The following is a 72,089-nucleotide window of genomic DNA, read 5'->3' as shown; positions in this document are numbered from 1 at the left end:
AACGAAGACTGTCAACACTGGCCAACAAGAAAAGCAGTGAGTCTGGCAGCACCTGGGTGCGTAGAGGAAACTGCGGGCCTAGTGGTGGAGAGAGCACAAATTTGGAAGTCACCTTAACCTCAGCGTTTACTAGCTGTGTGGCCTTGGGCAAGCTACAGGCCTTGGTTCTCATTGGTTAACAGGCAGCAGTAACACTTGCTTTCAAGGACTGCTGCGAGGATTAAATAAGATAATAGAGAGCAAGATCCTGACATATCCAGGCTCTAGTACAGAGCAGCTCTCTTCCCCGTCCCAGCTAACAATGAACCTCAGGACTCCAGGATAAGAAAGGTCTGGGACCCCATTTGCATTAGAGGTGGTGGCTGCTGGCCCAGCCTCAGAGCCTGTCACTGCTCCCCCACCCTGTGCATGCAGCAGCCAATTTCAAACTATGTAAATATGCCAGGCTGCCTCCTCAGCAAGGGAACAGCTATACTTAGTGCAATTTGCATGTATTTTAAGCTGACTTGTTCCAGGCAAAGAAGCCGATTCATGAATTTAATAACATTCACAGAGTCCCAGAATGTCAGCACTGGAAGAGACGTCAGAGACCATCTAGCCCAGCCCTTCCTTTGACAGAAGAGGATGCTGAGGGCAGTGGCATGGTCCAAGGTCATGCAGCTAGGAGGGAACAGGGCCAGCATCAGACGTTTGGCTTCTGATTCCACATCCAGCGTTCTTCTCAGGGCCATCTATATTTCGCTCTATCCCCTCCCAGCACTCATTTAAGCAAGGAATGAATGTTCAGCCCGCAGATTCTCATGCTGCCTGGACCACCTTAGCTCAAAGGGAGAAGTCCGGCCTCCGAGGCTACCTTGAAGGTGGGAGTGAGGCTGCGGGTGCAGTCTGAAGGCAAGCAGGGGACTGGCCATGTGGAAAGGACAAAACAGTCCAATGGAGAGCCAGGCCATGAATCCTTTTCTGGCAGGGCACTGAGTGATCCACAGAATGAAATCTTGCAAGCATCTTCACTCCCCCAACAGCCCATTAAGATGATGCATTAGGTCATGCAGGGATTTACTTAGAGCATATTTTTAACTCTAGTCGACAGCTATTGCTATCTGCCTGCCCAGCAAGCCTTCTCCGTTCTTCTGGTAACAGTGCACTTCTTTGTTTTATGAGAACAGTCCCCCTGCATTGATTCCAATGGAGCTGTCAATCAAAGGGCCCTAAGATCCTGCCGCAGGGCTGGGCATGTGACCTGGATGGAATCTGGCTGGAGGTTCAAGGGTAGTCATGTCATCCAAACAGTCCTTTCAGGAGAGTAAGATGCATGCCCAGGGAGAAAGGGTGTTCTCTTTTGTCCGACTCAAGCTGTGGAATGATGCAAGCCAGTGCAGACACTGGCTAGCTTTGCCACCACAAGGAGAAAGCCTGGCTGAGAAAGAAGCTGGCACAATGGAAAAGAGAACCCAAGATGAAGAGACTGTGTACCGATGCCATTGTTAAAAATGTCTAGATTCAATTTTGCCTGAAGCCCATCTGAACTCCTTTAGGTTTCTTTATTTTCTCAAGTTGGTCTATGTTGGATTTATTCCCTTGCAAATGAAATACTCCTGGGGAAGGCACTAATCAATATCATTTCCCGAGGTGATCCATCCCATGAAGTGACTCCCTGCCACAAAAATCATACTTCTTTGCAGGGGTCCTAAGCTGTCCTTCTTAAGCTTTATAAGAGTCTCCTTGTTCTAACCAAGCGTATTTGGAGCCTACTCTGGGCCAGGTGCTAAATGGGTAGTTACCCCAACATTATTCTGACAAGAATTCTTACTGGCCCTATTTTAGCGGTCAGGAAACTGATGCTCATATTGATCAAATTACCTCACCAGGGTCACATAATAACTAAATGTTTGAAGTAGTCTCAAATCTAAGTATTTTGACTCCCAGTGCATTAATTAAAGTATCAAACGATGATGATGCTGATGATGGCGATGATGATGGTGATGATGATTGTGGTGATGATGATGATGGTGGTGATGGTGATAATGATGATGGTGATGATGATGATGGTGGTGATGATAATGGTGATGACAATGGTGATGATGATTATGATGGTGATGATGGTGATGATTATGATGATGGTGATAATGATTATGATGGTGATGATGATAATGTTGATGATGGTGATGATTATGATGGTGATGATGGTGATGATCATTATGACGATGGTGGTGATGATGGTGATGCTGATTATGATGGTGATGATGGTGATGATCATTATGATGATGGTGGTGATGATGGTGATGATGATGGTGATGCTGATTATAATGGTGATGATAGTGATGGTGATGATGATGATGGTGATAATGATGATGGTGATGCTGATTATAATGGTGATGATAGTGATGGTGATGATGATGATGGTGATAATGATGATGGTGGTGATGATGGTAATGATGATGATGATGATGGTGATAATGATGATGATGGTGATAATGGTGATGATGATGGTGGTGATGTGGTGATGATGATGGTGGTGATGATGATTATGATGATGGTGGTGATGATGATGGTGATAATGAAGATGATGGTGATAATGGTGATGATGATGGTGATGATGATGGTGGTGATGATGGTGATGATGATGATGGTGGTGATGATGATTATGATGATGATGATTATGATGATGATGGTGATGATGATGATGATGGTGATGATGATGATAATGGTGATGCTCATTGCTGCAATTATGAGCACTTACCGTGTGCCAGAAAGTATGTTAAACACTTCTCACATGTCAGCCACTTCTCCCAAAACCCTTAAAACTTTACAGCAGAGAAAACTGAGGCTTGGAGTGTTTGTGTAACTTGCCCACCACAGCCCTGCTGCCTTTCATTGCAGGATCCTAGATAACCTAGGGGTGAAGTGTACTCATGCTGCTCAGACCCTTCCTGAATTCACTGACTGAATTCTCGCCTCTTCTCCTCTCAGCTTCTGTCTGTCTGCGCTAAGGAGAGACTCCATTATTGTAGGGATGGCTCCAGTTCCTCTATGTTGTCCAGCTTCCCCTCCATTCAGGCCTGGGCTGGCCAGGCTCACTGAGATGCTATCATCTGGATCCTTACTGTCAGGAGCCAAGGCAAGGCCAAGGGCACATTTAGAGCCCCCTCCTTTTATTGCTGCTCTCAGAGAGAAGTAAAGGACTGAACAAGGGTGGTAGATCCCTTTTCAGGAGCTACCTGAGCTTAGCATGAGTAAACTCCAGGTTCTACACTCCTCTGGCCATTGTGGCTCTGCTCCCACCTCTCTGGGAGCCCTGATCGGAGGCATACTGGACTGCTGGTCCCCTGGGGGATTAGGCAGTGGCTCCACTGCATTTATTTACAGAGCAAAAATGGTGCTGCCTAGAGCACTGGCACACTGTCTACCTTCCAGGAATAGCTCTGTGACCTAGGGATAGGGAAGAAGATCTTTACACAGAACCGCAGAATGGTCTGGAATTGCTATCTTTTGTCAAGACCACTTCTCCCAGACTCTAGACCCCGTTCTCCTAGGACAGGCACTTCCTGCCCACTGCCAGGCCCTGTAGATATTCCTCAGCATGACAGATAGTTAATGATGGGTGGGGCTTCTGTGAACTATACCCCACCTGAGATGCCAAGGGGAGACATGGGTACCCACCGAGGTGAGAAGGAACTTGTTTTTCTGGTCACCTAGTCAGCCAGACGGCTTCCCAGGCTGAGATTGGCCTAAAAATGCCAAGTCAGCCGTGGGAGGAAACATCTAGGACAGCAGGCACAAATACTCCATCAGTGCTGTATCCATGAGATTCTCTGTCAATGTCCACTGGGGCCATTTTGTCCAGTCCTCTTCCCCTACTTCTTCCGTCAGTGAGAAGTTACATACACTGCTTCATAAAACATCGCAGGTAGAACAATTCCAGGGATTCTCCCAGTCCCTCAACGAAGAGATGATTGTCCTTCAGCCTCCTAGGTGTTTGCCTTTGACCAAATTTCAGCCTTCCTTCCTCCTCACCCTTTGCCCACCGCTACCTAGTGTCCCCTGAGCCCTGAGTCATTCGGGGGCAGCTTGTTGGAGTAGACAGAAAACCAGCTTCAGCATCCAGCCTGGGTTTAAATCACAGCCCTCCCAATCAATAGCCATATGGCCCTTAACAGATAACTTCTCTGAACTTTGGTTCTCTCCTCTGTATAAAAGGGATAACTCCTGCCTTGCCAGGTTCTGTAAGGCTTAGAAAGTATGTATATAAAGTTGCTGTCCTAACTGTTTAGTAAGATAGCCACTATTGTTTTTGCTGTTGTTTTCAATATCTTATAATCCTAGGTCCTCTTCTCCCACCAGATTTCATATGCACAGTTGCTTTCCTGGACAAACACTACCTCCTACTCTCTTCTTACACCCATCCCAAGCCTCACTTCGCTGAGGCTTTCTGGAGACAATGCCCCAGTCTCAGATGTCGTGCCCAACAATGTAGTGCCACCATACCCCTCAGGATGTCTGGCATGGAGATCTGGTTTCTTCTCTCTGTCTGTCCTCCTTAGACCCCTAGAAAAAGCCCCATGTGGCCAGGGAAGGCCTACAACCTAGTCTCAAGCAAACCTCCTAAGAACACTCATGAACCCTCATACTGTATACAAAATTTAACTCAAAATGTATCATAGTCCTTAAGGTAAAACAAAAAACTATAAAACTTCTAAAAGAAAACTGGGGAGAAAAACCGTTATGATCTTGGGTAAAGACTTAGATGTGATGCAAAAGCACAATCCATTTTTTTTTGAGTGATAAATGGAACTTTGTCCAAATTAAGAAATTCTGCTCTGCAAAAGAGACTGTGAAGAGAATGAAAAGACAAATCACAGACTGGAAGAAAAATATTAGGTTGGTGCAAAAGGAACTGTGGTTTTTGCCCTTGAAAGTAGTGGCAACCTAATATTTGCAAATTATATATCTGACCAAGGATGTGTATTCAGTATATATAAAGAATAACACTCAACACTAAGAAAACAAACAACCTTTTCCCAAAATGGGCAAAACATTTGAGCAGTCACTTTACTGAAAAAGATAGATGGGTGAAAAATAGGAATAGTAAAGAAATGCAAATTAACACTATAATGAGAGACCACTAACCACCTATAAAAATGGTTAAAATAAAAATTCCTGACTATAGCAAATACCAGTGAGAATGAAGAACTACTGGACTCATATATTCCTGGCCTCAAATTTCTATAGCCTCTGTTAAAAAAAAACTATTTAATAGTTCTTATAAAGGGAAGCATATATGTAATACATAAGGTAGTAATCCTACTCTTAGATACTAATCCAAGAGAAATGAAAACTTATGTTCACAAAAGAAAACATTACATGAATGTTTATAGCAGCTTTATCGTAATCACTAAAAACTGGGAACAATGCAGATGTCCTTCAGTAACTCGGTCACTGGATAAACAAACTGGAACACCCAAACAATAGAGTACCATTCAGCAATAAAGTGCGATGAACGATGTATACACACAGTGACGTGGATATGTCTCAAGTGCATTTTGCTAAATGAAAAAAGCCAGATCCAAAATATATCCTTATATTTATAGAAGCATATAATAGATCCTTTTATTTATAGAAGTTTCTGGAAAAGGCAAAATTATGGGGTGATAGAACAGATCAGTGGTTTCCAGGGGTTACAGATAGCAGTAGGGGAGGAATCAGCTGCAAAAGGATCACAGAAGGGATTGTTCAGGGTGATGGAACTATTCTGTATCTAGACCATTGGGACAGGCATATAACTCTATGCATTTGCCAAGATTCATAGATCTGTACTCCACAAAGAGTGAATTTTACTGCATGCCACTTTAGAAAACTAAATCCAATAAAATGCTTTTAAAAATGAAAGGAAGAGACTATAAGTAATAAAAGGAAAAATGAGCTAGCAGAGTTCAGGAAATAAATGAAAGAAAAAATAAAAATATTGTAATGGAAAAATAGAATACACATAACTAAAATGCTATCAACAACATAGTAGAATAAATTATAAAACAATAAAGAAAAGAACAAATATATGAAAATATTATACAAAACACTGAAAGTACAAATGACAAGGAAAATCCAGAGTCAATATCATTGCTGTTTGTGGAGAAGGGAACAGATAATATGATAGATGAAGTATTCGAAGACACAAGACTCAAGTAAAAGGAAACATTCCTGAAAAGCCTGCATGTCAAAAAGCGTACACAGCGTTTCAGGAAATAAAAACCTGTGAAGAACAATCTATATCAAAACATTTTCCTGAAATTATTGAACTTCAAGGATAAAGAAAGAATCACAGGGATGTCAGAAAAGAAAGAAGGTTACATATAATGTGAAAAATATTATTTTGTTAGTTACTTCATTAGTTTAACCAATACATATGGTGCACCTACAATGTGCCAGGTACTGTGTTAGGTGCCAGAGATGAACTGATGAATAATGCAAAGTCCCTGATCTCATGGAACTTACATTCTGGCAAAAGGACAGTCAATAAAACACATGTATCAGTTGTCGTATGGGTTATGAAGAATGATAAGCCAGGTTGTAGGGATTAAGACTGGTAAAGGCATTTTATTTTTCCCTGATAAAGTCACTTTTGAACAGAGGTCCGAAGGATATGAAAAAGGAGCCATAAGGATATCTGAAAGGTAGAGCCTCCCAGAAAAAAAATCAAGTGCAAAGATCCTGAGATGGGAATCTGCATAAAGGCTCAAGAACAGCAAGAAGATTGTGGCTAGAACACAGTGAGTGAGTCAATGAGTGAGTGAGTGAGTGAATGGTGAGTGAGTGAGTGAGTGAGTGAATGGTGAGTGAGTGAGTGAGTGAATGGTGAGTGAGTGAATGGTGAGTGAGTGAGTGAATGGTGAGTGAGTGAGTGAGTGAGTGAATAGTGAGTGAGTGAGGGAATGGTGAGTGAGTGAGTGAAGAGTGAGTGAGTGAGTGAGTGAGTGAGTGAGTGAGTGAATAGTGAGTGAGTGAGGGAATGGTGAGTGAGTGAATGGTGAGTGAGTGAGTGAGTGAATGGTGAGTGAGTGAGTGAGTGAATGGTGAGTGAGTGAGTGAGTGAGGGAATGGTGAGTGAGTGAGTGAGTGAATAGTGAGTGAGTGAGGGAATGGTGAGTGAGTGAATGGTGAGTGAGTGAGTGAGTGAGTGAGTGAATAGTGAGTGAGTGAGTGAGTGAATGGTGAGTGAGTGAGTGAGTGAGGGAATGGTGAGTGAGTGAGTGAGTGAGTGAATAGTGAGTGAGTGAGGGAATGGTGAGTGAGTGAATGGTGAGTGAGTGAGTCAGTGAGTGAATGGTGAGTGAGTGAGTAAATGGTGAGTGAGTGAGTGAATGGTGAGTGAGTGAATGGTGAGTGAGTGAGTGAGTGAGTGAGTGAGTGAGTGGTAGCAACAATGTCAGAATAGTCATCTGGGAAATATCTTGTAAAGTCTTCTAGGATATAAATGCTAAATGTGGTAGAAGACCATTATAGGGCTGAGAACTGGGGTGTGGCATGATGTAATTTTAAAAGCATAACTTGGTATTATATTAATTACCTGTAGAATAGACTTCAATAGGATGGGTGGGGTGGGATGGGATGGGATGGGATGGGATGGGATGGGATGGGATGGGATGGGATAGGATAGGATAGGATAGGATAGGATAGGATAGGATAGGATAGGATAGGATAGGATAGGATAGGATAGGATAGGATAGGATAGGATAGAATGGGACGAAACAGAAGCAAGAAGTCTGCTAGGAGGTAATTACAACAGTGCAAGAGAGAAATTTGATGGTTCATGCTAGGACGGAATCCATGAACAGTGAAGTGGTGAAAATCAAGATATATTCTGAAGGTAGAGTCACCCTTTTTGAGGAAGGACGACTGAAAGTGAGATATGAGAGAAAGGATAACTAAGGGTTTGGCCTGGACAGCTGGGTGAATGGTGGTGCCGTCTGTTGTATCAAGAAATGATAGAGGAATATTTTTGGGGAGTTGAGCGTTGGTCATGGGAACTTTGTGGAGCACATTAGCTATGTCAGAGGAAATGCCTGAGACTTCCCCTTCACAACACAGTCTCACAGACAGGGAAACGATGCCTACAACATTCCAAGAGAAGAAAAGCGTAGCTTAAGATACCCAGGCATGTCACCTGTGGACAAAAATCATCATACATGCAAAATAAGAAGGGTCCTAGAAAATATTATTTGACTACAAATCTAGCCAACCAAATAGTGAATCAAAATAACTTGAAGAACAAATTTGTGGTTTACAAAAACCAACAACTAGCATTAAGCATTCCATAGTTCACAGTCCACAGATCAGAACAGAAAGTAAATGTTATCACTTTGGACACTGTGAAAGTAGTGCATTTAATAAATACCTTGTGTTGTGGAGGGGGAGGAGGGAAAGAGCAACATGCTAATTTACTCATGTTCATAGCAGAGAGTCATTAGATAGTGTCTAAAATTTGAAATTTCACTTAAAATTTATTCTACTTTCTTAATACTTATTTTCTCTTAACTCTGAGGGCTATTTTAGGAACTAATATTTCTTGTGAAAAAAACATTTATCTGATGTTCAGAAATTCCATGTCAATTCCTTCAGTTTCTTATTATCCTAATAAAACTTTCAGTTAAAATAGATTTACTACATTTTAGTTAAAATGCTACATATGGTATGATTCCATCCTGGTGAAATTATCTCTCTCTATATATGCCCATCTGTCTACTCCTCTCTATCCATATACACACAAGGTCATGACCAAAATGGTTACCACAGATTTTTAATGATGATTCCTTTTGGGCAATATGAATAGGGTGATTTTTTTCCAATCAACTATTTTATTTTACAAGCTGGGTGCAGTGGTGCACCCCTGTAATCCCACCTACCTGGGAGGCTGAGGCTGGAGGATTGTCTGAGCCCAAGAGTCCAAGACCATCATAGTCACAGAGCAAGATCCCACCTCAAAACAAAATCTTTTAAAACTAGCTATTTACATGTAAATACAAAAGGTAATTAATTTTTAAAACTGAATAGCAAGCACAAATTTAGCTGGGTAAGTAAATAATAATATGTGAAGTCTCCAGGAAAAGGTAAATAGAATAGTCCTATGGTCACTGTCTGGTTCCAGCTTCCCTGGGCATTTGCACAAGCCTATCTGGGGAGGTCAATGGTCAAGGTCATGACTGAGTCTTAGAGAATCTGGGGCTTCCCACACTAGGGGGATCTGGCAGCACTGAAGTTTGGGCCAAGGCCTAGCATGTAGCCAGGATACTGTACGGTATAGGATGGGGGAAGGAAGTGAGGGTGGTCTATTTTGTTTCTGAACTCACTGTGGACAATTTCCAGTTCATGTCCTCAGCTACTATGCATGTGAGCTTTCCGAACAGTAAGAAACATCTACTAGAAACCAAATAGGATCACAGTGGGCCAGAAGAATCAAGAATCAATATGCTCTGATGTCAGCAAGGCATGCAGCAGAGCTCCTCTCACAGACCTGTGGACAACTTAGAGAACCCTCAACGAAGGGAGGTCGGGGAGGCTGCAATAGCACCGAGTCTTGGCACTGTCCTGATGAGCATTCCCACTGACAATTTGGATGAGGACATGGACAGCATGCTGATCAAACCTGAGAGGGCATGAGCCAGAGCAGATATCACAGTTCATCTTAAGAGAGAAAGACTTTGGAGCTTTAGTTGGCTTATCTCCATATTAACCAATCATGTAATTTTGCTCCAAAAAGTCATTACTTGGAGATGGACACATTGTCCTCATTTGGGCTTCGTAGAACATGCTGTTTCTTCTGCCTAGCTATCCTTCATCTTCTTTATGAAGATGTGCCTTCCTCAAGACTCAGGTATCAGTCCTCAATGCCAGAAAAGCTGCTACTTCCCCAACTACCCCTCTGTGCTTTCTAAACCATTAGCTCAAACCTACCATAGCTTTTACCAAAGTGCCCTGTAAACATATGACTTGTCTGTCTTTGCAACTAGACCCTAAGCTCCTGTTTCTGTGCCCTCTATATCCCCATCACTGAGAAGAGCACCCAGCACACAATGACTAACAAACGAATCCTTGATAACTAGATAGAAGAATGGATGACGTACAACAGACTCTCCACTAGAGCAGCAAAACCAAGGGACAAATAAACGGCCAAAGATCTGTGACTACATCCTCTCCAGATCCAACCTCCAAGTGTTCAGTAACCTCAGCACTAATTCCAAGCCGGGAGAATCTGGGATTGTAGATGCTTCTGAGTTTTCTAAGCAGAACTCAAGCTCATAAGCTCAGTTTGCTCACTGGAGAAGCGGGAGAATTGGCCTGACGGCTCTAGCCAGGGCCAGGATGTTCAGAGCAGTTGCACAGGTCGGAAGGGCCCGCTCTCGGCTTACAGCTCTGCTATTGCCATCTTGAAATCATTCGTTTTTGAAAAAGGAGTCCCACATGGTCCTTTTGCTCTGGGACCTGCAAATTATGTAGCTGGTTCTGTTCACCTATGAGTATAAAAGAATCCATTTTCTTTTTATTATAAGCAAAAAACATTTGATAAATATTCAAACCTATGGCAACTCGCATCTCATCTTCATCAATTCAGTGAACAAATACAGGTTCATATTTCGCATAGTTGTCATCAGAAGACACATACTACTTAGCCCCATTTCGCATAGTTGTCATCAGAAGACACATACTACTTAGCCCCATTTCGCATAGTTGTCATCAGAAGACACATACTACTTAGCCCCATTTCGCATAGTTGTCATCAGAAGACACATACTACTTAGCCCCTTTGCCACTTATTATCTTGGATGCACACATTTGTCCATGCCTTGACATATCTGTCATTCTTAACAGCTCTATCATGTTCTACAATGCAAATAGATCATGAGTTTTAAACCAAACCCCAGTGGTCAGGCATTTGGGCTGCTTCCAATGTTTAAAGACAGCATTTCTAAAAACAACTAAATTTAAATTACCCTCTCTTTGGGGGTATTTCCTTGGAGTATAGTCTCAGAAGTGGAATTCTCAGGTCAAAGGGTAGGAATAATTTTATACCTCTTACTGGATTGTTCTCTTGAAAAACTGAACCAATTTATGGAGCCCTCATCAATAGATACATGTAACTGCTTCTAAAGTTCTGCAATAATTATGTTTTACTAGTTTAATATGCATATAATAATATCTTAAAATTGAAAATAGCCTAAATGTTCAGCAATAGGGGACTGAGTTTCAAAAGCTTGGTAAGTTTGTATATTTTTTCTGTATGATCAGTACAAATCAATTTTTAAAAGCACCCGGGCCGGGCGCAGTGGCTCAAGCCTGTAATCCCAGCACTTTGGGAGGCCGAGGCGGGTGGATCACGAGATCAACAGATCGAGACCATCCTGGTCAACATGGTGAAACCCCGTCTCTACTAAAAATACAAAAAAATTAGCTGGGCATGGTGGCGCGTGCCTGTAATCCCAGCTACTCAGGAGGCTGAGGCAGAAGAATTGCCTGAACCCAGGAGGCGGAGGTTGCGGTGAGCCGAGATCGCGCCATTGCACTCCAGCCTGGGTAACAAGAGCGAAACTCCATCTCAAAAAAAAAAAAAAAAAAAAGCACCCAAGTCCCCTGGCCTGGCTCGCAGTCAGTCCTCTAAGCCGGGTCCGCTCTGTGCTCCATAAGGTGACTTTAAGCATGGATCTCCCACTGGGGAAAAGATGTTTGCCCAGATCTGTGCTGCCAAGGCAGAGAGGATAAACTGGGTCCTGGTGCCACCACGTCAAGCTGTACACCTGTGTGAGCCTCTGGCTTTTACCTGGGAGCTAGAGGTGACAACCAAGTGCCTTGCAGGGTTGAGAAAGGATTTCATAAAATAATGTAGGAAGCAGGCTCCCTGAAAGCCTCCAAGTTAGATGCTGTCATTATTTGCTGAGAAAGTTGTCTGCACAGAGCCACTAATCAACACTGACTCACCCTGTGGAATCTGTCGTCCTCAGAGAGGAAGAAACAACTTCAAACCCCTATTACATGCTATAAGCTGTGCCCCTTCCAGGTGAGAGGATTACAATCTGGTACCTACTCCCACATCCCCCAAACTTAACAATAATACATATTTATTTAGCGAACATTTAGAAAGCACTTACCATGTAGCAGGTACCCTTCCAAGTGTTTCACCAAATTAACCCATTTAATCATCCTAACAATGTAGTGAAGTAGGAACTGGCCCCATTGTATTGGTGAGAAAATAGAGGCAGAAGAGGCTGAGTGACCCACTCTTACCAAGTCAAACAGATGGCTAGTGACAGAACCAGGAGTCAAGCCAGGTCTTCTGGCTCTAGCTCATCCTCTAGAGTCCACAGGCTTGTCCCCTAAGCTATACTGTCTCTAAGTGAATTAAGGGACACCAGAACCCAAATAGACCCTGGAATCTATCAGAAATAGACCCTAGAGTCTATTTGATGATTCTACTCTAACCCCTTCACTTTTAAGATAAGGAAACAGGGCTTATCAGAGAGGACGACCCACCCAGAAGCACACAGTGTACAGTGGCCAAGCCGGGTGGAAACCCAGGCCTCCTTATCCTTGGGGCAGCTCTTCCTACCACAACTCTTTGCAGCCCATCTGTGGTCCTTGAATTAGTGACTGGGCATATCCAGTTCTGTGGGATAACCCTCTCAGCACTCTTACCTGAGGGCCCAAGCCAGAGAACTGAGCAGTTTCAATGTTGATGAAAAAGCAGACTATACAGGTCAGTCCTGGAAAAATCAAGCTGAGACCAGTGCTTTCCAGAAAAGCACCAAACCTACCCTTTGCTCTGGCCAACAGAGCAGTTTTTTTCAGCTTGTTTCTGTCCAGAGGAGTCAAGGGCTGGGCAAGAGAGGCAGCTAAATCACATTTCTTTTAAAGAACCTAATGCAGAAGGACAGAGAAAGAAGAATTCTCCATCGACCCAGGAGAAGAATTTGCTGCCAGGATGTGTGCCAGGAAGGGCCCTCCCCTGCCCCTCCCCCCAGTTTTATCCACTCCCTTCCCTCCCGAACGCCATGCCCAGTCGCCCCCACCCTCACAGCAGAACTCCACTTGACTCCTTCTGAGATGAGTTCTGTTGCTTCCTGGCCCTCCTCCACCTCTGCTGATGTGCACCTGCTTTGGGCATCATTATAAATAAATGATGTCCAGATTGATTAGAGGATCACCTTTCCCTCTAGCAACAACCCTGAACTCTCATTTCTGAAATCTTGCCTCCCACTAGCATCACTCAAATTTCATTTTGCATTGGGACTTTAGTGGAAAGAGTCCTCACCTGGGAATGCAAGACGATCACTAAACCTGGAGTCAGGAAATGCAGGTTTGAATCCTGGTCCTGCCACTGGCTCTCTATTTGTCCTTGGGCAAATAAATCACTCGATTATCTGCAACTCAGCTCCATTAAAGGGGATGGTGATTTCTGGCCACATTCCTTACAGAATTATTCGAAGTGAGTAAGTGTGAAAATACAGTAAACTCTAACGCCTGATGCAAATGTCAGCAGTAGAGCCGCTCCTCCCTGCAGCCGGCTAGCTCTATGACCCTGGCACAGTTCTATTTATTGCTTTACCCTTCACTTTTCACCTCCACATCAAGAATAGTCACACCTACTCTTCCCCAATGCCTCCTAACCTTGTTTTGGGATCAAAAATGACATACACATGCAAGGGTACTTTTAAACAATAAAATTCTTCTCTCTGATATTAAGTGACCTTAAATGATGTTTATGGAGGGTTTTAAGTGAAAAATTCAGGATACAAAATTGTGTTTATAGTTCAAAAAAAAAGCAAATCCAGAGAAGAGACTAAAAGAAAAGATAACAAAATTCCAACAGATGTCTCCGATTATTAGAATTCTTTACCTACTTTATAAATTTTCTTTTTCTTTACAATGAGCATGTTTAATAATTAACAGAGAATTTTTTTTATTAGGCTTTCTTTAAAAGTTGAGAAGTCTTGTTCTCAAGTTGCTCACACAGAGACACCAAGAACAGCCATTTGGATGCTATAAAGCAGCTATGCCCAGTGTGTTAGAGAGGGGGTGGGAGAGGGGACACCTTGCAGGGAGGGAGGAAGGGAGGTCACCAGATGAATGGCCAGCTGGGAACCATAGAAGCACCTCCTGTGACTCACATGGACCATCACAGAACACCAGGACTGGAAGGCAGCTCAGAAACCTTTAGTTATCCACAATTCCCCATCCCCATTTTCCAGATGAAAATTCCAAGGCCAAGATGGGGATAGTGACTTGTCTAAGATGCCAAGTCTCCCCATCCCCCAGTACTACAGCCCTTCTGTGCCATCTGTGGGGGGTTGTGAACTGCTCGCTTGCCAGGCTAGTGCTTTCTGCTCTTTAGCTGATACCCATTCACCTGCTGCCATATTCACTAGGGAATCAGAATCACTAATACCACTGGGCACCATGCAATTTAGGATGTGAATCTGCCATACTTCTGTCCAGAAAGTAAGACCATTAAAGATACAGTGGCTAAATAATAAAAATCATAGAATTTAGGGATCCTAGAGCACTATTACAGCTTCATCTTGCAGGCGAGGAGGCTGAAGCACAGAGACTGTAACAGCATCCACAAGGTTACACAGCCAGTGTTCGGACGTCCCAAGTGACACACCCAGCTATTTTCACTCCTGGCTCAGAGCTCTTTTCATTCTATTGGGCAGCTCCTCAAAAATAAATGAATGAAAGAAACAAAAAAAATGATCATCGGTGTTATAATTTAATAGCTAATTACAGACTGAAATTTCAAAATTATTTGGAACTTATACAACAAAGAGTTAATGTCCTAATGCGCAAACAATGCCATCAAAGACATTTTTTTAAATGACAGCCCAATTTTTAAAATGGATAAAGGTTACAGAGGTAATTTATAGAAAAATAAATACAAATAGCCAACAAATATATGTTCTATATTTACAAAAACATGTTTGTCGTAAGAAATTCAATTCAGGAAAAGTAGGATTAGACAAGGAAGCTTAAGGGAATTTCACTTTTTACATCCTGTATTTCTTCATTGTTTAAATTTATTGCTAAAAACATTTTGACACTTTTAAAAACTGGCCCTCTAAAACATAAAAATCTATAATCGCATGATTTCAAAGGTAAACATTTTTTTGGTGTTTGGAATCATCTTTGCCAGTGTTTGCCTTTGTCTACCTACAGCCCTGACGTGCCCCCAACAACAATTAAAGAATCGATTCACACCACTGACCAGATATGTCAAAAAGCCAGAAGTGAAAACAACTTGAAAATATCACATAAAAATACAGGAGAATGTGGTTTTTAGTCTTGGACTGAGAGAGGCCTTCCTAAATAAAACAAGACACCTGAAAGCCGGAAGGAAAAGAGTTGACAGATTTGACTAGTTACAAATGAAAACTTTGATACAACACAATACTAACAAATAAAATTCAAAGGCAAATGAAGAGTACAGAAGAAAATACTTGCAATGTATTTAACACAAAATGATTAATATTGGACTTTAATAACTCCAAATAAATCATAAAAGATCAAACATCCAATGTATATTAAAATGGACAGAAGTTATAGAGGCAATTCAGTTTTACAAATGAAAATAAAATTTAAATGGCCAATAAACCTGTTTGTTTTTTCTTAGATGGAGTCTCACTGTCACCAGGCTAGAGTGCAGTGGCATGATCTCGGCTCACTGCAACTTCCACCTCGAAGTTTCAAGCAATTCTCCTGTCTCAGCCTCCGGAGTAGCTGGTACTACAGGCACACACCACCAAGCCCAGCACCCCCGCTTTTTTTTTTTTTGTATTTTTAGTAGAAACAGGGTTTCACCATGTCGGCCAGGATGGTCTCAATCTCCTGACATGATAATCCAAACGCCTCACCTTCCCAAAGTGCTGGGATTACAGGCATGAGCTACCGCACCCAGGCTAATTAACCATTTGTAAGCTGCTCCATTTCACTTTAATCAGAATACCCATAAAAAAGTTGTTTAAAATTATAATCCATTTATATTTTGGAATACTATGGAGGCATTATTTTTTAAATTAACATCTATCTGTACGTACAAACATGGAAAGATTTCCACATGCATTTCTTGGAAAAACATGCTACAAAACAATGGAAATAGTACTATCCCATTCATGTTTAAAAGCTGTCAGGTTTATCAGCCAAGCGTGGTGGCTCATGCCTGTCATCCCAGCACTTCAGGAGGCCAAGGAGGGCAGCTCGAGCTCAGGAGTTTGTGACCCACCTGAACAACGTGAGGAAAGCCTGCCTCTAGTAAAAATACAAAAATTAGCCACGCATGGTTGTGCATGCCTGTGAGCCCAGCTATGCAGGAGGCTGAGGCGGAAGGACTGCTTGAGCCCAGGGAGTCAAGGCTGCAATAAGCCATGAATAGGCTACTGCACTCCAGCCTAGGCAACAGAGCCGGACTGTGTCTCAAAAAAAAAGCGCTTTATATCTGTTTTCATTTATGTACATATACCTGTAAATGAATGGACAAAATTCTGAAAGAGTGCACACCAAATTGTTAAGAGTGATATCCCTCTGGAAGGAAGCGAGAATGAAAGAACCAAAGGGACTTTCGCCATTTGCGTTATTTGCTAATGTGTGCATTGTTTGAATCTTTTGCTAACTATATTCCCGTATTCCTGCATTTTAGAAAGCAATAAAATAAAACAATAGAGAGGTCATCATGGCTGTGATTTCTGTGAACCAAACCTGAAGGACTTGTCTAAATTTTAAAAATAATTTCCTGAGATAGAAGTGAGAAAGCCAACTTTAGAAGCAGCAGGAAGTTTCCTCTAAGTCTATGCTCAGCTTTCTTGGTACACAGTCTTGTTTCCACTTGTTCTATCCTCAGGGTGCACTTAGAAATCGAGTTCACTGCTGGCAAGAGAAATCTGCAGGCTCTCATAGAGCAATGTCCCCACCTCCACCTGTTTCCATTTTCACTGCTCCACCACACCCCCAAGCCAGAGCAAATCTCTGCCTCTAACCAGTCTCCCTGCCCCTGGAACCCTCCAGTCAGAAGGACAGCTTCAGGTCCTTTGCAGCAAAGTGCAGTACAAAGTGAACTCATAAAACCCCAAAGAGAAGGTCTCCCAGATCCCCTGGTCACTTTCTAGGGATGAGAATTTCTCCTCCACAAGATGTTAAAAGATGTCAGACTCAGAAAATCATGTATTCACCAGAGTACATGGCACCTACTTATGTGCCAGATATTATACAGGGTCTTTCGTTTACTTATTTCTTTCAGGCCATTCCATAATCCCAGGGTGGGCAGTATTGCTGTGCACATTTTACCAATGAGAAAAGTAGGATCCAAAAGGTGACATCACCAAAGATCAGTTCGGTTCCACAAAGATACATTAATCAGGTGCTCCAGGCATCGCCCAAGGTGTTTGGTATTTATAGAAAAAACAATTGTGCTCCTCACCCTTGAGACTTTCAACAAAAATGAAGAAATCTTGGGGCAAAGTTAATACCCTACAGAGGCCGGTGTCAGGCACAGTAACTTCCTAATGAAAACCAGTTTGCCTCAGAAGTACATAATTTCATCATATTGTTCTGTGTGCAATTCAGAGATGGAGACAAGCACTGGGTACCACGGAAATACAGGTAACCTAGCTTGAAGGTTCAGCGAAGGCTCCCCCAAAATGGCAAGCTGAGATTTGGACCCAAGGCTCTGTAACTCCAAGCCTCATGCCCTTTCCACTATGCCACAGGGCAAAACCCATTTCTCAATAGGGAAGAAATCTTGAGGTGCAGATACAGTCAACAAGAGAGGTCAGTCTGACCAACATATCATAATGAAAACCAACTGGACACAGTCTAACTCAAAATCAGGCCCCATAATGGGGTACCACAAAAAGACCAGCTTTTTCCCTTAGCTTTGAGCTTGAGAAGCTTAGCCCTTCTTCACTGTACCTCAAGTGTAGTGTTGCATTCTGGGGGCTGACACTGCTCTCTCCATGGCTTCCAGAGCCCCCCAAGTTCCATGGTGCCATCTCCCCTTCCCTGACCATTTGCTGACATCTTCCTCCATTCCTCTGTCTCTGCTTACAACTTTTGAGCCAGTCCTAATGGCTACTTCTTGCAACCTCAATTCATTTATCAAGTAGTCTGATCTAATTTCTCCACTCTTCATCCCTGCCTCTGGGACTTCTCCCAGAGGCCACACAACTAGCAGCCCTCCCCACATCCTGGCCTCCCCCTCTGATATTGGTTGGGCCTGTCATATAATTCTCACTCAGTGCACACATTAGCCCAGCCAAGGTGCCTCAGCAGGGACTGCCATGCCATCAGTATCCGTGAGTTAACTCATCACTGGTTACTTTCACTACAGAAGACACTTCTGGTTTCCCCTGCCTCAGAGTAGACATACCTCTTTTCCCAGGTCAGGACAAGTGTACCACCCACATAGTGGGCACTTCGAATACCAGAAAGGGAGGAAGTTTTCCTCCAATCACAGGCTAATCAGGAGTCTTGACTACTTTGGGGACTTACAGGATACTCTCTGCCTTCCCTCTTCCTTTGCATACCCCTCAACACACACACAAAGCACATGCCTGCCACACAGATACAGCTCTAAACCAAGACGGGCATTGTGCTTTGAAACAGTGGAAGCCAGAGCTGGCCAGGGAGGCTCTCTCCCCCCTAAATGCAGATGCTAGAGATGCAGCCACTTGGCCGCCTTCCCAGGAAGCTCCCCATCCTCTCCATAACCTGCCCACTTGGGTCCTCCAGGAAACAAGAGCCTGAAAAACTGACAATAGCCACAGGCCACCCCACATCCCCCTCCCCAGCCCAGAAAATCCCAATAGAAGCAGACAGGGCTTTTTAACAAACAATTAGCTTGAATTTTTCATTAGCTGCTGCTTCCTCTGCAGTTCCTGCCTCCACCCCTTTCAAATCTCCAAGCTACGTATATAGCTGGGGAGGCCCCAGCCAGAGGAGAGCCTAGGAGATGTTCAGGTTAAGGTTCCCAAGAATGCACCTCTGAAGTGGACTCTAATGAAGCTGATTGTGAATTAAATCAATTGCCTCCACACAGCCCATGTGTGGCCTACTTCAAACAGGTATTTCCCAGAGCAGCAGTGAAACCTATGCTGCAAGAACTCTGCTCTTCTCTGCTGATGAGGATGACCATGATAACAAGATGAAGTTGAAGATGCTGGAAGTGGTAAAGATAAGGTAGATGCCTTACATTCGTATCTTCTATCATTTGCAATGCCCTTCCACAGGCGGACTCTCATTTTAACCTTCTAACAACTCTACGAGGTCCCTGCAATCCTTATCAGCCTCTGGTTTTTAGAAGAGGAAAGTGAGCTTCAGAGGTGAAGTGACTTTATCCAATGACACAAAACAATTGTATGGCTGGGGCAGGATTGAGGATGTTTTTCGAAGGCAACGCCAAGCTGGAAAGTGGTCCAGTTCGTTCCCTTTCCTCACTGTGGTCCAGGTCTGGGAAACACTGTCTGGATGCATGGACAGATGGATGCTTAAGTACTGCTACTCTCACCAATTAGTTTGGAGATGGTTGAGAGGTGAGGCACGAACCTCTCTATTGTTGCATCATGAGGTCCCATGGAAAAAAAAAAAGAACCTCTCTTCATTCTAAACATGTATGCAGACCATGAGGAAGGAGCTCTCACACATACTCTGCATGCTGATCTGTGAAGAGGAGGCATCTGGCCTCTGGTTCTTGTCTCCATCACCACTGCTAAGGATGTCTACCCAATATCCAAAAGACAGGCTCTCCCAGGTGGACTTCCTGCCTCTTGGGAAAGGAAAATAAATCTTGCGACCCCAAAAGTACTAAGTTGGGAACTGCTAGGGCAAACCCATGCCCCATTCTATTCAAAGTCATCCCTCTGCTCACCTCACCCAGATAAACGCATAACTGATTTGCTTCCTTTGAAAAAGCTAATTAGAAACTCAAAAGAATGCAACCATTTGTCTCTTATCTACCTCTGACCCAGAAGCCCCCTCCCTACTTCGAGTTGTCCTGCCTTTCCGGATGGAACCAATGCTCATCTTACATATATTGATTGATGTCTCATGTTGCCCAAAAATGTACAAAACCACGCTGTGTTCCTACCACCTTGGACACATGTCATCAGGATCCCCTGAGGCTATGTCACGGGTGTGTCCTTACCTAGGCAAAATAAACTTTCTAAATTGACTGAGACCTGTCTCAGACATCTGGGGTTCACATTCTTTGGGACCAACAGGAAAGCAGACTGACCTGGAAGGAAGAAGAAAGGCCAGCTCTCCAGCCCTGCTCCCCACACCCTAAAGAGAGGGCTGCCCACCTGCCATCCCCCAACCCCGTCAGATATGCCTCATGCCTCAGTTGGCTCCAAGTCACCTCTCAGCCCAGGATAGGAGCAAAAGAGCTAGCCATCTTCAGATTCATCTGTTTCTTCCTTGGCACCTAGTGGTTGCTTGATAAATTTATAAAGGAAGGCAGCCGGGTGAGGCGGCTCACACCAGTAATCCCAGAACTTTGGGAAGCCTAGGCAGGCCAATCGCAAGGTCAGCAGTTTGAGACCAGTCTGGCCAACACAGTGAAACTCCATCTCTACTAAAAATACAAAAAATTAGCTGGGCATGGTGACAGGTGCCTATAATCTCAGCTGCTTGGGAGGCTGAGGCGGGAGAATCACTTGAACCCCGGAGGTGGAGGTTGTAGTAAGCCGAGATCATGCCACCACAATCCAGCCCAGGCAACAGTGAGAGACTCCATCTCAAAAAAAAAAAAAACAAAGATGAAGGAAGGGAGAGAGGGAAGGTGGGTAGGGAGGCTGGGTAGGCCTGTCGGTCAGCTAGAGAGAAAGTCACAGCTCTCACTCCCACCTGACAGTCTCCTCCCCCATGAGCCTCAACCTCAGTCTCAAGGTAAGCACCCTGCTCCTTTGCTCTTTTCTTCTGTCTCCTGACCACAGCTCCAAGTGGCTTTGAACTTGCCTAAGTAATTACTCAAGAAAGTCTCTGTGCAACTATGGACACACGTTGAAACTTGCTCAGCACATGTCCATAGTTCAGGAAACCAGTACCTTGGAGGTAACCCTCAACAGATGGGGTGGAATCCTCCCTTTGGGCTAATGCTCAGATGGACCATTGTGAGATGCATTCTATGTTCTCGCCAGACCATCTTGGTGGGATCGAGCTCCCATTCCCCACAGCTGTGTCCTCCATAATGCACCCTTTTAATGGATGTTCCTCTTTCTCTCACTTAACTTGGGGCCTCTCAGGTATACTACTTACCAGAAGACCTCTCTCAGGGTTCCTGGTACCCCTATGCTGTTTTCTTTCTTCCTGCTCTACATAATAGTCTCAGCTTCAGCCAGGCACAGTGACTCACGCCTGTAATCCTAACATTTTGGGAGGCTGAGGCAGGTGGATTGCCTGAGCTCAGGAGTTCGAGACCAGACTGGGCAACATGGTAAAACCCCATCTCTACTAAAATACAAAAAAAAAAAAAATAGTCAGGCATGGAGGCATGTGCCTGTAGTCCCAGTTACTTGGGAGGCTGAGGCAGGAGAATCGCTAGAACATAGGAGGTGGAGGTTGCAGTGAGCCGAGATCATGCCACTGCACTCCAGCCTGAGCAACAGAGCAAGACTCTGTCTCTTTAAAAAAAAAAAAAGTCTCAGTTTCTACCTCCTTGAGGGACATTCTACAGCCCCAAATCCACAGAGGGCATAATAACAACAGCAACTGGCATGGCTGGGGCACCTATTCTGCACCGTGGACGGGGCTCTGTACTTTATAGGCCTTACTTCCAAGCCTGACAACTCCCCTCTGAGGTAAGAATTACTATTCCTACTTCATAGATGCACATACCAAGGTATAGAAGAATATGACACCAGTCACAATGACAGATAAGCAATTGGGAGAGCTGGAAATTGGACCCAGATCTGTCAAGTGTCTCTCCTTGACATTCTATAGGCCTGGTCCCAAAGCAGCTGAGTGACTCTTAGAACAGCTCAGAGATGCACACAGCCCTGAGATTGGTTCCCCCACCACCTCCTGGAAGAAGTACAACTAGAACAGAGGCTGGAAGGTGGGAAAGAGCTTAAGGGTGCAGAGAACAGTGAGCTGACTGCAGCACTGGGGAGCAGGCTGCAGGGCTGGAAATTAAGGCTGAGAAGCCCAGGGACCAGGTTATGCAAAGCCCTGTGCACTGGCATGAGGCAAGTGGATTTTCCCCTGAAGATAACCTGAGCTTGTGAAGGCTCTGAAACAAAGGAGTGGCCAGGCAGATTTGTTTTAGAAAGATTCGTTAGGCTGTGTGGAGTCACAGAGTCGCTGGGACAATTGTCCGGGAAGGTGATCAAGGCCTGATCCAGGGCAGATGACATGGAGAGGGCAGGTTGAGGAGAAGATAAACCCAAGACACATGTGCAGGAGGTGACAACAACCTCCAGGGCTGGCTGCAGGCAGCTGCACTCCTTCCACTTCTCGGAATCCACTGCACCAGCCACATACACCATCTGGCCCACAGACATGTGGCCTGGCACCCAAATCCCCACCAGAGGTGGCAAGGCCAACCCAGTCAGTAGCAGCTCTGGACAACCCACCAGTCCCCCAAGCCTGGGGCTGGGCTCCTTTCCTGCCAGGGGAATGGCTGGGGGCCTCTGAGAAAGGGTGGGGCCTCCTCAAGACCCATCCTGGGAGTCTCTACTGGGCCATCTCTGCCCACTGAAGCCCGTGAAATATTTACAGCCAGCCAAGCAGGGGAAGTGAGGGGGAGCTGGAGCATGAATTATTGACAGCTTCACTTTCATCCTGGCCCAGTCTGCTAGGCCGAGCAGAGACCCAGGGGAGCCCCCAAGGCAATCCATGGGCATTAAACAGAGTTCTCAAGGAAGCCAGGGGTTCAGGCTCCTCACTGTCAGGAGGATCACAGGTGACCTGAGCAGCGCAGCCCCTGTTCTGGCTCCTTGGAGTACCCAGTGCTGGTGAGAGTGATGTGAGCAGAGTGATTGGGGAGAAGGCCAGTGGCCCCAGACCCTCTTCAGCAAGCCCACTGAGCCCTCATCTCCCTCACTGGCTACCTCTCAGACACCCCGAGACTGGGCCTGCCAGGGCTTCGCCAAGTTCTTGAAGGCTGCTCAGCTGCCTGCCATTGGCATAGGTCGCTGCTTCTTCTGAGAAGATTCTGGGAAATTGTCGACAGTCCAGTGCATAGCCCCTGAATCGGCCCTGATGGGCAGGCCTCTTCCACACAAACCTCCACAAACATTCCCAAGGAAAAGGTCTCTGGGGCAGCTTCTCTCTCCTCAGAGATGAGTAGCACTAGCTCCTGCCTTCAAGGAAGAGCTGGATGGTGCTGCAAAGGAGGGAGCACTGGACGAGGAGTCAGAAGACTTTGGTCTGAGCCATGGCACCACCAGCCAGGCATGGACCAGAGCCTTTGCTTTCTTGGTTGAAAATGGATCAGGAGGGTGGCACCTCCCAAGCCTACCCCACAAGGCTGGAGGGCACCCCAGGAGATCGCACAAAAATGAGTCCTTCAGACAGGTGTCATTTTTGCCAAACCCAGTTCTCCCCCAGCCCTTGCCGCAGCCAGTACCTCAACCTTCTTAGAAAGTGACAACTCGACAGCCAAGGTGACAGGCCACCCAGCCGTGTGATCCATGTGATCCGGCCCCAAGACCAGAGGCTTTTTATATTTTTACATTTGTCCTTTCAGGACATGTGGTGTTGGGAGCAGCAACCGCTACAGGACTCCCTCCCCGCCTGCCTGCACATGACAGCTCTGTGCTGAGGTAAGGGAAGGAACCAAGATGGGGCTGGGATCGGCGGATCCAGAAGCCCTCACTGGACCCAGGCAACATCTGGGTCACCACCCTCCTCATCGCTGAGCTGGAAGCCTCACCCAGCACCCACAGGCCCCTGACGTTCTGCTGGGAGGTTCCCAAAGCTCTGAGTGATGGGCGCATGGGAAGCTTCTCCCCCACACGCTCTGCAGAAGCCCACCTCCTCCAGCCCTGGGGTCCAACCTCCTGCTGCAGGAGGGAATCAGACCCACAGGCAGATGGTGCTGCTACTTCTCACTTGCTTGCCACCCTCCTCCCTATGAGAGAGCTCATGGCCCTCCGTGAACTTTCAAAGTTGACAACTCTAGTGTCTTCCAGAGGAGAGGAGAGGAGAGGGAAGGGAGAGGACAGACCTAGAGGTCTGAGTGTGGGGAGGAGAGCAAGGCTGGAGACCTTGCAAATCATTAGTAGACAATGTTCCCTTTGAGTAAGCACAGCATTTCTCAAAGGAGCGCTGCGGCCTCTGGAGTGAGATGACTCTTGGCTGTGTAGGACTGGCCTTCCTGTGGGACACTTGGCTTCCCTGGGCCCAGGCCTTTTATGCAGCACTGCCCCTCCCCTACTCCCTCCCTGCTGTGCTATGACAACCACCACCCCCCACCCAAATTTCCAATTTTCTCCAGGGTACAGTACCGACCCCTGAAGAACCAAGCAGTGGAGCCTCCCCCAGCAGGGACCCTGCCTCTCTTTAGTCTCATCAAAGTGCCCTCAGAAAGTACCCCTAGCCACCACCCTGCTGACTGACCCAGCTGTCTGACCCCAGTAACTGCTGACAAACCTTATCTGCCTATCAGCCAGACTTGAACAGACCAACTACCTGCTTAGCTGACTGGCAGAAAAAAGCCAGACTTTTCCAGAACAAGAATACCCTAAACCTGATGCACCTGCGCACTCAGCCAGGCGCTCTGGGGTGACAGATTCTCCACCCTCTCACAAGGTGATCTCACTCACCCTGATTCCCCTTGGGAGTTCTCTGCCAACCCCCTTCGGGAACAGAGATTGTTACCTCTGGCTCCGAGTCCCCAGGCTTTCTCCAGTAAAGCCCCCTCACCAGTAGCCCATCTCCTCCCCTGACTCAGCACCCTGCAGCACCTCCATCCTGCTGCCTCTATACTGACCTCAGGGCTTTGTCAGAATGAGTAGTAGCCCCCACCCAGCACCTCCCCTGCAGGTAGGAACATGCAGGAGCAGCACTTCCTGGAGCCTCACTGGGCAAGATGGGAGGGGCTTTCCTCAGGTGCCCCCTCCCCAATTCACGCCTAGTTGGCTTGGCCTTTATGAAATGTAAAAGCCCTCTCCTAACCACTTTCCCTCTTGCCCAGACCCCTACAAGTCCTGGCCTTCTTCCATACATGGCAATGTTCATCCATCAATCTGTTTCTCCTCTTATCTATCCATCTACCTATCGGCCTGTCCCACCAACAATCCATCCGTCCATCAATTCATTGATCCAACATTCAGTATTTTTTGTGCAACAATGATGCCACACCCAGCTATTGTCAGTGCATCTCACTCAACTAGTCCCTTATTAAAAAATACTTTAAAATAAGTTTTGTCAAAATGTATCCCTAGAAACCTATTTCTTCCACTCATTCCACACACATTTATTAATCCTCCACCAGGTGCCAGGCACTGTACTAGATGCTACGCGTACGGAAATACAGGAACATGGTACCTGCTTGCCAGGAACTTACAGATTGCTGAGAACATAAACGAGTAAACAAGCCACTGAAACAAAGTATAATCCATTTTAGAATCATGCTCAGCACAGTGTGCCAAAGAAGGGAGTCATAGGGAGAGCTAGCACCCATCTAGAGCTCCCCACACGCCCAGCACTGTTGTGAGCACTGTACATGCATTAGCTCATTTAATCAGAAGAGGGGCACCTATTCCGGGAGGTGGGGAGAAGCGATAACCGAACTGGATCCAGGACAAGCAGCAGCAAGTCAGTGGAAGAAGGGGAGGCGGGGGTTCCAGACAGAGGGAACACTCTGTGCAAAGGCAAGGATGTCACAGTGACTGGAGCATAGAAAACAAGTGAGGGAGTGGTGAGAGATGAGGCTGAGGACAAGGGCGGAGGTCATTCATTCTTTTCCAAACATTTCTTCACCACTGTACAGGACAGAGAGAACTTCAACCTCGAGGAGCTTACAGTTTAGTCTTAGTGGAATGGCAGAGGGTCAGTGCACATCAGAAGCTCCTAAGAGTGGTTTGGGAAAGCCCCTGGATGATCCTGAGATGTGTCCTTCTCCCAGACTGAGTATAATTGTTTTAAATGGTCTCAAAACTCACTTCTACCTCTAACTTTCTATAAAAGTGTGTATTAGAAAAAGGGATCAAATCATCTTGCCCTAGAAGAATCTGAAGGGCCAGCATTGGTCTCAGAGGCTGGCCAGGTGCATCAGACACTGGGGGCCTTTCCCTGCCTCCATCATGTGTTCATAACCTAGACCTCCCCTTCAGAATGGAGGCACACACTCCCACAGCTGCTGGAAGTGTTGGCTGCTGACAACTCACAGCTGAGTCTCTCTCCAGGCACTGCCTGCCACCAAAGGTTATACCCCTTTGGTTATAACCTTTGCTTAGCCTCCGCTAAGGTTATACCCCAGTGGCAGCCCACATCTAATAACTGATCAATGAGAGGACATAAATGTCTTGGCTTCCCAGCCTTAAACAGGAACCTCTTGGAAGGGCCATCCCAGCTCCAGAGCTCCTTATGAGACCAACTGACACCTCCTCTGCTGCAACTGCATCACGGTACAACCTCCCCTCGGCCCCATCCCACAGGTGATGACACCAAGCACCCTCCCCAACAAACCTCCTGCATGCAAATCTCTGTCTCAGAGCCTGTTTCCCCGGAAAACTGACCTGTGGCTGGGGCCACACTGAGCTTGACCCTGTGATGATGTAACCTTGACAAGCCTACCTGTTTGTTTACACTGCCATCTAAACTCCAGCTCTGACTTGACAGCCCTGGGAAGGAGACCTGCTCACTACTTCTTACATACCTTTTATTCTTTCAGGATCTCTTTATACCAAGAGCTACTACCAAACCTCTCCTACTTTCCACTGGTTATAAATCTGGCTCTCATGGTCTGAAGCTCCATCATCATCACCACCATCTTAAATCTCTTTCAAAAAAAAAAGGCTGTTTCTTTCTTCAGGAAACTTTCCTAGATGATGTTCTCCTAAATTTGAGGAATTCAGAATCTTGGAGCACTTGAACTTCCCACTGTTGTTTTGAAATGTTTATGTGTTTATAGATGGATATTTAAACCACGCTTGTCAGTCTCCTGAAGCCTATATTTTATATTTCTATGCCCTCAGGATGTATATTCTGTTTCTCCAATAAAATGAGGAGGGGTGGATATTCCCCCAAGGTCAAGGTCCTTTCATCTGTGTCTCCACTTGGCTGCTAGCAGAAGTGCCCAATGCAGAGCCTGATGACAGCTCAGTAACAGGAACTACAGCAACCTACATTAGCCCTTTTTCCTGTCAAAAGCCTGCATGCACAGCCTCTGCAGAACCTCTGGCAGGGGGCAGGTAGGACAACTATCATGGTCTCTGTCTTACAAATGAAGATCCTAAGATCTGAGAGGTAAAATGGCTTGCCCAAGAACCCAGGCCTAGTGACGCCCCACCCAGGAAGTGGGCAGGCCAGTGCTGGTGACAATGGCAGCATGTGGGAGCTCAGGAATCTGGTCTGCAGTCACCCTGGGGCTGGGAGATGCTGGCAGGCACTCATGGGGGCCCCCCAACTGCCACTCTTTTCCCAGATGGCCATGTACAAAGAGCCCTTTCAGTAGACATAGTCACCAGGGAGGCCTGGGGAGCTACAGCTGCAGGAGGAACCTGCAGAGTCCTCTAAGGACAGCACCAGAAGCCTGGCCCATCTGCAGAAAACTGGGATGTGACCAAGTACATGGGACATCACTGCGCTATTCAGCAAAGTCTCTGGCCCTTCTTGGCCTTGTCCAGACCCTCGGGAGGACACTGAGGGGCACCAAGGGCTTAGAGCATCCCTGGAAATGAGAATCCAGGGTCTTACTGAGCTACAAGAGTGGCGAGAGTGTGCTGGGTCAGGACCATTCTGTGGCATGAAGCCCAGGGGTGGGCGGGCATTTGCCCCTGGCTTGTGGAGGAGCCCTCAGAGCAGCCTCTGAGAGTTCAGGGCTCCCATCTCTGCTGCAGTGAGGATCACTGAAAGCTCTGTAGCCTTGTCCTGAGCTTGACGTAAGGAGCCTCGCCTTGCCTTTGAGGACTTTAGATGGGACTGGAAAGACACTGAGGTTAATAATAACATGGTTAACACTTGCACGCAGCACTGACCCTGTGCCACACTCTGCCCAAGCCTTCACACACAGAGAAACTCATGAAGCCTCGGGGCAACCCCATGGGACAAGTACATACCTTCCAGTGTAGGCAAGGAACCCAAGAGGCAGGGAGGTGGGATAACTTGCCCAACAGTGCCCAGCTACAGGGGTAAGGGCAGGGTTCAAGCCCAGGCAGGCTGGTCTCTGCTCGTGGTCTGGGGTATGCTTGCCCTAAAACTCAATGCCTAAGCCACTCTCCCCTGGCTGCACATACAGGCTTTGGCGACGGGATTCGGGCGGCAATGTGGATCCCCTTGCCCCAGGCAGCAGAATCCCCCAGTTGGTAGCCTCTGGTTAGGCCCACCCGGCTGCCAGCGAAGTCCGTGACCAAGAAAGGGCATCCCAGGTGGGCTCTACAGAGCGGGCAGGGCGTCCCAAGAGCGCGGCCCGCTGCGCTGCACCGCCCTGGCGCCCTCCACATGTGGGGACCGCCTACTGGCACCCGGGCCTCCCTTTGGTTGCAAGAGCCATGTCCTGCCCCAGAAGCCCAGCTCTCCCTGGGAGGTCTGCGGCAGAAGACCGGCAGCTCCGCGAGGGCGCCGGAGCGGCCGCCGGCTGGGCTCTGCGCAGGTCCGCGCCCTGCTGTTTCCCACGCAGTGACCTCTGCTGGTCCGGCTGGGCCTGTGCAGCTGGGAAGGCGCCTCCAGGGCCCGCACCGCCCGGCGCCGACCTCCTTCCCAACTCCTGGGAGCGCTGGCCCAGGTTTATTTCTGCAGGGCTGCAGAAAAGGAGAGCCACCCGGAGAGATTCAGATACACGGGCTTCCGCAGCGCACAGGCCTGAGTTCTGACGGCCCCAAACAATACAGACGCTTGCGGAAGTCTGGGAGCATCGGTCCACGGATCTCTACAATACGAATGCTGATTCCTAAGCCAGGGTTATTTCAGGGTTGAAGGTGGTGAGGTTTGTTAAGGTTCAGACTGTGTGGTGGTCATAATTATAGGACCCCACCCTAACACAGCAAAGACCTTGCCCACCTTGCGAGGGCTGCTGATCCAGGCACAGGGGCCTTCCAGCCCTGCTGCTCCTGCAGTTTCCTCTCCCTGCATGAGGGTACCCAGAAGACGGGGGCCTCAGGCAGGTCCTCCCAGGAAGGTTCTCTCTGCACTGGGTCGACCAATTCTCTAGGTGAATCTGGGTAAATTAAGTCCCCTCTCTGGGTTTCTGTCTCCCTATCTCTTAAATGTGGGGGTGGATTTGTGGTTCCCAGGTACTAGACCATCAGTATCCAAAATGCCTGTTAACTCTTTAGTAATCCAGAGTCTAGGAAGACCTCCACCTCCTGGGATTGCGATGCAGGTGATGGTTGTGGAGGCTGGGACTTAGTATTTTAACACCCTCCCCAATTTATCTGGCATGCAGCCAGATTTAAGAACAACTGATTTCGATGTTCATAAGGTCTTCTCCTGCTCCAAGATTCAATAACCTTAGACTTGAAGAAAAGGCCTGGACTGATCCCTGAGCCTCAGTCTTCTACCTGGAGCAGGCCACCCTCCTCTCAGAGAGACAGACCAAAAACGTTTCTCCCTGTCTGCTTCTCCTTGGGAGGATTTTGGAAAATGACCCCTAATTAATAGTCATTCAGTTGCCTTTCCAAATTTCGTTCCCCTTGCCTTTCTTGGGGAGAGAATTCCAGTTTTGTTAAACTATCTCTTAATCAGAGAAGATGATATTCATTCTGATTTATCTCCGCCAGTTGTGGAGTTCCAGTTCCTTGCCAGCTATTTATTCAGCAATCATAATGGCAACCAGTTTGGGCCAAGGAAACATGAAGCGAAGTTTGTGGAAAGGAGTGGGGATTCGGAAAGGTGACTTTAAAACAGATACAGGCCAGGCATGGTAGCTGCGGGCTGTAATCCCAGAAATTTGGGAGGCCAAGGCAGGTGGATCACTTGAACCTATGAGTTTGAGACCAGCCTGGGCAGCATGGCAAAACATTGTCTCTACCAAAAAAAAAAAAAAAAAAAAATGTAGCCAGCCATGGTGGTGCATGCCTGTGGTCCCAGCTACTCAGGAGGCTGAGGTGAGAGGATCATCTGAACCCAAGGAGTTAGGGACTACAGTGAGCCATGATGGCACCACCACACTCCAGCCTGGGCAACAGAGTGAGACCCTTTCTAAAAAAAAATTGTTTTACAGAAAAAGAAATACACTCCCTCTTCTTTCCTCAGAAAACTCATGACTGGGCATGATGTCCAGAACTTCAGCAGTTATCTTTCCATAGTGAGGGGATAGTTTGAGGACAAAACCCCTAAGCAGAATGAAAAACCGGGAAGAGCCTGTTTCTTTCATTACATTGTAAAGCTGCTAACTTAGCCAACATTGGAGCCATTTTTCCTCTGGGGCCTGGGTTTTCTATTACAACAGAAAGCTACCTCACTGATACACTCACCTTCTCCAAAACCCTTTGCACGGTGATTGGTGGGGAGGTTTTCTATACTAGGAATCATTCATCCTTCATCCAATCCATCTCATTCTCAAGGCCTGTCCATTTATCTCCTGAATAATTCTCAAATTCATTCATCTTCCTACATCTCCCCTGCCACCATCACTATGGGAGCCATTGCACTGGCCTCATAACTGGTCATTCGTGTGCACCCTTGCCTCTTCCCAGCCATTGTCCACTCCAAGTCAAAACGTTGACTCTGTCACTCTCCTGCTAACCCTTGAATTGCTTCCTATTCTAGGACAGAATCCGCACTGCCTGCAACCTGCACCATCTGCCCCTTCCTCCCCTCTGACGCCATACCACTGTGTCTTGTTTCTCCCTCAGTCTCTGCCCTCCAGCCACACCAGCCTCCTTAACGCTTCCCAAGCCACCTTCACTAAGGAGTCCCGACCTGATGCTCCCCCACCTGGAATTCTCTTCACTCCAGTCTGCTTCACCACTTCTCTCAAACATCGCTCCCTCAGGAAAGGAATCCACACTAGACCAGGGCCCTCTGTTCTCCCTGCTAAACTTTCTCCTAGTCTCCTGAGCTTTGCGTTCAAAAGACTCATTACAGTCTGAAATTATCCATCTGCAAGATTTTATTTGGCCAAATTCTGTTCCCTTCTAGAGTATAAACTTCACAGCGTCAAGGACCCTGTTTTTCTTCCTGGTCATTTAACTCTAGCACTTCTCACACTACCTAAGGCATAAAGCAAATGCTGAATGCATCCTTGTTGAATGAATAAACAAACTCTCACTTTTCCAAACAAGAATGATGCTAATTTTAAAACTCCACCCCAGAGCTTTAGGCAAATAAACTCCTCTTCAAAAGCGAATGCTGAATACATCCTTGTTGAATGAATAAACAAACTCTCACTTTTCCAAACAAGGATGGTGCTAATTTTCAAACTCCTCCCCAGAGCTTTAGGCAAATAAACTCTTCTTCAGAACAACTCTCTTCTAGGAAATCAGAGAAAGTAACAAATGAGATGCAGAGGTTGTTCAGATAAGCAGACCAAGGTCTCAGATTTTTCAGATAAGCAAGCCAAGGTCTTGGGCAGTCACAGGATTGTCAATCATCCAATATGCATGCTCTTTCTGCCAGGTGCTGCTCAGAGCTGATGATCTATCGATAACTAGGGCACGGTCCCTGCCCTCACAGAGCTCCCGTCTGGTAGATTTTCCCAATGCTTTTCTCCCTTCTGCCCTCCCCTGACCCAGTTCTCCATCTGTCCTCGGAGGCACTAAGGACAAGGCAAATGTGACATCAGGACATCATGGGGCCCTGTTCCCGCTTGAGGGTGACTTAAGAACCTGCTGACACTCTATTTGGAAGGACAGAGAGGTGTATAGTCAGTGCTGACAAGAGGCCAAAATGGGAGGCTTCTGGCCACGCCCTCTTGCCTGGTGGCCAAAGGAATAAGGCATCATGGAGTGTTTCTGATGTATAATGGATATCTCGTAATGGCCTCAGTTTCCCCAGGGCAACTTCCTTCCTCAGAAGCAGGAATTTGTAGGGGATGGTAGACAGAAATTCAAGCTTCATCTCAGAAGAAGATAAAAATTCTATGGAATGCTCCTCAGCCGCGACCCTCAGTGTCTCTGTTCTTCTGTAAGTGGAGGCCAACTTCACTGGCCAGGATGGAACCACCAGAACCCCTCAGGCTGAGGTCACAATGACAGGAAGACTGAGGAGGAGCTCAGGCCATGACTGGGGTTAAAGAGAGACACTGAGGCCGGAAAGCTGGCCGGGTCCCACTCTATGAGGAAAGTGCCAGGAAAGAGCTGAAGCTGTGGAGCTGAGAGATACTGGGGCATCTCCCGACAACAGACTCCAACGGGGCAGAATTGCCCCAGCCTGGGCACCACGGTTCAAGCTCCTGAGTCCACCAGTGCCTTTCTTTGCCCCACCTGCCTCAGATGCTCCCACGGAAGATGTCCCATTATCAAAGAAACGTCCCACACATCAGTAGGCACTGAGGGCTAGAACCAGAAGGAACGCGACACTGGGTAAAATGCCACAGGCTCCTTTCCACTTCCTTTCCCCGAGACCTCAGGTGTTAATCTCTGCAAGGTGAGCTGGGGGTGACAGCCAACTGGGAAAGAAGGAAATTGGGAGAGAAAATTCATTCAAGGAAAGAGATGCTCCGTAATTTCCTAAATGCATTCTCTCTGCTTTCCCCTCCTCCTCCCTCCCACTCCCTCTTCCCCATCTTTTCTCTTTGCTTCCTTCTCCCACTGTACTCTTCTCTCCCTCCTCTTTCTCTTCTCTTTCTCTCTCTCAGCTTTCTCTTCCAGCACAGAAAGTCTTTACACAATTAAATTAGGACAAGAATGATTTCCAAGGCTTTAAAATATCCTTGTTAAAGGAATTCACTGGGAGGAAGAAATTGTGCTTAATTTCTTAGAAAATAAAAAGCATGTGGTAGAAATTGATGTTGTTTCCTCCCCTCCTCCAGATCCCCCACCAAGGAGAGCACATCTGAGGCTTACCTGTCAGCCACATCAGGCAGGTGGGGCCAGGATGGTGATGGCCAGATACAACTTTGCAGCCTCCCATCTGGCTCCTATCCTGCGGTCTGTTTGACAGGTGAGTTTAGGGACATGGAAAATGACTTTAAACATCTGTTTGCTAGAGAAAGAAAGGAACATTGCCTCCCATCACCTTCAGGTGGTCCTTATTCCCTCACCCTGGGCCAGGGCTTCCATTAATCCATGTGGACCTAATTCATCATCTCAAGGACAAGTGTTGTCACTCAAGTTCTGATCCCTAGGCCCATGGAGCAGCTGTTTTCACCAGAGAGGGAAATATCCACACTGTGTACAAGGACCTGGTGGGAGGCAGAATAATGCCACATCCAAAGATGTCCACATCCTGATGCTCAGAACATGTGAATATGGTGCCTTACATGGCAAAGAGGACTTTGCAGATGCGATTAAATCGCAGATCCCAAGATAGGAAGATTATCTTGGATTATCCAGGTGGGCCCCATATAATTAGGAAAGTCCTTCCATGTGATAGAGGAAAGGCAAGAGAGTTGAAAAGAGTGTGAAGGTACAGCATTCCTACTTTAGAAGATAGAGGGAAGGGCCATGAGCAGAATGCTGGCAGCCTCTGGAGGCTGGAAGAAGGAAGGGAATGGGTTCTCCCCTAGAGCCGCAGAAGGAGCGCTGCCCTGCCAGCACTGTTAGCCCAGTGAGACCCACGTCAGACTCCTGACCTCCAGAAGTGTAAAAGAATAAATCCATGTTGTTTTAAATTGCTGTTTGTGATACTTTATGACAGCAGCAATAGAAAACTCATGCAGCCCCTGAAGGTATTGGACAGAGCCCGGAGTGGGGAAAGAAGGCCGTTGACAAGAGGGGTTGCAGATGCAGGACAGAGACAGAGTCCTCCACCACACTATGACAGAACATGGAGGAATCCATGGTCCTGAATTTGAACATGACCTCCCAGGTTGTTACAAAGGTACGTGTGTCAAGATAAGAAGGGAACGTATTTTGTGTAACAGTTTGTTAGCTTTAAATATTTAGACATATGGTTCATAGGCCACCACGTGCTCTCTTGCCCCAGGCCCTGAAGTGGTAGGCAAGAGTCTCCTGGAAGAAAGGCTGAGGACTAACTCCCTCATGACCATTTGCATGTAGGCCACTGCCTTCTATTAAAAAACAAATGCTCAGCACCAACACTGTGCCATTAGCTACCGATGACCACAGGAGAGAACGTCTTTGATACTCAGAAGGTTAAGGTTGCCCGGACAGGGCATAATGCCACAGCCACCCTAAACTCGAGAGTCAGGCAAAATGCATATGCAATGAGCTTTATTACCATCTCTGAGATTCATGGTAATTCGGCACAAACGGTTTGGTTGTATTTTCCTTGTATGTATATAGCCATGCCCCTTCCTCTAGTTCACACCTTCTTGCTTTGCTACATCTCCCTTATTTATAACTGGCATCAAAGGAGATGGATTTTTCTCATACTAAGCAAAATAGAATCCTCATCCTATACTGATATTCACGTATATTAAAAGTTAATGCTCCTTTCCATTTTCACAGTAGCCATGATTGCCTACATCCTTCATGCCTCCTTCCTCCCAGCCCCGACATCTATCATGGCCAAGTCCTGATAGGCCCAGGCTCTCTACCTCTCCTGCCCAGTTCCCAAGTCCTTTCATCTCCCATGCCACCTGCTCCGGCTCTCCACCTCCCACCTGGGGCCCTGGCTTCCAGATAACAGGAGGCAGGGGAAAAGCTAAGCCCCTCAAGGGGGTCCAGAACAGCAGCAGCAATGTAAGGACTGTAGGGAGAGGCAGAGCCATTTCCCAGGGGGCTTTCCCCTTCTGTTCCATCTTTTTCCCTCTTGATGAGTTCCTTATCTGCCCAGGACCATCTGGGTTCTCCGTGGCTTTCTGCACTTTGCCCTAAAAATGATGTCAGTTAGTATTTATTAAGCACTATTTTTTTTTTGAGATGGAGTCTCACCATGTTGCCCAGGCTGGAGTACAGTGGCACCATCTCGGCTCACTGCAACCTCCACCTCCCAGGTTCAAGTGATTCTCCCACCTCAGCCTCCCAAGTACATAGGATTACAGGCACATGCCACCACACCTGGCTAATTTTTTAGTATCTTTAGTAGGGATGGGGTTTCACCATCTTGGCTACACTGGTCTTGAACTCCTGACCTCATGATCTGCCCACCTCAACCTCCCAAAGTATGAGGACTACAGGCTCACTTATAAGTGAGCACTTTCTTTATGCCAAGTGGCTTTCATTACACCATATCTTTTGATCTTTACAGTAAGCCTGTGTAGCGGACCTTATATTCACTTCCCAGGACCAAGGAGAATATGCCCTTCTCCACACATCTGATAAATTGCTGTCAGATTCCTATTCGAAGGAATCTGCCTTCCATCCTGTTAGCTCCCCACTACTTCTTGTTAACTGACCAAAGACTCATAATGAAATTTCAGGCTGCACCCTGCCAGGTGGCTAAACCGTTCCAGGGCTCAGAAAGGTCTTAGAGACCCACTGCAAAGCTAGCTCCTCCCCGTGCCTTGTGAACACCTACTGAGGGCAGCTTGTGCTGAAGGCTCTTGTCAAGGCTGTCCATGAGAAGCAGGCCCATGCGGGCTACTGTCAGGTCCCAGGTAACGTCATCAGTCTCATAAATAAAAACACAAAATGTCCAGTTACATTTGAATTTCAGATAAGCAACGAATGACTTTTTATGTACTTACACTAAAAAACCGTTCATTGCTTACCTGGACTTCAGCTGTAACTGGGCATCCTCTATTTTATTCGGCAGCCTTAGGCCCAGTCCACTCAGGTGTGGGCTTCAACATGACAAGTGGAGAGAAAGGGCAGATGCAGTTCCCTCCACTCACCACAGGTGGGCAAAGAAGGCCTGAGAATGTTCATTGCAGCACTGTTTACAATAGCAAAGACCTGGAACCAACCCAAATGCCCATCGATGATAGGCTGGATTGGGAAAATGTGGCATATATACACCATGGAATATTATGCAGCAATCAAAAACGTTGAGTTCGTGTCATTTGTAGGGACATGGATGAATCTGGAGAACATCATTCTCAGCAAACTGACACAAGAACAGAAAATGAAATTCCGCATATTCTCACTCATAGGCGGGTGATGAAAAATGAGAACACATGGACACAGGGAGGGGAGTACTAAACAGTGGGGTCTATTGGGGGGAAAAGGGGAGGGACAGTGGGGGTTGGGGGAGCTGGAGAGGGATAGCCTGGGGAGAAATGCCAAATGTGGGTGAAGGGGAGAAAGCAAGCAAAACACACTGCCATGTGTGTACCTACGCAACTGTCTTGCATGTTCTGCACATGTACCCCAAAACCTAAAATCCAATAAAAAAATTTAAAAAAAAAAAAAGAAGGCCTGAGAAGGCCTGGAGCCAGCGCTGCCCCAGAGATAAAACCCAGAAGCACATTCACTCAGAGCCGCCCGTCTCTCCCCTGCTGGCTCCTTGTGCCCTAGATCACCTCCTGCTCCCTCTCTCTGTCCTTCTTCCAAACGACCACACCCTCCATTGCCCACAAAGCTGCCACAGCCCAGTGGACTCTCATTTGCTGATCCCAGCGTGCCCAGGAGTATGAGCCAAATAATGCAGGTCAACCCAGGCCGCCTTCATCTGTGACCTGAGGGGCAGGAGTAGGAAGGTGGCCAGGTCCCCAGGCCAAGGCACACTCCCTCCAATGCTGGAAGATGCCTCCATGGCTCACCAGAGCCTGGCCTGGGAAGCTGAGGGCTGTCCTTGTTGGTGGAAGGCCCTGGATCAGAAGCCAGGACAGGCAGGCCAGAGGCCCTGACCTCCCTGCTGCCCTCGCATTCTTTCCAGCTTGGTCCCTGCGGAATGAAGGTTCAGGGGCGAGGGGACACAAGACGTTTCCTATTTCTCAAAGGAAACTGTGAGCAGATAAAAGCACGTATTTTTTTATGTTTGTCTTCCTTGAATAAATCTTTACATTAGAGGACGGTCCAGTTAAGTATCACTTTGGCTTAAACATTAGGTCAGCAGATGGTTGAAGGAGATAAGAAAGATTTGCGGAGGGACTGGGCCAAATAGTGAAAAGCCGAGGGCCAGAGGCTATCCAGGACCCCCCGGAGGTGCCCACTGGAGGAAATGACCCAAGAATGTAGCCTGGCTGGGCCAAAGTCTCATAGCTTCTGGAGTTATAAATCAAGGCCAGCAGCATGTCACTTGCACGACTATGGTGAGGATCACGTGTAATGATGTGGGGGAGCGGGTAGAAGGATGTAGGTGCCTCGGATGTTATCAATGGAGGACAGCCTCTCAGTTTACCATCTGTGTGGCCTGAGGCGGGGTACTCAACCTCTCTGAGCCTCTTGTAAAATGGGGGAAAGAGCAGCATCTAGCATACAGGCTTGTTGAGAGGATGGATGCAGGCGGTGTGTGGACGGCACTTAGCCCCGTGTCTGGCACCTGGTAAACTGCAGTCGTCAGCTGCTATCTGGTGAGACCTCTTCATGTTGCCCGAGATCAGAGTTGTGAGTACAGCAGGAGCCTCGCATCAATTGCTGCTATGAAACCACATGAACAGTTGCTGCCTGGCTGGCTCTGTAAGAAACCTCTTTCCTAGACCTCAGGCTGCTCAACCTGTGTCCACTCAAGAGACCACAACAGCGACCAATCCCTGCTGAGACCCTGGACTATGTGACAGATCCCAAACACAGGAACAGAAAACCACATCCCACACCCTGGCAGTGAAGCCTGGTGGTGGAGCACATGGGTTCAAACCCAGACTGCCTGGAATTAAATTCCAGCTATTTATTACTAGCTGTGTGAGGATGGGTCATTTGTTTAACCTATATGTGCCTCAGTTTCTTGATGTAGTAAACAGGCTATTTGTACTAAATAAAACTATTGTGGGAATTTAAAAGTTAACAGATGTAGTAATCTTAGAGAAGTTTGGTCAACAAATATTTATCAAATGCCTATTCTGTGCCAAGCACTAGGAGTCTAGCAGACAAAACCGGGAAACGTGCCTGCCCTCGTGGTATAGACAATTACAAGATAGATGTGATAGTGGTAAGTGCTAAGGGATCAATACAACAGAAGAGAGAGAGAGAGTAGAGTAGGGGATGCAATTTTGAGTAAGTAGCCAGGGATGGCCCTGACAGAGTGACCTCAGCAGACATCTGGAGGACAAGCATTCCAAACAGGGACTAGCAAATGCAAAGGCCCTGAGCTGAAAGGGTGGAGCAGTGTCTAAGGAGGCTGTTAATGAACAGAGTGAGCAAGGGGGAGGGTGCTGGAAAAGAGAGTGATGGGTTTGGGAGTACATAAGGCCCCAGCATCACTGAAAGGACTTTCCCCTGTACTCTGAGTGACATGGGAGCCGTTGGAGGGTTTGGAGCAGAGGAGACACGAGTTCTGTTTTTACAGGATCACTTTGGCTCATGTTTGGAAAGTTTACTTCAGGAGAATCAAGAGCAAATTGCAGGGAGACCAGTTAAGAAGCTGCTGGAATAATTCAAGTGAACCATTATAATGGCTTGAACTAAGGTGGGACAGCAGAAGTGTCAGGATGAGAACGCATTCTGGCTATATTCTACAGGTCGACCAATGTGACTTGCTAAGATCAGATGGAGGAAGTGAGAGAATGAGGAGTCAAGGAGAATACCAAAAGTTTTGGTCTGGGCAGCTGAAAAGCAGAGTTGCCGTTTCCTGACACTGAAGAGATGCAGAGAGAAGTGGGTTTGTTAGGGCGTGTTAGAAGATTTGTTGCGGAGGCCAGCCACAATGGCTCTCACGCCTGTAATCTCAGCACCTTGGGAGGCTAAAACAGGCAGATAATTTGATGTCAGGAGTTTGAGATCAGCCTGGCCAACATGGTGAAAACCCGTCTCTACTAAAAATTCACCAGACATGGTGGTATATGCCTGTAATCCCAGCTACTCAGGAGGCTGAGGCATGATAATTGCTTGAAACCAGGAGGTAGAGGTAGTGAGTGGAGACTGCACTACTGCACTCCAGCATGGGCGACAGAGTAAGACTCCATAAAAAAAGAGAGAGAGAGAGCAGAGAGGGAGAGACAGAGAGAGAGAAAGAAAGAGAGAGGGAGGGAGGGAAGGAGGGAGGGAAGGGAAGGAGGAGGAGAAGGAGAAGAAGAAAGAGGAGAAGGTGAAGAGGAAGAAGATCTGTCATGGAAATGTGAGATTTAAGATGCCTGTGAGACATCCAAGTGGAGACACAAGGTAGGCGGTGAGATACACAAGCCTGGAGTTCAGGAGAGAAGCCTGGGGTGGAGATAGTTTTGAAGTCGTGAGCATGTAGAGGATACTTAAAACTGAATGAGATAACCAAGGGAGCAAACGTAGATAGAAAAGAGAAGATCAAAGGCTGTGCTGTGGCTCACTCCCACATTAAATTCAGGGAATCTGGGGGCACTCAGCAAAGGAGACTGAGAAGGAGTAGCCAGCACGGTCGGCATGATCTCGGTGTCTGTGACTGTTATTTTCTGTTCTCGGTGTTGTTGCTGTTGTCACTGGCTGCTTCAGTGCAGCACCTGTCCTCGGGTCAGAGGGATGCTGCCCAAAGCTGAAACAGGATGGCCAAAGGATCTGAACATCAGAAATTGTCCCAAATTGTGTCTTTAGAGCAGATCAGAACCAAAGAAATACTAACTCAGTTATGTAGCGATAAAAGCTGGTGCAAGAAACAGGCAGAATCTTTCCAGGGAAAAACAGAAACAGGAAGACATATTCCCCATGTATAAAAGAGAAGAGAGGAAGAAGGGGGAAAGTCACACCACTTCCACCCCCTGAAACCGCCCCCTTCCATCCAGCTAAATGACAGAATAACAGGAGACAATGAGAAGACAAGCATTTTTCAAACTGCTGTCTTCACTTTAAAAGATTAGCTATAATCATATAATTAGGGTGCCTTGTGTGATGGAAGAATGAAAAGTCATATTTGATTAGAGCAAGAAATAATTAAAGAGGCCTTTTAGGAGCTGTGTTTCATAACTAGCTGGCCCCTTTGACTTGCCCCTGAAGGCACATAGGAAATTGCGAATGTTTGCCAAAGGCCTTAGGGATTGTATTTAGAATTGCAGAGGATGGAAGACATCCCTGAGAATTGTGACAAGGGTAAATGTTGAAACAACCCTATGCTAAGGTAACCCTCCAGGTACAAAACCAACGAATCTGTCTGCACCAGGCAAGATATAGATCAAATGTCCCAAAAATTCATGTGCAACCACCTGGAAGATGACAAGATGTGACAAGATCACTAACACATCCCGGAGGGGAAGAGAAACTGCAAAACAACATTCAACAACCTCCTGGTCCAAGAAGGCAGGAGGGAGATGACGGATAGCATGGATCTTAAATTACTTGATTCTTGTTCTTGGGCAAGTCACGTGTTGTATCGCATGTGTATACTAAAGCAAGCCACTTTTTACTGAGCTTTCACGGCCACTGAACTAAACTCTGCATAAACTCTCTTACAAAGATAGTTCCAACTTAACAGGAGTGTTCCAACAACAGCCTTGGGAGTGTATTTTGGTTTAGGAGGAGTCAACTGACATGCCGAGATCACCTAGCTATTAAGCAGCTAAGCTGGGCTTTCAACCTGGGGCAGGTTGGCTTAGAGTACACACTCATAATCCTTACAACTGCCTCCCTTCTTGGGGTTTCCAGGCAATCAACCTCCTGTTCTCTCCCAGCCATGCTCCGCCACCTTCTTTGTGGCCACTCCTGCCCACTGAAGCCTTCACTGCCAGTAAGCCCTCAGCTCCTACATACCTCCTGGTCAAGGCACAATGATAGGCATATAATAGATGCTCAATAAACACTTCCTAAACTAAATATCTGGGATCCACTTGAATTGGATTCTCCAACACGGAGGTGAGGAAGCTCAATCCCATGAGGTTGAACCAAAGCCACTGATGAGCACAGAGGAATGCTGACGTGGGACCCTTTCCCACATGGCTCTAAGGAACACTGAAATAGACCAGGTTGCTCTTAGACTATCACTGGCCTCCTACCAGCATCCGAAGACTGATTCGTTAACTGTGTGACAACCCCTATCTGTCACCAGTATTGTGGCAACACAGCATCAAAGCAAAAGGCCAGATAAGTGTGTTGGGGTTGGGAGGATGATCATCCTGGTCTTCAGTGCCGTGGAGACAACCAACTCTCATGTGTCTTATGTTTTACCCCTTTTAACTCTTCTGTGATGTTGAGTAGACATGACCCATGCAGAAATATACTTCCTTGCTTTATTGTCCTAAAGACTGGGAGCTCATATCATAACCTAGGCATGCCCTCTAGTCATGAAAGGTTTTTTTTAATGAAAAAGGAAGAATCCTGGAAAATTGTAAAACTTCATCCAGAGGCTTTATAATCTCAGCACAAGGCATATCAAACAGACTACACCTATACAAAAGCCATATTTTCACAGCCAAAAACCTAGACACATGATTGGACAAAAGATTTTTAAACTACTTTTAAAATTAAGACACATCCCGGGGATGTGATATGGATGACACAATACTAGAATTTCATGGATACTACGGTGATTTGTGGAAACATGTGAGAGTATACTTGAAATTGGAACAGTACCCAAAAATCCAGCATATATACGGTCATGCCATCAAAACACAGACTATTCATGAAAGGCATTTTGCCCAATCTTCTGGCAGGCCTGGAGTTACAGCTCAAAATTTGTAATAATAGGGTTATGAAAAAATTTTCAACCCCAAGTCTACTTATTGGGGCAGTATTTTTGGACCTAAGTCCTTCAGGTTGTCCAAAAATTCAATGGCCTCCCATTCTGTGACGCAGATTCTTCTTTCTTGAAGCTAACCAGTGGACAATGAGGCAACGCCCAAGATCTCAGCATCAAGGACAGAGATCAGTTAATCAGGAAGTGATGTGGTTTCTCAACTCTGCAGTCAAGAAATTTTTGTTTTGTTTTTATTTTTGTTGTTTTGTTATGTTTTGAGATGGAGTCTCGCTCTGTTGCCCAGGCAGGAGTGCAGTGGTGCAACCTCAGTTCACTGCAACCTCCGCCCCCAGGGTTCTCTTGCCTCAGCCTCCCAAGTAGCTGGGATTACAGGTGCCCACCACCATACCCAGCTGTTTTTTTTTATGTTTAGTAGAGACAGGGTTTTGCCATGTTGGCCAGGCTGGTCTTGAACTCCTGACCTCAGTTTATCCACCCTCCTCGGCCTCTCAAAATGTCAGGATTACAGGCATGAGTCATCACGCCCAGCCATCAAGAAATTTTTGTAAGTTCAAAATGAAACTACAGAATATGAGTGCTGGGAGCAACATTTTCATTTTACAGATAAAGAATCTGTGTCCCAAAGAAATCAAATGGCCAACTTAACATCCCAGAGCCAGGAAACTAGAACCCAGGCCCTCTAGCACCCAGCCCTGCACTCTTTCTCTGTACCATATTAAGACCTGGAATTCCATTGAGATCATTCCCCTGTGCCTCTACATAAAGCTTCCCAGAACTGTCAGGACTCAGTCAACGTTAGTGCCGCGAGTGAACATATTTTGGAGGTGGGAGAGAGGCAGAAAATACAAAGGAAAAAAATCTCCATGGCTCCCCAATCAGGAAAGCTTTTCTTATTACATTCTGGGAGTGTGACCAGTTGGAAAGAGAGTACAGGTAATGAAGCACAAATAAGTGGATTTCTCCTGCCAAGATCACAGCTTGAGAGAATGGATGGCAGAAGGCAAGCCCCAACCAGCCAAACCCAGGATTGAGGAACGGGGTTTAAAGACCATTCCCCAACCCCAAATCTCAGCTAGTCAGCAGCATATGCTGAGACCCCAGTGGGCGTACATGGCACCAGGCTCTTGATGCTAACTAAGCACAGGCATGGCACCTGCCCTGAGGATGTACTCAGGCCATTGGCTATTCCACAGTGAGAATGAATCTGTAGCTCTCCGATAAGGAGGATTCAGGGGCTGCATAAGTTTAGACAACTTACATAAACTCTGTAACCTGAGTGCCCACGGCTATAAGGTGAGAAAGTTGGAGTAGATAGTCTTGAAAGACGCTTTGTGAAACAGCATCCTAGGATTGTCTTTCTAAGTGAGATAGAGAGGACTGGAAAGGTATCATCAGATAGCGCTGTCTTTGACTCTGTGGGTAAAGCTTAATGCCTCCCTCCTCCAATTTTTTTCCACTAACCAGGAGCAGTCACTCTCCTGAACTCACCCAAGACGTACATAGGCCTGGATAACAACATTAACCACAGAAATGCAAAGAAAAATGGACGTTAATTCAGAGGCTACATGAGGCCAGCTGGCTGGACATCAGAAAGCAGCTTTTATTCTGATGAGCTCGTTGCCAACAAGGTTTCAGCTCTCATTTTTGCAGACTAATAAACTCAAACTCTATCAGGATCCTGAATCAAATTTGATCAGATTTAGGAATACTGATGGACACTAACAAAGTTGCCATGAAGACCAATAAATAAGACCAGAACGTCAATTAAATCACAAAAGGAAATATCACTGTCAAATGGATTGGAAACTTACTTGAGATGATCACAATTTCTCAGTGGGAGCCACATTATAGAAACATTGAAGAATTGACCAAGATGAGTTAATTAAAGTATTTGATTGCCTAATGATATTGGGATTTTCTAGCCTGCCACATGCATATTAGGGTTTACCCATCAGCAGACTGGCTCCTCCTAACATTTGCCAGGTGAGCTCCACCTAGACAGAAGTGAGATACGCTCAGCTGATTTTACCTGACTTTCTTCCGCTTCAGTTTCCAACTAATTTCTCTTCTGACTGATACAGTCAGAAGAAAGATTACTAAAGAGAGAAGAAGATTGCTAAAGCTTTGTGTATCTGTAAACCCTCCATTCATTTACCATTGAGTGTTTTTGGTCTTGTTCACATTCTCTTCCTTTTAACGTTTGTGTCTCTGCTCTGATCCATCATATATTGATCGTGTAGCTTGACTATTACCTTCTTGCCAAGTTTGGGAATTAGAGGATGGATATTATATCAGTTAGATATATTGTAACATTACAGACCACCCCTAAACTCAGTGGTTAAAACCACGATCATTTATTTTTCATGCATCTGTAGGTCAGCTGATGTTGGCCAGCTTTGCTTCTATATCTGAGGGTGTGCTGGGAGTCAGCTGACCCATGCTACAAGGGAGGTTGAGAAATATGGTCTTTCTTCTTGCAACTTTATGCCTAACCAAAAGTTATGGTGGTTTTTGCATTGTTTTGTCTTGTTAGATTTTTTTTCTCAGAGACAGGGCATTGCTGTCACCAAGGTTGGAGTGTAGCAGCTCAGTTGTAGCTCACTGCAGCCTCAAACTCCTGGGTTCAAGCCTCCTGGGTAGCTGGAACTACAGGCACACACTATTTTGCCCACATAACTTCTTTTGGATTTTTGTAGAGAAGAAATCTCACTTTGTTGCCAGGCTGGTCTAAAACTCCTGGCTTCAAGCAATCCTCTTGCCTCAGCCTCCCAAAGTGCTGGGCTTACAGGCCCCAAAATTATGTTAATAACAAAAAAGGAGAACCATTACTCAAGGACAACAAGTCACATATACCGTGAAGGGAATTTCAGTTTTGCCCTATAGCAAGCAGATGGCGAGTCACTGAAGAATTTTGAGAAGGGCAGTAACAGATCTGATTTGCATACCGAAATAACCCTGTAGGCTGCTGTGTGGAGAAAAGATTGAAATTGATTACTAAATATCTGGTCTCAGAGAAGACCCTAAATTAACAGTCTTTCCTACAGGGCAGGATGACCTTCTATGCAGCCATCATTCTTCTCCCCTCTCCCCTCCCCCAGACTCCAGTTTGAGTAAGGAATCAGTGTCCTGGCCCTGCTCAGGTGGGGCACTGCCAGTGCCAGGTCACCTAACAAATAAAGAGACTGCCCCAAATGGATCTGGGTTCTTCCTCCCATTCAGAAAGACCTTGCAGGGCCCACCCAGAACAGGCAAGCAGTTCTCATTTTGAACCAGTGTCTTCCAAGGACCACCTTTGGCACAGAAAATACCAGATCAAGGGGTTTGCTTTGTGGGTGTGGGGTAGGCAGGTAGGTGTGGGTTTGGCATCACTTGCTCACAGAATGGGGAGTGGGAACTTGTCCAACCCCTAACCCAGGCAAGTCAGCCATATTTAGAATAAATGTTAAGAAATGCTTAGGGATCCAAGATGGCAGAATAGGAACAGCTCTGGAGCGCAGTTCCCAGTGAGAACAATGCAGAGGGTGAGTGAACGTTGCATTTCCAAATGAGTTATTACTTCCCACAGACCAGGAGATTCCCAGGCTGAAAAGTGCCATGAGTTTCCAGCATGGCTGTTTCAGCCGATGCAGCGGGTCTCTGTACAAAACTCATACAACTCTGGGCGGCCGTTTCAACTGGCGCCTGGAATGCCTGGGATGCAGAGCTACCCATTCAACTGAAAAAAAGGGGGCTGAAACAGACAGCCAGGTGATCTGGCTCGGCAGCTCCCACCCCCACAAAGACCAGTAATCTGAAATGCTCTGGATTGAGAGTTTTGCAGCAAGCGCGGCTGGACCTGGGATGGTCAAGCTCTGTTGGGGGAAGGGCGTCCACCATTACCGAGGCAGTCTGCCATTATCGAGACAGTCCACCAATACTGAGGCAGTCCACCATTACCGAGGCAGTCCACCATTACCTAGGCAGTCCGCCATTACTGAGGCAGTCTGCCATTACCTAGGCAGTCCGCCATTACCTAGGCAGTCCGCCATTACTGAGGCAGTCTGCCATTACCGAGGCACTCTGCCATCACCGAGGCAGTCCGCCATCACCGAGGCAGTCCGCCATTACTGAGGCAGTCGCCATTACCGAGGCAGTCCACCATTATCGAGACAGTCCACCAATACCGAGGCAGTCCGCCACTACCGAGGCAGTCCGCCATTACCGAGGCAGTCCGCCATTACCGAGGCAGTCTGCCATTATCGAGACAATCCACCAATACTGAGGCAGTCCGCCATTACCGAGGCAGTCTGCCATTATCGAGACAGTCCACCAATACTGAGGAAGTCCACCATTACCTAGGCAGTCCGCCATTACCGAGGCAGTCCGCCACTACCAAGGCAGTCCGCCATTACCGAGGGAGTCCGCCATTACTGAGGCAGTGTGCCATTACAGAGGCAGTCCGCCATTACCGAGGCAGTTATAACTATACCTCTATAAACAAAACCACAAGGAACTTCACACAGCAGCTGGACAGAGCCCATGGCAGCTCAGCAATGCCTCTGCTAGCAGACTGTGACTAGGCTACCTCCTTGCTGGGCAGGGCAGCTCTGAAAAAAGACAGCAACACGTCAAGAACTTATAAATAAAGCCCCACCTTCCCAGGACAGAGCACCTGGGAAAAAAGGCAGTTATGAGTTCCACTGCAGCAGACTTAAATGTACCTGCCCAGAAGCTCTAAACAGAACAACAGAGCTCACAGCTCAGCACTTGAGCTCCTATAAGGGACAGACTGTCTCCTCAAGGAGCTCCCTGACTCCCGCATATCCAAAGAGTCACATCATAAAGGAGAGCTCAGGCTGACATCTGGCAGGTATCCTTCTGGGACGAAGATAACAGAGGAAGAAACTGGCAGCAACCCTTACTGTTCTGCAGCTGCCACAGGGGATTCCCAGGCAAGCAGGGTCTGGAGTGGACCTCCAGCAGTCCGACAGCAGAGGGGCCAGACTGTTAGAAGGAAAACTAAAAAACAGAAAGAAATAACTTCATCATCAACAAAAAGGACGTCCACTCAGAGACCCTATCCAAAAGTCACCAACTACAAAGACCACAGGTAGGTAAATCCACAAAGATGGGAAGAAACCAGCACAAAAAGGGTGAAAACACCCAAAACCAGAATGCCTCTCCTTCTCCAAGGGATCACAACTCATCACCAGCAAAGGAACAAAGCTGGATGGAGAATGGGTCTGATGAATTGACAGAAACAGGCTTCAGAAGGTGGGTAATAAACTTCTCTAAGCTAAAAGAACATGTTCTAACCCAATGCAAAGAAACTAAGAACGTCGGAAAAAGGTTTAACAAAATATTAACGAGAATAAACAGCTTAGAGAAGAATATAAATGACTTAATGGACCTGAAAAACACAACATGAGAACTTCGCAAATCATACACAAGTTTCAATAGCAGAATCGACCAAGCAGAAGAAAGGATATCAGAGATTGAAGATTAACTCAATGAAATAAAATGAGAAGACAAGATTAGAGAGAAAAGAGTGAAAAGAAATGAACAAAGTCTCCAAGAAATATGGGATTATGTGAAAAGACCTAATCTACATTTGATAGGTATATCTGAATGTGACAGAGAGAATGAATCCAAGCTGGAAAACACTCTTCAGGATATTATCCAGGAGAACTTCCCCAACATCACAAGGCAGGCCAATATTCAAGTCCAGGAAATACAGAGAACCACAAAGATATTCCTCAAGAAGAGCAACCCCAAGGCACATAATCATCAGATTCACCAGGGTTGAAATGAAGGGAAAAATGCTAAGGGCAGCCAGAGAGAAAGGTCAGGTTACCCACAAAGGGAAGCCCATCAGACTCACAGTGGATCTGTCCGCAGAAAATCTACAAGCCAGAACAGAGTGGGGGCCAATATTCAACATCCTTAAAGAAAAAAACTTTCAACCTAGAATTTCATATCCAGCCAAACTAAGCTTCATAAGCAAAGGAGAAATAAAATCCTTTACAAACAAGCAATTGCTGAGAGATTTTGTCACCACCAGGCCTGCTTTACAAGAGCTCCTGAAAGAAGCACTAAACATAGAAAGGAACAACCAGTATCAGCCACTCCAAAAACATACCAAATGGTAAAGAGCATCAACATGATGAAGAAACTGTGTCAACTGATGGGCAAAACAACCAGCTAGCATCAAAATGGTGGATCAAATTAACACATAAGAACATTAACCTTAAATGTAAATGGGCTAAATGCCCCTGTCAAAAGACACAGACTGGTAAATTGGATAAAAAGTCAAGAACCATTGGTGTGCTGTATCCAGGAAACCTATCTCACATGCAAGGACACACATAGGCTCAAAATAAGGGGTTGGAGGAAGATTTACCAAACAAATGGAGAGCAAAAAAAAGCAGGAGTTGCACTCCTAGTCTCTGATAAAATAGACTTTAAACCAACAAAGATCAAAATAGACAAAGAAGGGCATTACATAATGGTAAAAGGATCAATGCAACAAGAACAGCTAACTATCCTAAATATAAACACACCCAATACAGGAGCACCCAGATATATAAAGCAAGTTCTTAATGACCTACAAAGAGACTTAGACTTCCACACAATAATAGTGGGAGACTTTAACACTCCACTGTCAATATTAGACAGATCAACAAGACAGAAAATTAACAAGGATATCCAGGACTTGAACTCAGATCTGGACCAAGCAAACCTAATAGACATATACAGAACTCTCCACCCCAAATCCACAGAATATACATTCTTCTCAGCACAACATCACACCTACTCTAAAACTAACCACATAATTGGAAGTAAATCACTCCTCAGCAAATGCAAAAGAATGGAAATCATAACAAACAGTCTCTCAGACCATAGTGCAATCAAATTAGAATTCAAGATTAAGAAATTAACACAGAACCGAACAACTTCATGGAAACTGAACAACCGGCTCTTAAATGTTAACTGGATAAACAATGAAATGAAGGCAGAAATAAAGATGTTCTTTGAAACCAACAAGAACAAAGACACAATGTACCAGAATCTCTGGGACACATTTAAAGCAGTGTCTAGAGGAAAATTTATAGCAATAAATGGCCACCTGAAAAGCAAGGAAAGATCTAAAATTGACACCCTATCATCAAAATTGAAAGAGCTACAGGAGGAAGATCAAAAGACCTCAAAAGCTAGCAGAAGACAAGAAATAACTAAGATCAGAGCAGAACTGAAGGAGATAGAAACACACACAAAAAACCCTTCAAAAAATCAATAAACCCAGGAGCTGGTTTTTTGAAAAGATCAGCAAAATATACAGACCACTAGCCAAAATAATAAAAAAGAAAAGAGAGAAGAATCAAATAGATGCAATAAAAAACAATAAAGGGGATATCACCCCCGATTCCACAGAAATACAAACTACCATCAGAAATTACTACAAACAACTCTATGCACACAAATCAGTAAACCTGGAAGAAATGGATAAATTCCTGGACACTTGCACCCTCCCAAGCCTAAACCAGGAAGAAGCCGAAGCCCTGAATAGACCAATAAGAAGGACTGAAGTTGAGTCAGCAATTAATAGCATCCCAACCAAAAAAAGCACAGGTCCAGATGGGTTCACAGCCTAATTCTACCAGGTATACAAAGAGGAGCTGGTACCACTCCTGAAACTATTCCAAACAATCCAAAAAGAGGGAATCCTTCCCAAATCATTTTATGAGACCAACATCATCCTGATACCAAAACCCGGCAGAGACTCAACAAGAAAAGAAAACTTCAGGTCAATACCCATGATGAGCATAGATGCAAAAATCTTCAATAAAATACTGTTGCAACAGCACATCAAAAAACTTATCCATCATGATCAAGTAGGCTTCATCCTGGGGATGCAAGGCTGGTTCAATATAAGCAAGTCTATAAACATAATCCACCACATAAACAGAACCAAAGACAAAAACCACATGATTATCTCAATAGATGCAGAGAAAGCCTTCGACACAATTCCACAGCCTTTATGCTAAAAACTCTCCATAAACTAGGTATCGACAGAACATACCTCAAAATAATAAAAGCTATTTATGACAAACTCACAGCCAATATCATACTGAATGGGCAGAAACTGGAAGCATTCACTTTGAAATCTGGCACTAGACAAGGATGCCCTCTCTCGCCACTTCTATTCAATATAGTATATTCTAGCCAGAGCAGTCAGGCAAGAAAACGAAAGAAAGGGCATTCAGTTAGGAAAAGAAGAAGTCAAACTGTCTCTATTTGAAGATGACATGATTGTATACTTAGAAGACCCCATCATTTCAGTCCAAAATCTCCTGAAGCTGTTAAGCAACTTCAGCAAAGTCTCAGGATACAAAATCAATGTGCAGAAATCACAAGCATTCCTATACACCAATAAGAGACTTAAAGAGAACCAAATCAAGAACTAACTGCCATTCACAATTGCTACGAAGAGAATAAAATACCTAGCAATACAACTAACAAAGGATGTAAAGGACTTCTTCAAGGAGAACTACAATCCACTGCTCAAGGAAATAAGAGAGGACACAAACAGATGGAAAAACATTCCATGCTCATGATTAGGAAGAACCAATATTGTGAAAATGGCCATACTGCCCAAAGTAATTTATAGATTCAATGCTATCCCCATCAAGCTACCTATGACCCTCTTCACAGAACTGGGAAAAACCACCTTAAACTTCATGTGGAACCAAAAGAGAGCCCGCATAGCCAAGACAATTTGAAGCAAAAAGAACAAAGCTGGAGGCATCACGCTACCTGACTTCAAACTATACTACAAGCCTACAGTAATCAAAACAGCATGGTACTGGTACCAAAACAGAGATACAGACCAATGGAACAGAACAGAGGCCTTGGAGGCAACGCCATACATCTATAACCATCTGATCTTTGACAAACCTGACAAAAACAAACAATGGGTAAAGGACTCTATGTTTAATAAATGGTGTTGGGAAAACTGGCTAGCCATGTGCAGAAAGCAGAAACTGGACCCCTTCCTGACACCTTACACTAAAATTAAATCCAGATGGATAAAGACTTAAAAATAAGGCCTAACACCATAAAACCCCTAGAAGAAAACCTAGGCAAAACCATTCAGGACATAGGCATAGGCAAGGACTTCTTGACTAAAACCCAAAAAACATTGGCAACAAAAGCCAAAATAGACAAATGGGATCTAATCAAACTCCAGAGCTTCTGTACAGCAAAAGAAACAATCATTAGAGTGAACTGGCAACCAACAGAATGGGAAAAAAATTGTTGCAATTTACCCATCTGACAAAGGGCTTATATCCAGAATTTATAAAGAACTAAAACATATTTACAAGAGAAAAACAAACAAACCCATTCAAAAGTGGGTGAAGGACATGAACAGACACTTTTCAAAAGAAGACATTTATGAGGCCAACAAACATATGAAAAAATGCTCATCATCACTGGTCATTAGAGAAATGCAAATCAAAACTACATTGAGATACCATCTCACGCCAGTTGGAATGGCGATCATTAAAAAATCTGGAGACAACAGATGCTGGAGAGGATGTGGAGAAGTAGGAACACTTTTACACTGATGCTGGGAGTGTAAATTAGTTCAACCACTGTAGAAGACAGTGTGGCAATTCCTCAAGGACCTAGAAATTCCATTTGACCCAGCAATCCAATTACTGGGTATATATCCAAAGGATTATAAATCGTTCTATTATAAAGACACATGCACGTATTTGTTCATTGCGGCACTGTTTACAATAGCAAAGACCTAGAACCAACCCAAATGCCCATCGATGATAGACTGGACAAGGAAAATGTGGCACATATACACCATGGAATACTATGCAGCCATAAAAAAGGATGAGTTCGTGTCCTTTGTAGGGACATGGATGAATCTGGAAACCATCATTCTCAGCAAACTGACACAAGAACAGAAAAACAAACACCACATGTTCTCACTCATAAGTGGGTGCTGAACAATGAGAACACATGGACACAGGGAGGGGAGCATCAAACACTGAGGTCTGTTGGGGGGGAATAGGGTAGGGCGGTTGGGGAGGGATAACAGGGGGAGAAATGCCATATATAGGTGATGGGGGGTATGGAGGCAGCAAACTACATTTCCATGTATGTACCTATGCAATAATCCCGCATGTTTTGCACATGTACCCCAGAATCTAAAGTGCAATAAAATATACAGATTATTTTTTAAATGTTAAGAAATGACTCAACTTGTTGAGAACACTCTGGTTGTTTTTTTAATACTCTTCTATTTTTTTATAATTTTTCTATTGTGACTATGTATTTCTGTTTAGACAGGAGGAAAATAAAAAACAAAAGACCCAAAATGCTGGCCTAATGCAGCTCTGATGGAAAGGTGGACCCCTGGCCAGAGAGGAAGATTACTAAACCTCATCAACCAACCACCGCAGGGAATTTTCAGATTTAGAGGAGAAGGCCCGCTGCCCCTACTAAACCTCTCCAACAAGAGCTGACAGTCTTTGCCATTGGCCTGTGGATATTTCCTTTCTCCTATTGCTTTCTCCTATTGGTCAGCCTGGGTTCCTGACCCACCCCGCACTCCAAAATTCTGTTAATTTCATCCAACATTGTTCAGGTGGCTCCCGTGCACCAGGAGCTGAGGATACAAAGATGACTAAGCCTTGGCCAGCAGCCTGGAGGAGCGCACACGGAGAGACCTATTAGGACTGGCCTGCTCTGGCAGTAGGAATCTGGCTGGAGCTGAATGTTCACACTCTTTTGGCAGATGGAGATGGAGGGGTGTGGGCCAGAAGGGAATGCCTGCAGCGACAGAGCTGAGAAGGGAGCTCAGATTTTATGTGACCATCCCCACCTCCTGGGAAAAGCCAAGCTACAGAAAGAGAGTCCTGCCCTGCCCTGAGGACAGAAACCCAAAATGTGCCTGTACCTAAAGCACCCTCCCCTTTCCACTCTAGGACTCAGGGGAGGGAGGGAGGGAGAAAAGAAGGGAGAAAGGGAGGGAGGAAGGGGGCCACCTCCAGCCTTGCTCACTGTTCCGTTGTAAGAAGAGGGATCTGCAAATGTTGGGGGCAAGAGTTTGCCCTGCAAGACTGCTGGACTGTGTGGGCATTTTCCATTAGTGGGCCCCTTCAGGATGCTGATGAGAAGGCACTCCCATAATCACACCCTTCCCTATCTTACAGCTTCCTCAGGGATGGGTCTCCCCCTCCCCATATTGTCACTCTTGACAGGTTGCTATGTGGTCAGTGGGTTTCTTTGTGAGGGTCAGAGAGGGAGGTCTGGGCCTGCTGAGAGAACTGAGCTCCCATCTGCCTTCATCAGACTAGAAACTGAGCCGTTCAGAACCTGATCCAACGTGTTTTTTTCCAACCCAGTTTGATTAAAGTTAGTATTACCTGAAACCCAAGACTAATGTATGTCGACAACGACTCCCAGGTGGCCCTCTCGGCCAGGACAACTATTCCTCCCTGCAGCCCTCTGGAACCAAACTCAACAGGCAGGAGGCGCCATTACCACGGGGCCAGGAGCCGGGCCCCTGCTGATTGAGACCGAGACGCCACTCTGGAAAGTCTCAGGGCATCAATATTTCATGCCGCTGGAGCTGTCTTTGTTTTTATGCAAATTGCTCGGGCTGCCAGATGGGCAAAGGCTGGCAGTGTCATCCATCACCAGGCTGTTCCCTCGTCAGCAACCTCGCCGGCTGCCAGGGCCCTGCAGGCTGGCCTCAGCTGTGGCCCGTCCTCTCAGTCGGTCTGCACAGCCGGACACAGCCCCGTCCTGAACACTGTGGGAGACACAGGGGAAGCCAGAGGCCAGGTCCTTGCTCCAGGGGACTCACAGATGGACGGCTCATAATGAGATAGGAGGCAGCTTGTCACTTCAGTGTGAAGCTGCATACCTTTTATTTTAACCCACAAAGCACCTGTGTGGAGGACATAGCAGGTATGATCCCATTTACAGATGGAAGATCAAGGCTCAGAGAGGCTAAAATAATTACCCAAGCTTGCCTAGCAAGTTAAGTAGTATAGCTGGTCCGGGATGCCCTCCAGTACTCCAGGATCTCACCTCTCACCTGATTCTGCTGTGAACCATGATCTCTGCCCAATAGGGCCCTGTTGGACTGAATGAGTCAATCTGAGACAGGGGCTGAGTCCAGGAGGCCCTCCCACTTCCGTCTCAGCCTGCCTGTGGTCTGCATGGTTCCCAGGATCTGTAGCTCCCTCTCCCCACAGCTGGACTTCCTGGCCCTTGCAACACCTCAGCCGGGCCACAACTAACCATTCCCTGGTTCCTAGGGCCCAATGCCCACCTGGGAACCCAGCCAAAGGCTGGTTCCTCCTGCAGGAGGCTTAAGGTTCTGCTTTGCTCTTGCCAGTGATTGCCCCTCAGGATCTAGTATGAGAGATACCCCAGTGTTGATGCCTGGTGGTTCCGTTATGCCAGGACTCCAAGGGGTCTCTGGGCTCCACCCTGTGGGAATACCTTGCTACCTATGCCCAGCCTCCAGCATTGCCTTCTTAGCTGAAGCTGCACACCTTTCAGGTTCCTCAGTGCGATATCCTTCCTACAGCTCCTGCCAGCCTATCTCAACCCCATCAGTGGGTTTAGTCCCACCAGCCTGCTCCAGTCTACCCCTTCTGCCCCAGCCTCCCTGACCAAACAGGGACAAGACCTTAGTCACAGCACTCAGTTCAGGCTGGTGCATCTCACACCTCCAGAATTCCAGGTCAGTAATGATGATGGAAGTGACACAAAGTGGAGGACTCTCCAAGGACAATGCCCTACATCCCAGGGGTAGAGCCTGCAGGGATCGGCCAATTCCCCTGTGATGTCACTAGGCTGGAGCCAGCTAAGCCAAAGGCTGCTGTAGAACAGCCCTGTCAAGGGAAATCGAAGGATCTGCCAGTAACTCACTCAGGTGACCTTGGGCAAGTCACAGTCCTCTGCACCTGTACAAGTGAGGAGTAGGATCAGCAGCTTCTGAGGCCCTCCTAAGATGCCGCATCCATGGGCCAGTGGTCACTATTCCTAATTGCTCTCTTCTCCTTTTTACCTCTCCCCTAGGGCATAGTGAGAGTGGGATGCCATAAATGACTGAAGTCAAGGTTGTAATGGTCCAGTAGCCTTTGCCCAAGGCTGAAGTGGTGCACAGAGGCTGGCCAATCACCGGGAGGCACTGCTGCCGAGGGACTTCCGCGCTGAGAGGGGACTGGAACCGACTACTTCTGATGCCCCATTTTCCCGAAGTCCACGTCTCAGGTTCTGTTCCTCACAGAGGAGACAGGAGCAAAATGCCCTGGGCCATATCCTGTGACTGCATGGATTCATTTCACTCTTGTATCACAAGAGTCTAGCAAAGTAGACAGCAAACTCCCCTTTCAAGTTGAGGAATTGAGATTCAGAAAGGTTAAGAAATGCACCAGGGCCACACCACTAGAATTTGAAGCTTGGTCTGTCTGAGTCTAAAGCAACTCTTCATTACACACTGCTTTGTCGAAGGGATCCTGATACCATGTAGGCCAGAGCCTTCGAGCTTGGAGTTTACCAGAGAAATCTGGCTGACATTCACATCCCTGCCTTCTTTTGCACGTGCCTGAAAGGCTCTTCTCCATATCCTTCTTCCACTCTACAAACAAATCTCTTCTCTGCTTTGGGAGATCCTATTTATTCTGTATGACTCAGCTCCAGCTGCTCCCGAGAGATAAGATCTTCCCCTCTTCCCTTTGCTTAGCTCCATCCTCCACCCTAATTGAAGTGCTCCCCCCTCCTCTGTGATCCCATAGCAAGTACTTCTATTAGTTTCCTGTTTATTTCACAGCTCTGTTTATTGAAAGCCTGCCAGGCAGTGGGTTTAGAGCTAGGTGAATATACATGTAATATTTATCCAGTCCTCTCCGCGTTCTGTGAGGTGGCACTTGATATTTCCATCTTACAGTCCTGGGTCTACGTGTCTTTTTGCTTTTGGTTCCCCTCTCTGTCTTCCAACACCAAGCACAGTGCTGGAGCATACATTAGGTGCTTAGCAATCATGTGCTTGTATGAAGAGAAACTACTTGCACCACTAAGGTCCTCAGGTGCCAGGAGACAATGTGGAGCAGGTCCACACTGGCCTGGGGCAATGGAAATGAATATGTGACCCTGAGAATTCAGGGTGATGGCAGTTTGTTCCCTGACCTTGCAGAAAACAGCTTCTTGTTCACCTGCCCTTTGACTCACTCTCCCCCTGCCTTTAAGTGGTGTCTCTCTCTTTCTCTTCCAAGTCTAGTTCTAGCATATGCTGTTGGGGTGATTGAAGTGTCCCTGAGATGTACACAGCCCTGCTCATCTTTTTGCCCTAGAAACTGGAGGACAGGAGCTTGGGTCAGAAGGGCAAGCCTAGACCGAAGCCTGAGAGGCCCCAGGATCTGATAGGGGAGTTCGTTTTTCATGGCTTAGTGTCCAATTGGTCAGATAGAGGCCCTGGGCCCTTGGCCCTGCTCCAGAGCTGGTGTTGGTAAAAGACCCAAAGGTCAGAGTAGAGAGCAAGGAGATCAGTTTCTCTGACAGGGACCAAATTAGGCTGCATCCCTTGGCCTGCACGCTGGAGAGAAGAGGGCCAGAGGATATATCCAGGTGGGGTCAGAGCTACCGGACCTCCACTGGGCAGCATTGGAAACAGTAACAATGATAACCGCTGGGTACCAGACTGTGTTCTGGGGAGCTGGGGAGATGAAAGAAGGAGGGAATAAAGTGGCCTAGCAGGCAGGGTTCAGGGCCCCACCCCACCCCTGATTCAAGAAGAGCGGCTTCTCTTTTGTTGGGTTTATTTCAGACTTTCAAGCAAAATTTCCTTTGAATAAAGAATAATAATGATGATGGTGATGATGGTGATGATGATGATGATGATGAGAACTCGCCCTGCCTTGGATCGTAAATGCCCTGGATCTTGAACCTCAGCTCTTTCTTCCTCCCTGGTCACCCAGACGCAGGCTTAGCCAGGTGAGAGAGCTAGCAGAACAGGCACCCGAGTCAGTGAATAGACCACCCTGTCAGTCTTCAGCCTATTGTAGCCTGTGCAGATGCTACCTAACCTAGAGGCCTCTCTTGCTGAGCACCTCACACTCCAGTCATTAGAGAATTGCTCCTCTGACCTTCATGCCATTGCACTCAAAGATCCTCCTCTTTTAAGCCTGGAACCTTGACTTTGGGGAAAAAAAAAAGATCCTCCTCTCCTTGAATCCCTTTATCACCTGCACCCATTTTCTTAGCCTGGCATACTTTTCCTATAGCTCAAATGCCACATCCTGGGGGAGCTCTCACTGACCCTCAGGCAGGGTTAGCCCCCACCCACTATACTCACTGCTGCCCTGCACATGGTACACACCTTCAACACAGTTTAGATTCACATTTTGGCACTGCCATCTCAGGAGTTCCCTGACCCTGAGAAAACAAACCTCCCAGGTGACTCAGTTTCCCCATCTGTAAAACTGAGATCATCATAATACCCACTCCTATTGTTGGGGAGATTAAATGAGGTCATATAGGCAAAGCACTAGGCCTTGCACCTGGCACATTTTACACGCTCCAAAGATATTGGCTGCTATGAATACTGTCATTCAGTCCATTTTGGGCTCTGTTCCCCGCACCCTTTCCCTGTCATGACTTTTGCACATGCAGCTCAAACACATTTGCATTTTCTTCTCAGTCAAGTCTTCTGAGAAGAATGGCATGTTCCTGTGGGAATAAAAGAAGAGAAGCAACATCAGGAAGAGGAAAGAAACAAGAAAAGTGGGGGGGGGGTTCTAGCCGCAGAAAGCCTTCCTCTCACCCAGCCTTATGGCACTGTGTTATTCAGCTGTGATCCCATCAGTGTCTGCCGTCTTTGGTCAGGGGGCACAGACCTCTCTAAGGCCACCTTGGCCATCTTCCTGCACAGAGCAGGATGCGGTAAGCTTCCTCTTCCCTCAGTCTCAGGAGCTTATCTGCATGTGTCATAGCACACATCTCCTCACGGTGAGTGTGCCATTCCTTGCCTTTTTCTTGGGCTGCCCTCTGGACCACAAGCACCTCAAAGGCATCTGCATTTGTTCCCCCTATAACCCAAGCACCTAGCACAGTTTCGTTGCCCAAAAACTGGCTGTTGATTAATTGGAAATTTAACCAATTAATAAGTCACTGGAGGTGCTGAGAAACCCATGGGTCCCTATTCCTCATTCCTCTTGGATTCAGGTCCCTGGAGGCTACTTCTCAGAGCCTCCAAGATAAGAGCAGCTGAGCCTCAGCCAGGTCGAGCCCAGCTACCCAGATGAAAAGGAGATCCCCCGAGTACCCCAGGTGAGCCACTCCTGTGCCAGGACTCAGAGCTGGGAGAAGGGAAGGTACCGAGGCACCAAATGGAATGATGTGCAAAGTCTGGCAGGAACCTGGGTTAGAGTGGTGAGGAGCGTTTGCTGTTTGTTCACAGCTGGAACTGACACCACAGTGCCCACCAGTGGTGGCTCAGCTCTCCTGGCATCTGGAGCCAGGTGTGAGCCAGGTGTTCACATCTCTCCCAGGCCCAACCCCTCAGTTTACAGGAAGCTGGACAAGGCCTTTTATCTGGCCACAGCTATGCCCCAGGATGGCAGTCTGGAGGCCAAAGCTGATGACTAGCTGATAAGCCTTATAGTTACCTTGTAAAGGACCATATACCACTGGCTCAAAGGAAAAAAAACGTTTAGCCATGGTTATTTACAAAGCACTCCCACCAATTTGTTTCTAGGGTACCTGAGCATGTCCACCTGTTTTCTCCTCAACAAAACACTTCCCAAGAATCCAAGAGCATCCTGGAAAGATTCTGGAAGACTGGGCCAATCTGAGATTCTTTGCAGATGCTGGACATTTAACTTTATCAGACTGGTAGGAGTAATTTCACTCCTACGTATGTGCTCAGAGGAAATGAAAGCATAAGCCCGCACAACCGCTAAGGCATCAATGTTCAGGGCAGCTTTATTTGTCACAGCCAAAAACTGGAACCAACCCAAACGTCCATCAGCAAATGAAAGGATAAACAACTTATGTTATACCCACCCAGTGGAATACTACACAACACTAAAAAGGAATGAACTATTGATACATGCAACAACATTAATGAATCATCAAATATTTCTTCTGAGTGAAAGATACTAGACAAAAAAAGAATGCATGCTGTATGATTCCACTTATATAAAATCCTAGAAAATTTTAGCCAGTCTATAGAAAGCAGATCTGTAGTGACCCGGGGATTAGAATGAGGGAGAAGAGACAGGCATTATAAAGGGATTTGAGAAAGCTTTTCAGGGTGGCAGGGATGTCCGCTGTCTTAATGGCTGTGATGGCTTCACGAGTATATACTTATGTCAAAACATATCGAACTGCACACTTTTAATATGTACAGTTTATTGTATGTCAGTTATATCTAAGTAAAGCTACTCCTAAATCAGGTAGGAGTAACAATTGCAAAGTTAGGTCCAGGGCACAGCCTCAGTTATGCCAGTGGTTCCACACTGTATCCCAGCACCCAGCACGGTGCCAGGTGCACAGGGGCACAACAAATGTTGCTGAACCTAATAAATAAATTGATGTTGTCCTATTTGACTCATTTGGCCCAAAAGAATCCTTTCCTCCCCTGAGATGTCTGAAGAGCACCCCCAGCTTTAGGATGACGAATCAGATCCGTGTTAACTACCTAAGCAGAACCGTGAGCAGAGTGCGCCTCGATCCCCTGCCTCTTCCTCCCTCCTTCTCCTGCTGGTAGCCCCTTCAGATGCTCACTCCTCAGAGAACCCCAATAGTGGTCCCGAGAGAAGAGGTAACCTAGAGCAGTGCCAGAACTCCCCCTCCTGGCACATATACATCCCTGCTGGGAGGGGCCTCCCTGGGGCAGGGAAGATAGGCACAGTCCCTGGGCACCGCCTCCTACCTCTGGGCAGCGGGCAGTGTGCCAGGCGTTCTGGCTCCCTTACCCACTTGGATCTACCCTCTTGTCCGCCCCTCATAGGACATGGCCAACCAGATAACCCTGAGCGGGAAGGAGCAGCAAACAGGAGTCACAGCAGGGAAAAAAAAAGAGAGAAAGAGAGAGAGAAAGGCCAAGGGAGCAGGGAGGGCGTTGCTCATGGTAAGACAGTGCACCATTTACTGATGGACTCATTAGCTATTGATGGGATAGGCCCTTGTGCTGCCCTGTTGCCTGGGCTGGAGAGCTGCTCTGTGACAGGATCTGAGCAATCATGATGGGCCACAAACATTTCCTGAGCCAGAACTCAGACCTCAACACAAGGAATTGGTGGAGTGGTCACCAGGCTTTCTGAGGTAGCACTCCTTCCCTAAGTCAGAGGCCCACAGCAAAAGGAACAAAGCAGCAGGCTGCCCTGTACATAGGAAAATGAGCTGGGAACAGCAAAAGCTTCCTCCATGAGGAACAACAAAAGGTTTCTCATCCCAACGTGGCCCAAAACACCTGCCATTAGAGCCTCTTCTGCAGCAAAGGCACTGTGCATCTACAGGTTACTGAGAACAAACCCATAATTTCCATGGAATCAGCTGATTGTCACCCATCATCTGCAGGGTCCCATGATGCTGGACTGAATCGTTTTACAGGGGAAATAATGGGCCAGGCGCGGTGGCTCACACCTGTAATCCCAGCACATTGGGAGGTCAAGATTAATGAATCATAAAATATTTCTTCTGAGTGAAAGATACTAGACAAAAAAAGAATACATGCTGTATGATTCCACTTTTATAAAATCCTAGAAAATTTTAGCGGATGGATCACCCGAGGTCAGGATATTGAGACCAGCCTGGCCAACATGGTGAAACCCCATCTCTACTAAAACTACAAAAATTAGCCAGGTGTGGTGGCATGCACCTGCAATCCCAGCTATTGAGGAGGCTGAGGCAGAAGAATCACCGATTTCTTGAACCCGGGAGGCAGAGGTGGCAGTGAGCCAAGATCATGCCATTGCACTCCAGCCTGGGCGACAGAACAAGACTCTGTCTCAAAAAAAAAAAATTAAAAAAAGGAAATAAGGGGAAGGGATGGGGTCTGGTAATTGAGCAGTGCTGGAGGAAGAGCCCAGAGCTACCTACTGAGGCACAGGGAGCTCTTGACACATGGGGAGTCCCTGAAGGTGCAGCCTGTGCTCCCAAGACAATTTTGCTTATTTTTAATAGCAACATGTATTCCTAAATCTCTTCTTCAGCACTTTATAGTCTACAAAGTAGTTTAGGTCCATTATCTAACAATGGTCCCTCGACTGAGAAAGCAGACAGAGAACATATAGAGGTCATTGACTCAAACGTATGACAGCTATGTTTACCGAGTGATATCATCAGGCCAGGCATTGTTCTAAGTGCTTTGTATGTATTAATTCAGTTAAACCTCACAACAACACCGTGAGGGGTGGACTGTGATTCTCATTCCCATTTTATAGATAAGAAGATGGAGGCTCAGAGAAGTGAGGTAATTTGTCCAAGGTCACACAGCTAGTAGCTGAGTCTGGATTTGGACCCAGACAATCACCTCCAGAGCCTGTGTGCTGAACCATTGTGCTGTATCGCCACAGAGATTAAGGAATGTGCTCAAGGTCACCAGCAATTAAATGCTAGAAACTCAATGCCAGGTCTTTAGCTCTCATACAGTCTTATCCCACCTCTCTGCCTCTCTTTCATACTATTACCCAAATATACCCCCTCAGGATGGTAAAGTCAGACAGCCGGGGCAGTGCCGTTCCTCTCCACCCCCATGGACCTGGGACATAGGACTAGACAGATTTACGAAGGAAGCAAGGCAGGGTGAGGGGTCCTCTCCCTGAGGAGGGGGCCCTACCCAGCATTGTCTCTCCTTCAGGCTACAGCCCTCGCAGGGAACAGGAAGGGTCTGGCTAGAGTTGGAGAAAGCTCTGTATATCATCTCAGTCAGGCCAAGGTTCCAGCCCTCAGGTCCCATGGGACTGAACCAAGCCTCCTTTTTTATCCCCTACCCTGACCCTTCCGGCAGCAGGTGGGCGGAGGCCCATCATGAGCTCTTCAGTGCCAGGCAGGGGCCAGTCACTGAGGAGACCAGGAAAGCAATGCCTGACTTGATCAGCCAGTCACAGCAAGGTTTCCTATGAGCTGGGGGTAATGATAGGAATGAGAGGGAGGCACGAGCCCACCACCACCACCCTCTGTTGCCTGCATGTTATCACTGGCTTTAGGAAACATCCTGAGTCAGTAGCTCATTCAAACTCTCAGTGCATCAGTATCCAATCTGTGCACCTTAAGCCCTGACGTGGGAGGGTGTACTTTCCTGAGTTCACTTTGCCCGGTTTGGCCCTGGATCCCTGCCACCTGCACCCTGCCCACTGACTGGATCCTCTCTCCAGCTTCCTCCAGAGACAGAGACAGCCAGGGAGATCCCATTTCACAGAAGGATAGGATTTCTGAATCCCAGGCACCGGCTAGGCAGGCTCCTTCTTGCCAATCCTCCTCTTCACCTCGACAACAGCAGATCCCCCATGGAGAGCTGACCTAGCCAGAGCACCCAAGCCTCACGCAGGCCGAAGAAGACACACCTTCTCTTCTATTGCTCCTACTGGTGAGTTCTTGGCCACGTTTTTTCTCTTTGCCCTACACTTCAGTCTCTGCACCTGGATCTTACCACCATATCTAACGGCTCCAAAATGTCTTTCTCCTGGAGTTCCTGAATCAGTCTGGGGAATTCAATTGCATGTTTGGCAACAAGCACAAGCTAGCCAGATCGGCCCATCTCCCAGCATGCTCTCAGGGAGACACATTATTCTTACAATCCACATTCCTAGCTCATTTTGCTCTGAGCCTTCTAAGAATGCCAGTTTCAGTTCCCCACCAAGTCTGGATCTTGTCTTTCCACAAGAAGAAAGCAGAGCTGCCCCCACACCCCCATGCACCATGCCCATTTCTGCTCCAGAAATGCTGGAGTCTTCTTGGGGTTTAAGGAGGCCCCAGAGCCCCACTATCAGTCTGCTGCTCAAAGCCCCATATAAAAGCCAATAGAAGAACAGGCCTAGAAGCCACAGCGGGAGAACTTTAGCCAGGAGAACAGATAATGGCCTCCGTGGTATTGTGTCAGGCACATATGCAGCCTCACTGCCCACCCCACCCACCACAGGCAGATGCCTGCAATTCCACCATGGGTGCTTTTCTCTGTAGCTCATACCTTTGTGCACCAATCAATGAATCAGCCAGCAAATATGTTCAGAGATTCTTCTATGTGCAAGGCAACATGTTAGGCACTGGAGTGATAAAGGATATGAATCCTCCCCCCAAACTCTCTGTACATACTATTATTTCCCTCACTTTATGGATGAGGCATTGAGACATGAAGAGGTTAAGTAGCATGCCCAAGGTCATACAACTTGATCCTGGAACATAGCTCTAGTGTAGTTCTTAAGAGAGGTAACCCCCAAAAAAACCCTCAGCATTGGGGTGCTCACAAAAGGGAGAGGCTGGCATTTTGATATTCCATGTCAACACTTAACCAGAGGGCTTGCTTGCCTGGCCCTGGGCTGCCTGTTCAAGGATAGAAAGGCAAGAAAGAAGGTATGGTGGGTGACTGCCAGGTGGAGCAGTCCCCTGGGGCCAAGTGCACTCCCCTCTCCAGTTCCCTGGTAGATGCTACATGTGTCCATAGACGCTAGAGTTGGCTGCACAGAGTAGCTGAGGCCAGGGTCCCACCACAACATGGGAGACAGAGGCACACACAGGATGTGTACCAGCCTGGGTGTAGGGGATTTACTGGAGGGCTTGTGCAGGGGTGACTGGGTCCACCCTGGCTGTTTGGTGGAGCACCCTGGCAGCCACATCGAGAGGGCATAAAGAACTGAGGAGGCCTTGGCAGCAATCCAGGAAAGGATGACACCTGAACAATAGCTGGCAATGGGACAGAGAAAGGGGAGAGGTGGGGCAGAGATGGGACCTCATGGAGGCAGAGACCACAGCCTTTGGAAATGGATGGGTGTGAAGGTCTGGGAGAAGGATGTCTTTACCTGAGCAGAGAACCAGACCAGGGCACACCCTGGGGGCAGGCGAGGACACTGTGAGCTCAGACAATCACAGGGGTGCCAAAGGAAGGCTCTAGTTATGCTCTCACAGCCTGGCCAAGACAAGGCAGCTGTTCCCTAGGGCAGCCAGGCCTGGGCTCCTACATACACTGTAATCAGCTTTTACATCATGCTCGCTATGTGTTTGGTGCTGTTGTGTTTTACATTCGCCCCTTTAATTATCCCGACAGCCCTATGATATAAGTATTCTCATTTGACAACAAGAATGGGGAAACCGAGGTACAGAGATTAACTGTCTTGCACAGGGCCACAGGACTGAGATTGCAAACCCTGCTGGCTCCAAAGTCAATGCTTGCGAGCCCGGTGCTAAATAAACTGCCTCCTGGGAGGACGAAGGGAGGATGTGGGGAAGGGAGACGGCAAGGTTAGGTAAATTTATCAATGGTGAATTGCAGCATGTTACTGAGAAAATCAGAGAAGCACCTCAGTTCAAAAAGGCTCCTCAACAGGTGGGCAAATCTAGCTCAGGGATGGTGACTCTATCCCCTGTGTTTTCATGAGCATTGTGACATTTATTATCTCACATGGGCTTCAGACCCATTCATTCAATGCAGATGTTGTTAAGAACCTTCTGTACAGGGTATCAGGGGAGGGTCAGTAGGACAGATGTTTCCATGCCTGTTTTAAAGATGAAGGAACTAAGATTTAGCAAGCTAATGTGATTCCCCTAGAGCCACACAGCCTTCGAGAAGCAGAGGCAAACCTGAACTCAGGTCCACGGACTCCACATCCATGCTCTCCAGCTGTTAAACTGGCTTCAGGAAAATTGGCGGCTGAGGGCAAGGCGGCGAGAGTGGAGGGTTAAGTAGAAATGCCCCTAGTCTACAGTTTCATCGAAAATCAGTCCTTCTTATACTCCTGGGAATGGCTAAAAACAAACCCACATTTTGGGGGATGGGCAGGAAAGGCTTTGCCAGAACAAAAACCCCAGGACACTACTGCTAATCTGCCTTTCCCCGCCCCATACTCCACAGCTCAACTGAGCTGGTCAAGAAGGAAGCTTAGTGGGGCTCTGTCTAAGCCCCCTCGGGGAGTAGCAGCTGGATACAGGGTGAAAGGCTGAAACTGGGACCTGGTCGAGGACAGGGCATGATAAGTGTATGGAGAGTGTTCGGCTCAGCCCCACTCTCTGCAATGTCTTTCCTAGCTCCACAGCTCCCCAAGGACCTGCTTAGTAAGGCTGACACCCAGAACTCTGCAGAGGGCCAGCCTAAAACTGCAATGAGCTTTTCACTTCCCAAAATCCAAAGGGTAAATAGCCATGACAAACTCTGTTATGGGTATTTACCATGAAATACATGGGTATTTCATGATAGATGATAGATAGATAGATAGATAGATAGATAGATAGATAGATAGATAGATAGAAGCTGCTTTGCTGAAGGTGCGGATACTGATGGAACCAGCCCCCCAGCTACCGCCAAGCATAGGCAGAACCTACAGGAAGTTCCTCAGGTTCCCAGACCCATTACTTCTTTGCCATCTCTCCCAGTATCCAGAAACTGCCCCTATTACCGTCGGAGGCAGACGCTCCCTTCACTCCAGAGCAAACAAGAAGGCAATATGGGGACTTGATGGCGCACACAATCAAGAGGTCCAGGAAAAAGATCGTGGGAGCCCTGCCTCCCAGCTGCCTTCCAGGACAAAAGTATTTCACCCAGTGTTGGGAGGCAGCTGTTCCAGTCTCCATGGTTCAGAGCAGTTAAATTGTAAGCTCTTATATTCCTGCAGGAATGAATTATTCTGTGATCATTCTTTTCAGCATCGCTGCTGCTGCTCAGGTTTCAAACCCAAGAACTCTCGCCTGCATCATTCCATCCCTTTAGGAAGGCAGCTTTGTCCTTGAGCAGTGCCCACAGAGAGAGAGACAGACTGCCCACGCTGTGCCCATCACCACTCTAACAAGGAAGAGAGACCAGCTTTCTGAGCCCCCTCCAGCCCTCCTTGTCTTCTTTCAGTTGCTCCAAGTAACAGAACATTCATCCTCCTGTTCTGAGAGGCAGAGAGACTAGATGGGAGAAGGGGTGTTAGGACACACCTGAACAGGAACATCTGTGCGGTGTAGGTGGTTTTGGGGACTGCAGGTTTGTGCATGGGAATCCTCTCACGTGTGCTTGCATATTTACACGAGCACCTGTCAATCTGTGCCTTCAGGCATCTTGGTTAGTTATATGTGCAGCATGGATGTGCCTGTGGCTGTGTGTGAATACACCCATAGCCTTGTTGGTGTGGCTTGAGTATGTCTGTTGCGGCTATTTGTGCGACTGTATGTCTATGCTGCGTGTGTGTGTCTGTTTCTCTGTGTTTGTGTGTGGGCCCTGCCCCTGGCTGAATGACAGTCGGCCACACGTGATCGTGGATCTGCTATTGCAGGACTATGACAGAAACTTGGGTTTGAGTCACAGCTGCATAACGTAGTGACTGAAGGACTGTGGGCCAATAGTGCAGCTTTCTGGACCTCAGTTGCGTTATTTGCTAAACGGGGGTAACAATCTCCACCTTCCTTAGGGCACATCGTGAGGATCACATCCTGTGCGGAACGATGTGGTCAGCAAGAGAGTAGGTAACAGAGTGAACACCTCACCCCTCACAGCAGGACAGGAGGAAGCAGCTTCACCACAGACACAGCACTTAGAGCATGGGCCGTACAAGTCCTACTCAGCCTCCGATGGCCCAGGGACATAGGTCCCTGAGCACTTCACCTTACTGACCATCACGCCTGCCCCAGCAGGTTCGGCATCAGCAGGGACAGCCTCTGAAAGGGCCTGGCTGCCATACTAGTAAGGATGAAACTTGCCCATTTTACCAGTAGCAGGACAGGGAACGGAGAAATGGCCATCCCCACCCCTTGGTCCCTGACCATGCCCAGCTGAGGGCAGCTGCAAGCATTTGCTGAGTGCCTACTGCATACTGCGTGCTCTCTATGTGACATCACTCTCTCCCCACACCCTTTCCAGGGAGGTGGTAGCAAGGCCACTTTGAGGAAGAAAGATGAGGAACCCTAAGTGAAGGGAGCACAAGTAACTTGTTTTCCGTCACACAGACAGTAAGAGGCCAAGCCAGGGTCGGGAGCTGGCCCTCCTGTCTGCCCCCAAAGCCTGTGCTCTTGACCAGGATGGAGAGCTTGCCTCAGGCCAGATGAGGGGCGGCGCCCACGCCCAGCCTGCTGACCTCCCTGCTGAATTCAGGTCTCCTGATGGGTGCTGCTCTCCCTTAGATGTTCCTAAGACTGGCATCATCACCCCTGCTTTCCACTCAGAAAGGCTGGGGGAGCTGGGCACTTGAGGTTGCCCCTCCACGAGGACCAGAGGGGCTACAGTGAGCAGCAGGGCTAGCGAGTCTTGCCTAAGACCCCATCTTACCGTTCCCTGGTTGGGCAAACTGAGGCCCCTGGAGAGTGAGGTAATGTAATCCCGACCACGTGAGACAGAGAGGAACAGAATCGGCTTTGGTTCAGCATGAGCCGAAGGGATTGGGCTTGGCTCTAAGAGGGGCAGACACCAGAAAGGGGCTGGCTTGAGAACCACTCACTGGGGAGAATCGGCAAGACCTGAGGCCCCGCCAACTCAAAGGGGAAAGAAAATCGGCAGCAAAGAGGGAAGTAAAGGGTCCGCGGAGCGGCCCAGGGGTTGCTTCCAGTAGGACAGCAGCGCCCTCTCCTGTCCGGTTATAAGCGGTGCCACTGTTTGCGTCTCACCCCGACTTCCTTCAGCCCTTCTCTCATTCACTCAAGGACAGGAGAGCCAGGCCACCTGCCCACTCCTCATCCTGCTGCAGCCCTGCGGCATCGGAGTTCCCTGTCCCCAGGGCCTTGGGGCCCTGGGATGCAGTACACACAGTTATCTTTGCATGATGACTTCTTTCAACCATTCTCTATGGAACAGCTGCTGCCTCCCCTGAATGTCTAGGAGGTGTTGGAGTTGCTAGGCAACGAAGGTGACCCATGGGGAAAGGCCATGGGATGGGTTCTGGACACTGCCTGCTCAGTATAGCTCCGTGACCTTGAAAAGTCAGGCCCACAGTACTACACGTCTGTGCCATTAGCCACAGATGTCTGCAGCTCTGTTCTGGAAGAAGCACGGGGCTGAGCCCTCCCCATACCCTGCCTGCAGGAAGTGCCTAGTCCAGTCAGGGAAGAGGTTACCTGAACCACAAAGCCTCATCCTCAGTCTGGCTGCCAACATGAAGAGCTACATGGCACAGGAGGGGCAACTGAGATGGCTGAGGTCTACGTCATGTGGGCAGGGAAAGCTTCCCAAAAAAGATCAGTGGTTGGGCATGGAGGCTCATGCCTGTAATCCCAGCACTTTGGGAGGCCAAGGCAGGCAGATCACAAGGTCAAGATATCGAGACCATCCTGGCTAACATGATGAAATCCCGTCTCTACTAAAAATATAAAAATCAGCTGGGCATGGTTGTGTACACCTGTAGTCCCAGCTACTTGGGAGGCTGAAGCAGGAGAATCACTTGAACCCAGGAGGCAGAGGTTGCAGTGAGCCAAGATCATGCCACTGCACTCAAGCCTGGTGACAGAGTGAGACTCCATCTCACAAACAAAAAAAGATTAGTTCCCATCTATGGGGTGCCTACCGCACGCCAGGCACAGTGCTATACACTATCTCATTCTTTCCCTCAAGAATGAAAAAGAAAGGTATGATTAGACCCAGTTAGAGGGGAAGGCAATGTTCACAGAGGTGCGGATGTGCCTAAAGTCACATGTCTAGTGGGTAAAAAGATGGAATTCAAGCCCAAGTCCATCTGGCTGTGGGGGAAGAGCAATAAGCAGAGGTCAGAAGATGGGAAAGCTTAGGGGGCCTCAGGATAGTGAGGAGGCTGGCCTGTTCCCACATGCCAGATGCTGAGGGACCCAAGGATGACAAAGTTCTAGGAGATAAAACATGAATCAAATAAATGTCCAAAGGGAAATGTAGGCATCTTCCAGGAAGCGCTCAGAATGGCAAGAGTGCCTTCACCTGGAGTCCTTAGAGAAAGCATCGCCTCCAGGTGAGGTTAGAAGTAGAGTATGCAGGTGGCAGGACTGGCCCATGTGGTGGCCTGGAGGGAGGAAAGTCCAAGTATGTTCAGCAGGGAAAAGAGATCTGTTTCACCCAGTGCACCGTCTCAGCTCTGTGCCAGGTAAACACAGAGGCTACATGTAGAATCGGATGTCACAGAAGACTCCTGAAAGCGGTGATTACTTCAGCTACAGGTGAGAGCTCAGCCTCGAGCAATTCCATCAAGGCCCTGGATCACTGGGCAGATGGAAAGATCTAAGACTCAAAGGAAGTCATGCAGAGCAGACTCCAGGCCCCTGCGTGTTGCGATGGGACCAGCCCTGCCGTTCCAGCTTCACCAAGGTGACTCACCCCATCCAAGGCGTCCGTCTCCTTCCAGAGTGTAGGGCAGTGGGGGGCGGCCCAGGCTGTGAGTCCAAGCGGCAGAACTGATCTTGACTCCTATGAAATAGTAATTATAGTACAAAGCCCATTGAAAGAGTGAAACCCTTCCAGAGAAGCGGATATTTTCCAGTGCAAATAGAGGCTTCTCTCCCACCACTAAACAAACAAAATGCCAAGCACAAAGCTGAGAGGAGCCAGCCTGCCATGGCCAGGGGCTTCCTTGACATTCTGCATACTTCTGAGAGAGGGTAAGTTACTCACAACCTGATCTGCAGGGATACAGCATTGCTGGGTGGTCTCTGGGCACCAAGATTGGTCCTGGGCTCCAGCGTGCATTCACTAAACTGTCTGCTGAGCTCTTGAAACATGAGCAGACATGGTGCTGGGCACCGCGGAGAGCACCGCGCATGACCCATGCAGTTTACAGGGCATCCTCATACTGTCTCCTTTGTTCCTTACCAAAATCTTGAGGAATCATAGACAAATCATGCACTTTTATTTCTTTTATTGTTTGATTGCCTTTTTTTTTACAGATTTGTTGAAATACAATGATGCACACTCAAAGTGTGCTACTTGATAAGTTTTGACTAGTGTATAGACTTGTGAAACCATTAAAAAATCAAGATAAGAAGCATAAACTTCACCCCTGCAATCTTGACCCCCGTTGTAACTCTGCCCTCACCCTCCCCATCCTCATCCCCAGGCTACTGCTGATCTGCTTCCTGTCATTCTAGATTAGTTTGCATTTTCTAGGATTTCATATAAATAGAATTATTCTATATGTGTATCGTTTTTTCTAGCTCCTTTGACTCTGCATATTTTCTTATTACAGATGAAAAAATGGAGTCTGGATGAGGTAATGCAAGCAGTCAGTAATCACAGAACTGTATGGGGCAAAGCAGGTGTCCTGGCCCTGGGCCCATGCATTCAGTCACTCACCAGAGATTCATTCATTCAGTCACTCACCGGAGATGAGTTGCATGCATAGGTGGGCTAGCCCAGTGGTGCATAAGACAGACATGGTCCCTGCCTTCACGGGATTACAATTCTTCATTCATTCATTCACCTACTTAATAAGCAAGTGCTTAACAAATAATCACTCTACATCCACAGGATACACTGTTTGAATCTGGCACTGCCCCACTACCTCCAACACTACCCTGACCCTCATCTGCCACCCTCCTATCTGCAACTTTGAGCTGGACACTGAGGCGACACAGCTGGGATCAGAGGGGAATCCTGTCCTCCAAGTCCAAGCAGGTAGATAGGAAAGGCTCTGCAAAACACAGTCATGCAGCCTGAAAACTTGCAAGATTGCTGAAGGGTAAAGGCTGACCCCATGGAAGCTGGTGCTCCAAGCTGAGGACAAAAGTGAGCATCTACACAGGCAGGCTAGGTGCACAGGGAGGCAGAGGGTTCCCACAGACACTGGCCAGGGCAGGCTCCTGGGACATGGTAGGATCTGAACAGTTTCCAGATGGGCAGGGAGGAATAGATGGTGGAAGGAGGGCGGGGGAGGAGAAAGCTATGAGAAGGAGGAGCAAAACAAGGACAAAGGCATGGAGTCAGGATGGGGCTGAGCAAAAGGGGAGAATAATGAGCTGAGAATTCCTCCTGCAGTTCTTCACGTGAAACTTGCTTTCTACCAGCATGTTATATTGGCTTTCTGTGTGGAGCAGAGGTGAGGAAATTGTAATGGGTGGTTTTTGTAATTTTACAATTTACAATTACAATTCACAAAGTGCTTTCACTGTTATTACCTTATTTAGTTCCTAGCATAATCTTTGAAATGGGAATTACTATTATTTTTACCCATTCTATAGATTAGAAAGCTGAGTCATAAAACCCAATGATTTGCTTTAAAATATACACTCCTGGGTGGTGGGGCAGAGCCTCACACCTGGTCCTTTTCCTCAAGATGGTTCTCTTTTCTCTTTGTTTTAATAATCAACATTTACTACTAATGGGGCAGCTGGAGCCTCCTACGCAGCACACTTGTGTAGATCACAGAATATGCTGTTTGACCTTGGCACTGTCTGCCCCTCCTCACCATCAGACCCTCATCAAACACCCTCCCACCTGTCACTTGAGCTGGGGGTGGAAGTGACAAAGAGGAACCGAGGAGGTGGGGAGAAGGAAAATGGCCCAGCTCCCAGAAGAGGAACTTAATTATTTCACCAAAGAAGCTCTCCCTAATCCCCACATGCTTTCTGCCTCCAGAGAAGATCCTGATAAGGGTCACTCACAGGAAGTGGTTTTCAAAGTTGCCCAAAGCTCACTGATGTCCTTGTTCCTCTCAGAAAGTGGGACCGATTCACACCAGGAAGATGATCAGTGGGGAGCACCACCTGTGGGCCAAGCCCCCAAAGGAGAAAATGGTGCTCTGAAGCCACAAGATGAGCACAGAGCTGGAGTCCCCCACCGGCAGCCATCCAGCTGCCGAGCAGTCCGGGACAAGGTCCCCAAATCATCATGTGAATTGCTGTGAAGGGATAGCTACATTTCTCCGGGGCCCACCATGTTCAGAGCCAGGATTCGTGCTCAGGCGAATTGAGTCTATTCTCAGATTCCATCCTGCCTCCCAGCCACCCTACTGCTCATGGAGCTTTGCTCTGCAGGCTGGCACCTGGCATGCTCAGCAGTAGGTACGTCCTTCCTCATTCCACAGCTGACGAAGCAGCAGCTCCCTGAAATT

General features: G+C 47.1%; 1 long non-coding RNA gene across 4 annotated transcripts; it reads left to right on the top strand.

Moving 5' to 3' along the window:
- Window positions 1–32,346: 32,346 nt before the first annotated feature.
- Window positions 32,347–56,748, top strand: LOC118143083 (uncharacterized). Of its 4 annotated transcripts, none has more exons than XR_004727246.3 (5): window positions 32,347–32,718; window positions 33,104–33,234; window positions 33,934–34,113; window positions 52,227–53,856; window positions 54,979–56,748. It is a non-coding gene; the product is annotated as an uncharacterized LOC118143083 (long non-coding RNA). The 4 variants fall into 4 exon arrangements; XR_004727244.3 differs by having other exon boundaries at window positions 33,931–34,113; XR_004727247.2 differs by lacking the exons at window positions 52,227–53,856; window positions 54,979–56,748 and adding an exon at window positions 37,778–38,970 and having other exon boundaries at window positions 33,931–34,113.
- The last annotated feature ends 15,341 nt before the right edge of the window (window positions 56,749–72,089 follow it).

This window comes from Callithrix jacchus, chromosome 7 (genome assembly GCF_049354715.1).
Source record: "Callithrix jacchus isolate 240 chromosome 7, calJac240_pri, whole genome shotgun sequence".
NCBI lineage: Eukaryota > Metazoa > Chordata > Mammalia > Primates > Cebidae > Callithrix > Callithrix jacchus.
This window is presented reverse-complemented; position numbering and strand designations above follow the sequence as displayed.